This window comes from Porites lutea, chromosome 8 (assembly GCF_958299795.1).
Source record: "Porites lutea chromosome 8, jaPorLute2.1, whole genome shotgun sequence".
NCBI lineage: Eukaryota > Metazoa > Cnidaria > Anthozoa > Scleractinia > Poritidae > Porites > Porites lutea.
Window position 1 is genome coordinate 6,435,915 of NC_133208.1, and position 55,000 is coordinate 6,490,914.

Genomic DNA, 55,000 nt, shown 5'->3' on the forward strand with positions numbered 1-55,000 from the left:
TTTTCGCTTATGAATCGGTATGAAATTTCGAAATATTTTCAGACTTGTAATGACTAGGGGCGGTCTTTTTGCAAACAGAGAAACTGGTTTTTCCAGTTTAGAGATTCTTCAGCAGCCAGAAGTCCGTGGAGATCAGCTGAAATAGTGAGATTTGCAATACCATGGAACTTTTTGACGGTCAATGTTAATCTGTATTTTTGATGGCTGATGGTAAAAACTGAACCTTTTTCGACAGCTGACAGTGAATGTTAGGCCAATTGACGGCTGACGTTTAACCCCATTGAGACCCTCTTTGTAGGCTACGTATTCAAAATAGCCCAAATTTTCCTCTACGACATAATTAGTTTTCACTCAACAACAACAATTCTTCATTTGTCCTATGTCCTTAATCCTGTCGCCCTTAAAGTCTATTTCTTCGAAAATGCTATTTCGACCTATTTCTAGTGGGATCTTTTTTCGAATGGTTGTTAAATTCGGGACTCTGCCAGGCCTGACGGGAGACGGAACGAGGCATACCCTGCTAGCGTCCGGCCTGGAGAAACCACTGCTCGCAGGGTAAACGAGGCACTGTCCTGATCGCAAAAATTAGTTCCTGCAAAACACAAACAATCGTAACTCTGTAAACTGAAAAATAGTCCAGCAAAAATCGACATCTACCAGAATAGTTACTATAAATTTTTTGAGGTTAAAAATGTTTCACGTCCGTCTTTTCGTACTCTTCGTTCACGACCTTACCGTTTTTTCTTGTTGGGAATTAATTTTTGAGCATTTTTAATCCCATACTAAATACTAATTGAAACTATTTTCGTTTTTATTGAGTACGTCCAGTGGATATAGATACTTTCAAAGAAACCTAAGGTGTGCGTGCCCTTTGTAGATCTATGTAAAGCCATTCTAACAGATTCAATTTCTTTGTCATTCAATTACAATAGCATTTTCAAGAGCTCATTCTCGTACGCGCGGACCAGCTCTAGTTATGACCACTTTTTACAATTTCCGAGGTGGTCGCTTACGAGAGCTTCGACTGTTTCTAGCTTACAGCTTTTTTATATATTTAAATTCAACAGTAGGAGAAAGTATTACCTAATAACAAGAGTTCAACGATGATACACAGCGTAGCAACATTGTTGCGACATTATTTCAAATGGTTGCAACACTGTTCCAACATTGCAACGCTGTGTTACGCTAAAAATCGTCGTTGCGAATCGTCCCATGTAACATCACCTCAAGGTGATGTGCACGAGACGATTTGCAACGCAATTTTTAGCGCAACACAGCGTTGCAACATTGTTTCGAATAGATATCTAGCTGAATGTTTTAAAACATACCTCAAAACGGGCGAGAATATTCGCACAGGAACCTGGCGATAGCCAGGTTTCTGGTCACTGCGTTGAGAAAAAATATAGGGGGCTTGCTGTCCTGGTTGGTCTTATTGTCAAGCTCAGTCCCTGAGCTAACTCGCCATGGGTTGGAAAGGGGCCTCCACGTCAATCCCTAGGCGGGGAGGGTGCTGCAAAAGCGTGGTACCTTCTGTTAGTCTTGCTCTGGGAGAGTCAGTGCACTGGTCATGTCTGCCTTTAGTTTGTCATGTCAAATTCTTGTAATGTTTGAGGCCCGTTGGCCAATGAAAGCATTCCCCTCAAGCGCGTGCTAAGCTGGGGAGGTTGGAGGAAGTCAGGGGGGGTGATTTAACCTTGAATTCTCTGCTTAGAACTTGGTCAAGTCTCAAGCGTCCTCCGTCATTTAGGGCCTTTAAGCAGCTAGAGTGTATGGCCAAGTGCAGAGTGTCTTTTTGATGGACTTGAATGTTTCTTTTGCTAATCAGGAACCAAGAAGAGAGTCACCTTAAGAGAACCATGGGTAAGAGCTGAGTTTCTTGGCGATATTTGCTTTAGTTGAGTCAGTTTAGCTAGATATAGTTACAACATTTTAAGGTGATGTTACACGGGACGATTCGCAACAACGGTTTTTAGTGCAACACACGTTGCAATGTTGGAACAATGTTGTCACTATTCGAAACAATGTCGCAGCAATGTTGCGCTGCCTTGTGCTAAAAATCGTCGTCCCGGTTGCAAATCGTCGGTGTAATGTTACACTAGACGATTCGCAACGACGATTTTTAGCGCAACACAGCGTTGTATCATTGTTGCGACATTGTGTCGAATGGTTGCAACATTGTTCCGAGAATTGCAACGCTAGTGTTGCACTTAAAATCCTCGTTGCGAATAGTCCCGTGTAACATCACCTTAAAGCAACAGCGACGGCAACGAGAACAGCAATTTAGGGAGCTTAAACACAGTGAGCGTAGCAATGTTGCAAACATTCGAAACAATGTCGCAACAATGTTGCAATGCTGTGCACGCGCTCGCGTTTCGCTCGCTCTACTATCCCTGAGGAAAAATGGGTACTACTCGTAATGGGGACTACTCGTAGTCTAGGTTTGCATCAAAATTAGTAGCTGTAGCCGCGTTTGTTACACGTCACAGCTCCCGAGCGTTACACGAGCATGAACGAGCTCACGAAGATGTTTCGATGCCATGCGTAGTCCATCCCACATAGTCGCTTTAAAAACCGCAGCAAGATTTTGGATAGCTTTACGATATGAGCGTAAATCGAGGTAAGAAAACATAGGTTTTGCGATCAAGCTGTACGAGGCTCGATCAGCCCTTGTCAGCGGAAGTTCCACGGGAGAGCCTTGACAAGCTTTGACAAAAATAAATGGCATTCTCAGGTAGCGTAGTGGTAAAAAATCGCCACGGCAAACAGCATATGCTAGGCTCAAATCTTTGGAATTGAAGAGCCTAATTTCTTTTCATTGTTATTTTGTCTCAGTACTTCCTTTTTGTTTTTTGTTGTCGTAGTTTTTGTTGTTTTGTCTTTATATTGTATATTTTATATTTGTATATATTTTGTTTCCTTTTGCCGTCTAATCTTTTCCTTTCTTCTTATTTCTTCACTTTATAACGTTTGCCCTATAAAGTACTCGCGAGGTTCACGTATGTCTAGGTTTATACTGCGCACAAGTGAGAACTCATTTCTCTCTTGGCAGGGTATTCATATTGTTAAGGTTTTACTGTCGGAGTTCCAATACTCCACTATCATGCAAGAAACTTATAGTTAGCCGTGAAGACTTAGGGCGCGATAAATTCAACCAAAATTTCCGGAAATTTCGGTCCAAAACTCAATGGATCGGTTAGGTCCAACCGGAAAAGTTTCGAAAAAACAGGTCCACCTTTTGAGGTGGTCCTCTTTTCCCGGTCGGACCGGTCTGAATTTTGGTTGAATGGATCGCGCCCTTAGTCTGCTACACAGCCGTTTTTAGTGTCGTCACGCAATGCTCCTCCCCAGTGGGGAGGAGCGTTGCGTGACGAGACTAAAAACGGCTGTGTAGCAGACTGTGAAGACTGAGTGAAAAAAAAAAACGACCCGCTGTGCTTGAGAGATGTTTTAGCGGCAGAAAGTTCAGAGGAAACATTCATTATACCTCGAGATAATTTATTTAGTCATTGACATAATAAATAACTACAAAGCTCTGCGCTTTTTTCACGATAGTCAGTTTTAAATTAGTTCTAGTTGTTTTCGAGGTGTTCATCGCGCAGGGGCACCCAACGGCAATTTTCGGGAAAATATCTGTTCGGAAGACGATTTGAGCTCTAGAATTTTCGGAGCATTTGTTGTAAAATTTCTTGCTTGCCTACCTCTCCTAGGATTTTCGAACATCTACAAAATGGTATAATAACCCATTTTTAACGGATTTTGACCCTAAAAAAGGCCACCTAGAATTTTCGGGAGCCTTTCCTGGCTGAAATTTTCGAGAAGGTAAGTTTTTATCCCTATAATTCACTAGACTTTTAGCTAGGAAATCCGAACAGATGAAAAGTTTTTAGGGGATAAAAATATGCCTATATCTACCGTTTGAATACTAAAATATATTCAACAATGCTATGTTAAGTGGTTTTGAACTATATCCTCGTTAGGTGCCCCTGATCGAGGTCTTAGTTCTTTGTTTACGCCAACAGACCATACACATCTGCGCAAGACTTTCCGCCGTTATCACTTTCGGTGCCGTCCACATAATCTTCGCCATACCAAAGACGCAGCTCGCTGTTAGCAAAGAGAGCGAGAGGCTTGTTTTTGGCACAGAACGCAAGGACTGAGGAGGAAGAAGTGTATCCGGCCAGTTTGTACCATCCACCCCTGCTAACGGTTGATGCCTCTGGAGCCAGTATCTTGTTGTTCTGATCAGTCAAGAGTACAATCAGGTTTTCTTTATTTGGTGCACATCCCCAGGAGCTGTATTGACGTTTGTCACACGTCACCTTTCCCGAGCGGTGCACGAGCATGAACGAGCTCACAAAGATGTTTTGTTGGTAGGAAAAACGACCAAACTGGTTTCCCCGCGCACCGAAGCAGACCGGCGAAGTGTTCAGTTTCACCCAGCGAGGACAGGTCGTTGATGAAGCTTCGCACTGAGCCAAAAATATCGCCACCATCAAGGTAATCAAGAGGAATTTGAATTCCATAATTGTGTTCGCGCTGTAATTAAAGGGAGAGTAAAAAGAGGACTATAGTTTACATACGTTTTTCGATTGACTATTTTTACTCATCATCCGTGTGAATTGTAATACGACCATTCTACAGCTAAAACATCGTGCATGAAAATAATAACTTTCCAAATTGTATCAATTTAATCTTTTTAATTTTAAAAGAGCGAGACTGAACCAAAGAAGAAATGTCATTCTTATTTTGGAGAGTGACTCGAGCAGAGCCATCATTTTTATGAACCAAAAAAGAAACTGACGTGTTCAGTCTTCTGGAACCAACTGTGACTCAAAGGACAAAAAAATTTTCAGAATATTCTATAAACTGAATTAGAGCATAACGAAAGCTCTCGCAATAACGTACCTTTTAAGGCAATATACTTCTGTAATGCTGGGATTTCAGCGAAGGACTCAGTCCGTCAGATATTTCCAGTAGCAATCCAAATATAAATAGAGGATATTACACGGTAGCGAGAAAATATGAATTTTATTTTCGAGTAGCAAAACAATATTTTACGAACGAGCGCAGCGAGTGAGTAAAATATTGTTTTTGCCACGAGGTGGCGGATGACAATCATACGGCCGGATATCAGTATAATTCCACAGTTTATTTACATTTAAATGTATTGATTTATCCTTATATTAATCGACTACAGTACGTATTTCAAGGACGTAATCCAATACTAGGGGTTCGTTTTTAAGGGAAACATAAGACGTTAATTTCGGGACCCGGCTTAGTGTCCGCTTAAAGGGGCTGTGTCACGGCAGTCCAGTTCATTTTGTCTTATTTTGCTAATTACTCGCTCTCAATCGCTATGGAACTGAAAGTAGGCGAAGAAATCACATGTAAATGACAAAATCAGAGATTAGAGACAAACAAATATGTCCCCTGAGCATTATTTTTGAAGCTGCAAACAGCAGAGTTAAACTTTGAAAAACTGTTAAGCTGAACAGTTTTCAAAAACCCTAATTTCAATCCGCTTCAATCTTCTTCAGTTTTTCCCATCCGTGGCAGCTGTTGTATCTTTTGCATTATTTTAACCTTCCTTTAACGTTTTTATATTTCTTTTAATTTAACGAGCATTTTGCAATAACCTAAATTGGCTGAATTTCGTGACACAGCTCCTTTAATTAGGGGTCCGCTTATAATCAATAGAGGTTCCACTGTATTTTAGTCTAAGCAAATCACTAAGTAAACACGGTAGAAGTAAAAGTGATTGAAATTTTTTCTTCGCTTTGTAGTCTGGTCACGAAAAATATAAACGCCGATAAAAGTGCCACCAGTTAAATAATTATTAGAAACTGAAAAAGTTTTACAAGGAAATGAAAGGATGTTTTTAAAAACCACCTTGATAAGCTTCTCTTAATTGACTGACTATAAATCAAATACTTGATAGCTCTTCAGTGCGGATGTCTTGACTTACTTTTTTACTGCTTTTTCGTCTCCGCCCAAATCTCAGAAGAAACTACAAAAGCTTGTAGCAAGCAGTCTCTTATTTTTATTTTGAGTCACGTTAGATCGTATAAGCAAGAGCAAAGAACGAGGGCGAGAGCAAGCTCCTTTTTACCATCAATTTGCATATTTTTACTTTTCCGCCGCAGAGGAAAGAAGAACAATCGCTCGCAGTCTACATCTCTTGAAAATAAAAGAGCACAACAAACAGAAGTATCATACCTTTTCAAGACAACTTGACGGTGATCAGCACGATGGAGGCCCCAACTGAAAGCAGGCACACATAATTGACTTTATTTATACCCAACGCTGCAGATTCAACGGAAGAATATTCCTTTACAATTTTAGTTGACGTTAACGTTAAGGATTGCCTAGTGCTGAAAGGCTTCAGCTCACGGAGAACTCTTACTCCACATTCTCAAAGCAGGAACTGCTTAGAGCAACAAGGAAGTGAATATCCAATGGTAAAAATTGTCATGCAGTTCTTGTTATACGCCCGGGGGGGGGAGGGGGGGGGGAAGGGTTCTCAAAAAAGTTTACGATGAGGCACCGCTCCAAGGTCCAACCCCTTATCCTTTTATATACCTATACCATTTTTGACACAGAAAAGGTACCCCTTTTGTACACCTTATTTTGACAAATGGTATTTCTTTTCACATACCTACTCTTAGAACTTTGCATCCCTTTCAACTGCTATAAACGCACTGTTTTTACAATATGAATAAATCACAAAACCAGAACGCTTTCTTGACTTTTTCACAGCCATTAAACGCATTTGAGCCTTTTTACCGAGACCCAAATGAGAGATTTCCTGCCCTTTCATCTACTTCAACAAGTGAAATCCCTACGCTTTCATATACCTGAAGCCTGCCTGTTCCTCTTTCGGGCGAAGCCTCCCCTATAGGCCATTATAGAGATACCCCCTCCCCGGGGTTATACGTGACAAGAGAGGATGAATTATATGGATGTTATACGTGATCTCTTGAGCTATCGAATGGAGGCTTGGAGATTCAACATTCTTAATGCTATACGGTCTTTAAAGCTGAGTTTAGTGTGGATTAGAGTGTATACTGAAAGTCAGAGTGTTTTGTTGTAGAATACGGTGTCATTGATGGGAAATATATACTGTCTGTGATATTAAGAATTACAGTTTTGAATTAAAGGGAATAACATTTTCGGTATAAAGTACATGTCAGACTTAGGGATCGGGAAGGAATGTGGGGGCGGGCGGTTAGGGGGTGGAAAAGTTCAAGTAGAGCCGTCACTCAAGATTTTATGTCCTTTTTGATGGCACGAAAACGATAATGAAATGGCAGTCTTGTAAGTTAAAGTTTGGAACTGCTACTCAATCTAAACACTTGACATGTTATGCGCAGGTAGTTACGCGAGAACGTTTTTAGTCGAGCTTGCTTTAGCAGAGCGAGACTCTCCTAGCGGAAACCGTGGAAACTGAGGATAAGAATCGAATGAAAATGAGTCTCGTGATGAGCATGCGGTCTATTTTCGGCGATGACTGGAATGACGCGGAATGTTTATCACGTCTTAGTGCTATGGCAAAAGTTTTTCTTCCATGCAAGAAATGACACTTTACCTCTTTCCAGAAAACAGTTTTACGTTTCATGCTTATTATAGCAAGCCGATAAAATGGCAAGTGTAAAACAGACATAACAAAAAGTAAAAACTGTAAACACGTGCTCTCTCTATAGAGCTGTTTTTAAATTTGATCTTATGGGAATTTGGCTCTGAGCTTCACGTGCTAAAAATTAAAAACAGCTGAACGTGACAGAAAGAATAGTTTTGTAAACACGTGTTGCAGGTCATGGTAGCGCAGAATCTGGGGATAAAAAAAACGGCACGATGCTCTCATCTGCACGCTTCGAAAAACAACGCACAATTGTCAGAATGTAATGTTTTGAGAAGAAAAATTTGCAAAGATTAATGGATTATACGGTGATGTCGATTACAAATCCCCACACCATTCGTGGTAGATGACAGGCTTAGGCCGGTTCAGGAATTTGGGTCCCCGCTGCCTAGGTAAAATTTCTTTTCTACCAAAATCACAGTAGGAGTTGAAAGAGGAACGTGACTAAAAAAAAGACAAGCCTTGCGAAGGTGTTATTAGCCGAATTAATCCTGACACGTTTTGGCGGCACAAGGAACAGTATCCCGTTACTGCGCATGAACCAAGGATGTCGCGAAATCAAAAGATGCGAGAAGAGTAAGAGAACCTTGCTAAATCCGTTTGTATCGCGCTTGACCGAGTTCAATGTTACACTAAAACTTCTCAGCATTACAGATCAAGATATATTGTTTCCGTTAAGTTTCGCTTTTGGCGAAATCGGGACTTTTGGTATTAATTTTATTGCCGTTGGCCGGAGGACCAAAAGATGGGAAGCGCTTTGATGCCGATTGAAGGCTTATTTTCTCTGCCAGCTTCCATGCAAGCTCGGGTAATTGTGAAAGGAATACGCAGAAATGAAACAGCAACAATAAAGACTGTAAGAAAGAAACCATTGAGACCCTGATGTGACTGAGGAGATCTTGTGGGGCAGAATGTTTTGCAACGACGCGTCACTAAACTTTTAAAATGAACCTCCCTCGAACAAACAGGCGTACGTGTTTTGAAAAACTAGTGCAATGAAATCATAATACAATTTTTTGACTAACCTTTGCGATGATTCATAGCGTTGAGATTGCATTTTTATTTCTATCTTTCAAACGTTTGAGGCTAGAACGCGAGCAAATCAGGCAAATATTACTAGACTTGGATCAATTCACCTCTGACACGAGTTTCACATTAGAAAAGCTGTTTTTAAAGCGAGCGGAAAGAGATTTTCGGGTCGCGAGGCGGCCCTGCTAGCGATAAAATCGCGATGAGTCTTCGCGCCGCGAGCCAAATTTTAAATAAGACGAAAAACTTCTTTGAAATCAAAAATATTACTTGAGAATGTAAACAACAAATCTCCCTCGGCGGAGCGGTTCGGAAAGAAATCTTGTCGAGTCAATATGACAGTTCTATTGTCTTTTGAAGAAAAAAAACAATCTCGTTCCCAGAGGCCGCAATCTTTTTGGTCAGCGACAGGGATCGTCCCCGTTGCCCGTTCCGCTGGACAAAGCAACGCGGACTCTGGGAGCGCGATTGAAGAAAAAAACAGATGACGCTCGCGCGTGCGCATAATCGGGACGCTGTCCCTTTAAGGTATACGAGTTTTCTTGAACTCCTGATATGTAATACAATAAAACGATGGGACAGGGCTACTCCTTCGTTGCTGTTATATTTTTCGTGGCTAGCGGTTTCGTGCCTGCTTGGTTAAAAAATATACATCACCGGGATTTTCAGTTTTAAAACGCCTTTATCTTGGTTGCCATTGTATTGGTAAAGGATTCCATAAATATATTTGTTAGAGAGAAGTAAATACTTCAAACGTTTATTCGTTAGACACAGGAAAATAAATTGCGCCAGTGTTGTTGTTAGACACAGAGGCAAATTAATGCCCCAGTGTATTTATAGGACACAGGCAAATTAATGCCTCACAGTATTTGTAAGATACAGGCAAATTAATGCCCCAGTGTATTTGTTAAACACAGGCAAATTACGGTATTTGTTAGATACAGGCAAATTAACACCCCAGCGTATTTGCTGTATTTGTTAAACACAGGTTAATTAATGCCCCAGTGTCTTTGTTAGACCCAGGCAAATAAGGATCGATTCTTCGCTTGAAATATCGCTCAGCATGCCTATACATTTAATGCTCAAGTTTATAGATCTGAGGAAAGATCCAGACTTTTTGTAGGCCGGCTTATATTTACATGTATAGGGTTTATAACACTCAAAGCTTAACATTTTTACGAGTAAAATGATTGTCCTGTTCAAGGCCCCTCGGCTTTATTGATAGTAACGCCAGAATGTTTAATATTTTCATTAGCCACTGAGCTGGTCCTCATAACCACTTCTGAGCTTCAGCGAACATTAAGATCAAGCTCGATTAGCATCTTAATAGCGCCACGTCTTCGACATAACAGTCCGCTCGCATTTATAGCTAAAACGTTTTCTTTATGAAAAGATTTGTAATTACTCACCTTGCCGCCGTGATAGTAATTATTTACCTGTTTCAGTGAAGATCACAAGATAGCCAGCATGTGCACAAGCGAAAATTAAACGAGAAAAAATTCGTCTTGAGCGCCATTGCATTTGAGCGCGCAGTAGAGCGAGATTACTTCATTTTTCCCGCTAATATTTCCGAATATTATGGTATTGCTGTAATAAATTAACCCCAATAAGTAACGCAGCATCTTGCTTATGTTCTTTGTTCTTTTGCTTTTTATAAAGTCACCGTCAACAGATCCAAATGTTCTCTGATTCTGTTTTAACTGTAAGTTCCAAACGGAGAAATACTTCTAAAGAGAATTTTTTTTTACAATTGGAAATAGCAGACGCAACATCAAATTGCTTGTGACCGGATGTGTGATCAACTATCTTACCGCAGATTGCCATATGTCTAACCGCAAGGAAGGCAAATGGCCGCGGGATTTTAACGCCTTGGGCAAATGCTTGCTGTAAATTCCTGAACCGGCCTAAGCCTTAGTCTCCCTCACAGCCGATTTTTGGATGTCATGCATATTTTTTGGGGGGAGCGTTGCGTGACATCCAAAAAACGGCTGCGAGGGAGACTACCTAAGCCCCCCCGGGGGGGGAGGGTCCTGCCATATCTGGGCTATATAGGTATGTGCCGCTGTGAAGGGTATGGTTTTCAAGCAGTTTACTCTAGGATAGGGTATATAAATCAGAGCGTTTGGGTCTAGAATAGGGTATCATTCTTTAGGAAACTGATCAGTTGGTTGAAGATTTTATCTAGACTAGCGAAACAGCTACTCTGGGATTTGGGGAGTTTACTCTAGTATAGGGTAGCAAAATTCAGCTGAAGTAGCTCTGGTATAGGTTAAGGGTTCCAGGGTCCCAGCGGCACATCCCCGCCCAGAAATTCCTAAAGTAACCCCCCCCCCCCCCCCCCCCGGGCCTAAGACTGGGCGCACACTAAAAGATGTCGAGCGTTTTCGGAATGGGTCAATCCACGAGTTCTGTCGTTTGAAAGCGTTGATAACTTTGAAAGAAGTGAATACATCACATGTTGAAAAAAGGAAGAATCTTCATGAGCAGTACTTCGATGATGGGATAAAAAAGAACAAGCAAATCGTCGTAAATTCATGCAACTCTCCTGTTCAACAGCCTGATTCGTTTCCTTTTTTTATGATTCTGGATCATGACTCGTAACGAACAATTTGATATTTCAAACATTATTATTCTCTCTTTCGTAAGCAGCGAGACTCATAATCTGCAACGCGTTTTTCGCCCCCGGGGGGGGGGGCACTCCCTTATATAGGCTATATAGGTATGTGCAGCGCCATAGGGTATGGTTTTTTAGCCGTTTTGGTCTGAAATAGGGTATCAATTTCGAAATTTTTTTGCACTCTAGTCTTGAATTGGGTATGTTTTTTAGAAGAAGCTACTCCTTCATCATTTGGCGATAAGCCCATTTCTCTTTTAATGTTTACGCCAACCGTGTACGTGCCGTAACAGCTTGTCACGCGCTCCGGTCACGCGCCTGGCTCCAGGGCTTCAGGTCTGAAATACGGTAGGGTATCAAATTTTTGATCAGGTCTGAAATAGGGCAGGGAAAATCACAGATTTGGGTCTGAAATAGGGTAAGGGTTTCAGGAAGCGTGCCGCACACCCCCACCCAATTTTTCTGGAATTATCCCCCGGGGGCTTGTTTTGCTAAGAAAGCTTTGGAAAGATTAAATTTAAAGCTTTTCCGAAACGTGTCGGTCAACGAATTCTATCGCTTGAAATCGTCGATTTCTTTGGAATAAGTGAACACTACTGAGTGGTCAAAAAAAAAATCTTCATTAGCAAAACTGCGATGGTCGGGTTTTGTAAACTTTCAGTTTAATGACGTGTCATGAAAATCACTTTTTTGATCTCTGGCAATTATGTAATTTCTCTGGAATCGAGGCCCTTGTTTTTCGTGTATTTGTACACGCGTATAGGCTGCGACAGCAGACGTATTTCCGGTCGTCGCTAACAAGCGTACTAAATCAATTCAGAAACAAGTAAAAAGTATCGACGTCGATAAAAGTAGGAACTAAAAAACCTTTAGCGAGTAAATCCTTTTTCGTGTAGAATTAATCGCCTCCTCATTTCTCGATCTAATCTCCAAGCAAGCGAGACTGGAGGGCGCTGTACGCACCTGCTTGTTTTAGTTTTATGCACACACTCCATCGTTTAGGGACGAATCAGCACTTATTAAATGAAAAGAGAAAAAGTTTCTGAAACTCAAATATTTGGTCCAAAAGGACAACGTTTATCTAGCCTGCAGAACTGGCGGTTTTTTTTCGGGTTTTTCGGGCAAACGAACTGCAAGCGCGAAGCGCGACTTGACTTTCCCCGTTGCTCGTGTTTGGCCACAGGCGGCCCAAGCTCGGTGCATAAATTACCGCTAGTTTCGATACTGTTTTGCATATTACGAACGATTTAAAGCCTTTGTATGAGAAATTCAATATAGTTGTTAAAACGTAGAAATACAGGCATGAATATAGAAATAAATTGTACTAACATAAACTTGGGCCTATTATTTCTTTTTCTGTTTAACCTGGACTTAATTCATGGCTATTTTAATACGGTTTTGCGGCTCGTTGTTTGTTCGGTGTAGTTTTCCTACATAAAGCAAAGCAAGGCAGGTGACTGTGTGCAGTCTCAACTCACAAATCTCTCCCGCACTAAAGAACCGCGCGCTGATTTACTATGAAAACACCAAATCCTTAAGGCATGGTCAGTCTCTTATCTCCTCCCCTCGTCATGGGTATTGCAATGTGTTTTTTGTGGGAAATTTTTTTTAAAAGCTTTTTATTCTGGGAATCTGACGTGCGCTCAGGAAACTCGATGACTACGTTTTGCGTGGTGAAGACGAATATGGACTCAGGGAAACCGGGTCGTCAAAATTGCATGACAAAATTGGATCTTCCTACCCTCAGATAGTCTACTGATTGCGCGTGAGTGGTGTTTAGAATTATCCAATTGGATGAGCGTATTTAAAATGTTCACGTTCACCACGCAACACTTAGTCATCGAGTTTCCTGAGCGCACGTCAGATTGCGAAGACGGAATCTAAATTCCTGTATCCCACTACTTTCCGCTTACGATTCCCACATCCCAAGCCAATAAAAATAGGAAATCCCGCCCCCGTTCGTTATCAAAATTCCCGCTTCCTGCTCCCTTTTGTAGCTCGCGTCTCGAGTATGACCACCAAAAAATAGCTAAATCCAGCATCCCACCAAACCTATTTTGGACCCCTTAAAAAGCAATACCCTGGACGATACTCGACCGTCGATAAAGTAGGACGTGAAAATATTATAACGAAGAAAATACGGTTTCGTGGTGTATTGAGGCATTACGTTTCTCGGAATACTGACCCAACTACTGGAACTATACGGTTAAATAGATTCGATATTGCAGATTCACTTTATCGTATTATTTAATTGATAGATTTTTGCATTTGTTAAGATATCAAGCCGTGTTACACTATATAAATAGTGGAGATATCAATGATTTAACCTTCAACTACTCGTCTGACGTTACGTTTATGTCATGGATGTGTGTATGAGGGTAGCTTTGTACTTGACTGTCACAAACTCTACTTGCATCACTTCATCGGTCAATGAAAACTACTAGTCTACTAGTTGAGCTAGTCTGTTTATTTTCGAAGTTCTCTAGTTAGTGCTCGAAACTTCGGCTTCTTAATCTCTCTATGGTGTCCAACTTACTTTATCACTTCAAATGTTAAAACAATTTTTTTCTATTTCAGTTCAGATGGGCGACCAGAATTTCTTTAGTATTATACGTGCAAGAATGGCGCAGAGGTGAGAGCACTCACCTCCCACCAACGTGGCCCGGATTCAGATCCTGGCTACGACGCCATAATTATGTGGGTTGCTTTTGTTGTTGGTTCTATCCTTTGTTCCGAGAGGTTTTTCTCCAGCAGGTACTCCGGTTTTCCCCTCTCCTCGAAAACCCACGTTTCTAAATTCCATTTCGACCAGGAATCAGGTAGACGAAGAACCACTATGTGGATTTGCTGCCTCTAAATCGTTATTTGTTTATTTATTTATTTATTTACTTACACCAAGATATGATAATTGCTGACAGAAACACTCTAATTGCATAAGCCTTTATTATTTTGTAGATCATGTGCACAATGTATCAAAAATACAAAGTAATCCACGCGGATCTGAGCGAGTGCCGACAAAACCTGTTACATTTCGCACAAAAAAAAGTTCTTACAGCTTCAAACATTTTGGTCATAAATTGTTACATTTCGGGTTATTGCTACATTTTACGTCAAAAGTTGTTACATCATTTGCTTGCGACTTGAGGGCAGCCCTGAGAGTGTTCAGTTTATTACCGAATATCTCGACACTGTTTTACTGATGAAATAGTATGATTTTCCAGTCCAGGCGTATAAAAATAAAAGTAAATGCATTCTAGCAGTGACTCCAGTCATAATCAGGGTTAGAGGTGAGATCTCCTTGGCAGTTGTTTTGCCATGCAACCCTGTGTGAAAAGGAGAAAGAAAACATATTTTGAAGATGTTAAATTCATACAGTTTTGGTGGTTGTTAAGCTGAAAGGACATTTTTTCCTTTTATTTTGTTTTCTTTGCGGGAAGCCTAGAAAGCTAAACAGGCGAGCCAGCCAAAAGGCTGGGTAAGACAATCTGGTGGAAATATAATTCATGTCAATTGAAACGGGCGCCATTTTTATTGTTTATTATTATTATTATTATTATAATTATTATTATTATTATTATTATTATTATTATTATTATTTATTATTGGGATGTACATAGAAATTTTCATTGTTTTAGTTTATAGACAGTTGTTTACGTTTGCTCTGTTGAAAAGCTCCAGACCACCAAGAAGTCTTTTTTAACAATAGTTATACTAAATTTGTATTTAATTTTCAATTTGAGAAGAGTTTAATAAAGTATTATTATTATCATTATTATTATTATTATTATTAATTTTTAAGTTCTGAGGCGATAGAAAGGGCTAGTTTTGTAACGAGTACCCATTTGGTTGACCCACAACAATATATGAAATCATAGAAACTGAAATATCATGAAATATAGCCTTGATCGACGTGCGTCATTGCCAATGTCAAGAAGGTAGAAGCCGTTGCATTTCGAACAGTACATGAGCAAGTTTTGCTCGACAAAGGAAAAATTTTTGCGTGCCAACTGCGTCTCAATAGGGGTCAACCCAATTGTCGAACGTCTGTCTGTCGCAGATTCGAGTGGGCCCACGAGACACGCGTTTAATTTATTTATGCTGATTCAACAGTGATTCAACTATATCTGTCAGGATATCTGTTGAATTCAGCTGATTGACGTCGATCTTTGCCTGCTTTTGATTTCTGAGAAAGATTTCTCACGTGAAAAATGTGAAGTTTTTCTAAATCGCTAGAATCAGCCACTATTAACCTACCACATTGAGAAGCCGTTTCCCCCGGGCACGTAAGGGGGGTCATTGCACTTCTTGATTTTGACAGCACATTCTGCATCGTTGGCGATATTGGAGTCGGTGAAGACTGCAAGTTTAGGACAGAAAATGATTAGAGAAGTTTTAAATGCGCTCTCCGATTGATCAAGGAGTACGTCATTCCCCCCCCCCCCCCCAACCCCCAAATAATCATTTTGATTTTTAGAAGAATGAACTGATGTAGAGCAAAGGTTTTCACGCCTTTCAATAAACACTCAACCAAATTGAAAGTCGAAGCAAGGATCTGAGGTCACACATGACAATCAAACTCGGAACCAGTCGCACAGACGCTGATCACTGAAGCGACTGCTAATTCTTAGCCCTCCAAAGACAATGGCTATTGGACAAATATTGATTCAGGGGTGTCTTGATGAACTAAATTAACACCAAATTTTGTATTATAGAATATTATAGGATCGACGATCTTAACCCTTACCTATGGGGCAGTCGGCGGCAGTCACACCGCAGCCGTAAGTATTTATCTGCCAGCATGCTGAATATTTCGGACCCCCCTTACACCAAAACCCTTTGTTTATCTGAAATATCCCATAATCCTTTGTGTCGGTGTTGACCGCGTCATACTCGAACTCACTCTCATGTTCCACCAAACATAGCCCTAGAGGTAAAAAAAAAGTACCATGTCACAGCTCATTGGCTTACAAGGACAACTAACTAAGATCCCACATTGGGCAACTTTAACTGGAGTAATTTACATTTACATTTACATTATCATCTTGCAATATCTATAACCACAGACATATTGGCAAGCTCCTAATTAATAACTAAAGTGCTACGACTAGGAAATATAAAAAATAACAATACAATAAATCGAAAAGGATAAACATCACACTAAAAAAATGTAGTGTCAGAGATGGTAGCTTTAAATTTTGCAGTTGAATCCATAAATAATCAGATGTCAGGCTATTCCTGTCAATGATAGTAATTGCTGCGATATGAGAACACATCGCCCCTTGTAAGGAAAACCAAGACAGTCTTGGATTTTGAATCCTTTTACGCTGTGTATTCCTCGATTCCAGCAACTGGATTCCGGATCCCGGATTCCAACCGTTGGTTATTGGGATTCCTGATTCCTAATTCCTAATACCTAACCCAGGATTCCAGATTTCTCAAGCACTGAAAATTTTTTGCATTCGCTAATTTGAATTACCTTACTGGTGTCGAAAACAATCGCCGGAATTTTGGATGACCAGACTGATAGCCAGAATTCTGGCTAAAAACGTAGCGAGAACAGTAAAAATGCACTTCAGCTTACGGACGACAACTGGTACTTGAAGAGTATCTGCTAGACTGAACATCCGTTTTGTATACTACGAGGTCATTATTTTTTTTAAGTATCAATTATTTTCAATGAATAGTATAACAATTATTGGATTCAGCTTTTCTAGCTGAGGAATTATGCAGATCTCAGAATATTATAAAACCGTAACATTATAATTTTATGCTTCTTGTCGATTTTAGTTCCACTTACAATCTCTCATGTCCGATTCACGAGCACCCGCGTTTTTTAGTGCATTGACTACTTCGCATTTGGTCTTCGTATTTGATGCATAAGCCATTCCCCAAAAGGCCAAAAGCACAACAGTAAAAACTTGCAGCCCTGCCATCTCGATTTGATACGCACGTCGTCAGAGAAGACAAGGTCTAGAAGGCAAGAAATCAATGACATGATAAGACATTTTTAATAAGACCAGTTAAGGGGGCATTTTGGTTGTTTTTTGGGGGAAATGATATTGATTTGGGAAGAAAATAAATTGGGGTAGAAAAGGTACACATAAACCATAATTAGTCCGCTAATGGAATCAGAGGCCCTTTGTTGCACTGGTGGACTATCTGGTATTCCTGTACTTATTATTCACTTCTTAGTTTAATTTTTAACAACCCCCAAATCCAATATTTTCCAAATTTTCCAAAATTTTTAAACACCCCCTCCCCATTTTTTTTTTTTTTACATTACAATTCATTGGAAAAATCATCCAAAAATTCTCAAAACAATTATTCAATTATCAACTCCAACTTAGTTGAGTCGTTCTTTGTATGGTTGAATGAAATCCTTGCGGCAAATGATGTCCTTACTAGTAAGTCCATCATCAAGATTCTTGAATTAAGTCGTTTTTGATTGAGTATAGGTGGTTTTGAACAAGAACAACGAAGAAGGCAACATAAGCCGCCGTCTGAAAAGTAGTATGTTTGATGAGAAAAACAATAACACTGCACATGCGTCACGCCTTTTTGGTACATTTCGTTGCCCTCACTTCACTCCTAGGTGAAATTTCCCTTTTCACGTTTCATGAACAGGACGTAAATACACAATTTTCATCCTGTTAGTTCATTGTCAACTTGGATGTGGGCCCTAAAACTTCTGTTGAAGAAAAATCTAGAGCGACATCGATTTGACAACTTGAGGAACGATCAGACGTCGATGATAACAAGAATAGGAGCAACAGCAATATTTTTATTTGTACATGTAGAAAAACAAGGCAATGATCTTTTTTACAGATTAGTAGAATGGAAAAAGGTCTGTAATACGCGTCCGCTCCGCGTTAAGCAATCACGTTTCGCGTGTCGATGAAGACGTGAAGAGCCCGAATTCTCCTCGTAATGATCGTAATGATCGCTCAGGCAAGGTAGTTATAGCTCCTTATTAGAAAATTAAACTCACAACTCTGACTCTTTGATATACTAAACAAAATAATATTATGCCTTTTTGGAGCCGTTTTAGCTTCTTTCTGTTAGAGTTAAAATGACTAAAATTTAACTGCTTCATGTTACAGAGCCAAAAGTGTTATCGAGGTACCCCAATTCAGACCCTCCTGTCAACAGTCTTGGGCAGTAGTATAACGCAGCCCTCTAGAACCTCTAATTTCATTGGAGCTGGCGGAGGCCATTGTTACTGTTGTTTGTTTTCTCAGCCAATCCTGTGAGGCCTTGTAAGAGCTGCGCATCGCTGCAGTCTCAGTACATGGAAGTAATTGGAAGCGTTTACCACCTGCACGGAAAGGTTTACGTCATTTGTGGAAAAATTTCCACATGCAGAAATCAAAAATCGCTCAAATGGTTCGTGGTCAGGTCTTTAAGCGCGGGAAAAGGCAGTCCAGTGATAGATTTGGTGAGAAGGTGGCGCGAGATTTTCAACCCAATCAAAAATCACAGCAACCCAAGCGCTAAACTTCCAGTCCCATACACGAAAATTTGTCTTTCAAACAGTTTTCAAGAAGAGAAAGAAAACACAAATTTTACCGTGGAACACAGGTCTGATTTATGGCATAAAGTAATTTTCAGCTTATGTTACTAATTAGCCGATTTTAAGTACGATAGCTGGCGATCATTAACGCTCAGCAGCAAGGTTGTCATTATTAGATTAAATGGAAATGCTCTACTCATAGTAAAGAACTTGTTTTAGTGACTTTAAGGCGGGGCCCGAACCTATTTATATGCGCCTTGGTTATGTTTTTGAATTTCGTTTTTCGGCAGGAATGATTTAATCGATTTCCATGATTGTTGGTATCCTTAGTAAAGAACAGTCGAACTTTGAGGAAATGTTTTTTATTCTCTTGTAGGTATAAAAATGTTGAGATATCGGCATATGTTTAACACCGCATTTTTACAAAAAAATGTCAATTATTTCGAAACCGTAAGACAAAATTTTCTCTTCAGCAAATAAGCCTCAGAGCTCTCTAGTCTTATATCTACATGTTTGAAATCAATCGTGACCGTAGAAGTCGCTGCACAAATAGCTGGTCAAATTTAACCTTAAAATGCAACATTAACACATTTGTGAAAGCTGACGTACAAATAGAAGAAAACTGCCGCAGGACTATGCATGTCTTATCTGCAAGGGTATAATTCTTCCCCAAAGCTTCAGCTGCAAGAAACTGAGTAATCAGAAACCTACGGCTAATACAGTTTCGCAATACAAGAGGAACAACTTTATGCTGAATGCGGGGCAAGGTTAAAGAACGTCCATTCATCAAACTCACTTTGATTTGTCCCTCTCTTTTCGAAACCTATCTTAACAAGGCCAAATATAGCATCTACGAAAAACTCTCAGGAGTTTTTAGCGTCGAAGGTTTAGCGTCGAAGGTTTTTGAGGAGAAATAAAGCCAATAACTCCAGTACTTCTAACCGTCCATTTTTCAGCTGCACTGAAAGCCCTTGTACTTGTTGGTAACTTAGGGCCTGTTTGTATGGAGTGGGGGACCCCGGTCTAGTGGGGTTCGTTTCTTTTGTTTTCACGCTCTGGAGGACACAAAACAAAAGAAACCTACCCTACTAGACCGGGATCCCCCACTCCATGTAAACAGGGTCTTATTCAAGGTTCTTGACATCACATTCGCACGAAAAGTTTGCCACTTGGGGATAAATACTATGAAGAAAATTTGGCAATTGTCTCATTCTTGTCATTCTCTCCAATGGCAAACTGCCCGTGCGAATGTGATGGCAAATCAAACATGCTTGAATAGATTACCTAATACAAGAGTTTTCGTTGCAGCTGAAAATGGATCGGTTGATGTACTGGAGTTGGTGACTTTATTTCTCCTCAAGACGGGAACCTTCGGTGCTAAAAACTGGTAGGAGATTTCCGTAGATGTTATATCTTGCTTTGTTGAGAGTTTTGCGAAAAGAAAAGGGCAGACGTTGACAAATACTTGCACCGCATTCAGCATAAAGTTGTTCTTCTTGTATTGCAAATTGTATTAATTTGCCGTAGGTTTCTGATTCCTCAGTTTCTCGCAACCGAAACTTTGGGCAAGAATACCCGATTTCAGATAGGAATAAGATATTTCTTCGGCAGTTTTCCTCTATTTGTGCGTCAACTTTCACAAATGTGTCAGCGTACGCGTACGTTTGCATTTTAAGGTTACGTTTGACCAGCTATTTGACTGTGCAGCGAGTTCTACGGTCAAGACTGACTTCAAACTTGCAAAAATAAAACTAAAGGCTCTGAGGCTTATTTGCTGAAGCTAGAGAAAAATCCATCTTAGGGTTTCGAAGCTATTGACGTTTTTTTGTAAAAATGCATTTTGAAACATATGCCGATATCTCAAACAAGAAGATAAATAACATGTTCTTAAAGTTCGACCAGTTTATTAAGGATGCCAAAAATCATAGGAATCGGTTAAATCTTACCTGCCGAAAGAAGCGATTCAAAAACATAACCAACGCGCATATAAATAGGTTCAGGCCACCTTAAACCAGAACGAACACATCTCCTCCATAAAGAAATGCCTTTTTGTGCCTACAAACCCGTAGTCCGTGAGCAAATACGGGAATGGAGAGAACTGTTGCCTAAGAAATCAGGATCAACTGCTTCAATTGATTTCAAGTATAGAAAGAAACTAAAAAAAAGTTACGTTTTTCAAAGATTATCTTACCTCTTCGAAGATGTTCAGTTAGTGCTCAGCAAACTAACAAGTTAAATTGGGCAGTTTTTTTTAGCTTCATTTATACCCATGAACATGCATGCGTATAAATATCAATATAGTTCTGGATGTTTCAGTATAGATATTCCTATAACTACACACGGGTTTACGATACGGGTTAATTACCTTTTATTTTTAGCTATAGTAAAAGAGATTTAAATTGCCCTTCTTCAATATTTCTTCTGGAAAGCTAAATCTGCAAAGTATGTATAAAAGCTATATACATTACAAATAAAGTCTTCGAGAAGAACATTAAACGACCGGGCAAACATGTACAAATATCTTTAACTTAAGCTCAACATAAACGGTATCTAACCCATATCGTATACCGCTCAAAAAAAGAAAGAAAAAAAGTGTTTAGCTTTCATGGTTTTTCTTGAAAATGGCTACGTATTACTGCATGCATACAGTATAGCTTCTCGACACTGAGGCGATAGAAGACAGGGAATATTGGATGACAGTATTAACAAACATCAAACAAGGACCTTAAGTGACAAATGCATGGTTAAATTTCTGAGAAAGTTGTTCCAGTTTCTTGGTTTGACTCAAGATTAGGACAGCCATCTTTGTTGTAAATATATATAATCAGGGGCACTGAACAACGAAAACATGCAGCTTTATTTGCACTATGATAAATTTCTACAGTATTGCAAAAGTATAAAATTAACAAAGGAAAAAATAAAGAAAAAGAAAAACATATGCAGTATTGGTTTTCAGGTGTATACCAATGCTGCTGATCATGAGACGGATTTTGTGGTTTGACGCCCGAGGCAGGTTTAATTGCGAACTGTACTTTACCGGTCACCATTGAAAAAATTCTGATTTTAAAACATGACCTCGGGATGAAGAGGTCTGTGGGGTCTTTCGAGAAAACGGGTCTTTGACCTGCTGGAGTTAGATATGGTCAAAAAAGGCGTTTCAAGGTGGATGTTTACAGGGGTTTCAAGTGGTGTAATAATGAGACTCGCGAGCTGAAAGGTAATATATCATTAATATCAGGAGATAAAGTTAAACCGCAAGATTTAAAGTGATATGTGCCTATATTGCTTTTCAGATATGCTATGGAAAAAGGCGCAAATCTGCTGTAGCTATAAATAATAATTAAGAAGTCTAATCTAACAACCTAATACGTCAAGGGCACAGCTTAGAATAGGTCCATCACAGTGACTGAGTTGAGGCCTATATTTGGCCATAGAATAGCTAGCCTTTAATGGGGTAAGGGTTCTGAAAGGTCAGCTGCCAAACTCATTAAAAATTAACGCAAGTAACCCCCCCACCGGGTACAACAGGTCCAATTTCCAAGTGTGACAGAGCAATAATGATAGTACAGGTACCCATGAGCAACATGAGCGTAGAAATGCACAGATCAGTGACTGATTGCCTTTGGCACCAAAGAGCCGGTCGTTCTGTGTGCGAAAGGAACATAGTAAAAAAAGGTCGACGGGTCATTCGTCATTTTCTGGTTAATAACCATAATCAGTCTGTTTGGTGAAAACTACTTGAGTGTAATCTGTTCTGCATTTTCCTTTGTACTTGAAAATGTTTGCGTTTTGGTCTTCGAGAATCAATTAGAGTGGAAAAGGGGAAGAAGGCAACTTTTTTGAACCTGGGTAATACCCAGCACTTACAGTTACCTTTAAGAATTTATTAACAGTCTTCTAGAGTCATTTCACCTCCATGTAGGATAACGTTTGTGGCTTTATTTCATCCAGATACAATATTTTGGCGTTTGTATGGCAAATTAACTATTAAGCCCTTAAAATTAAAGTTAGAATGAAATAGCCCGCATGCATACATCATCGGGTTCATCCTTCATGGCTATCAATTGCCACGTCATTGTTTAAAAGCGTCATCTTGTGGGTGAGGAGAGGGGAGGGGTCCAGATTTTGAGTGACGGGAATGATCGAGGGGGTTTTGGGGGTATGAAATTTTAGTACCTTCCTTTAATCCCGGCCGCATAGTTCAACTAACAAAATACAACCTTGTGCTTGTTTAAATAATCAACACACTACATTGTATCTCGCAATTGAATGAATATTCCATAAAATAGGTCATGCATCATTTTCTTTTGCAGTGTTCCGGGGGGGTGTATCCATCCATCAACAGGGCTTCATTACATTTGGCCGTTGACTTCTCATCCATCGTCGTGATCACTGTACAACAGCTTTCACCGTCACAAGAATTCCCTTTTGCTATTATAGTGAATTCTCAGGCTCGAAAATTTCGGAATAGATTGTTTGGTTATTTTTTTGTCCAGGGTTTTTTTTTTTTTTAGTTTTGTTGGAAGCTCTGGGAATTTTTTTTCCGATCTTTGCTTTGATCATTCCCTTCACTTGGAATCCGGAGTATCCCTTCCCCGGGACGCTTAATACATGAACTGAGAGCCTTGAGTAAGAAATGCTCTGATTTCCTGTCAATTTCCTGGAATCAAACAGTGTCGAAAGTTATATTCAGAATAAGCGTTTAGGTTTCGACCTTTGCAGTGCTTAATCCAGCCATACCTATGAAGGTAAAAAAAAAAAAAAAAAAAGAAAACACGAAAATTACAGTTAACACGTTTGTCAAGCTCTACAACAGTTCGGCTGTTTAGTGTGGGTCAGTGTGGAATTTCCAGCCCCAGCTTCTCCTTCTCAAGTACGCCGCAGATTACAAACCGGGGAGTGGGGGTACTTCGTGGGAATTCTTGATGGGGGTGTGCCGCCCGGTTCTCCAAATCCCCTATTTCCGACCAAAAAATGTCATTTTTCACACTCGTTTTCAGACTAGATGGAGAAATGCAGAAATTATGTCACCATTGCTTAGATTAGAGAGCAAAAGAAAAAAAAAATTCTTCAAAGATTTTGAATTAGCGTATTTTTCTTTCTTACTTTCTATTTGGAATTGAAACGATAAATACGTTCATACACTCCCATAGTTCCTTCCAAAACAATACCTGATTCCAGACAAAACTGGGCGAAGTTTCAGTACTCGTTTTCAGGCCAAAAAGGCCTCAAAACAATACCCTTTGGGACGGCATAGACCTATATAGATTATATAAGGGAGTACTCCCCAGGATTTCAAAATCCTGTCATAAACAAGCCTTTCATTTCAAGAAATCTTAAATGAAATCTAGCACAGTTTGATAGCGTTAACTGAGGCTCTGAAAAAGGGTTCATCCTCTCTTGGTTTAAGAATAGTTGAGAATTAATCTTCAGATGCGAAATTGAGTTTTTTTTTCTAGCCCAAGCAGAATTGCTGCCTTTCTATAAAGGCTTGAAAAACTAAAGCTCTTAGGCAAATGTCGCACTGATGTTGCAAAGTCCTAACTGCTGCTAGTCCTGAGTGTGTAACATCGTTATCAGGTTTACTATCAAATTTGCCAACTTTACTCATATTAGGCGCTCTTTTTACAGGGCCTGGCCGGGAATGTTTCTAGCGCCGGTGATAGATTATCAGGCTAACTGGTCGTTTTCAAAAGTTGAAAAAACACTATAGATTTGGAAGGGTCTGTTGAGTGTCGACCAATTATACAACCTACCACTTGTTGAAGCTGTTGCATCTCTTAATTTTGACAGCACAGTCTGTATCCCACGTGATTCCTGAGTTGATAAAGTCTGCAAGTAACATTTCTTCATATCACGACTAGCCTGAGAAAACATCCGACAGTGGTGGCGCGAAGTGTCGGCTGTTTTCTTAGGCTTTCATCACGACTGAAGTGTTGACAGATATGAGAATAGAGAGAAGTGTGACGTCACATTGACATGGCAACCAAATTTCTGGAACTCAACAATTTTTCTTGACAGTGACGTACATTTGCATTGTCGAATATAGGAAGAAACGTATGCGCTACCGTTTTGTACCTGCATGAATTCAACCATGCACAGGAAACTCATTCATGTCAATTTTGTCGTTTTTTTTCTTCCATACTTGCAGGACCACGGTTTGTTGAGATCCAGAAATCGTGCTACCACAGCAACGTGACTTAACGACTTTTCCTCTCTACAAGCAAACAAAACAAGGAAACGTCATATTTATAGACTGACGCATTATGTGAGTGTCTAAACAGATAATGGTCTTCTACACGGGTCGTAGCCTCCTCAGCCTATATCCCATGCCATACAACTAATAAATGAATACAGCCAATCAGAAAACCAGTATATTCTCCGGTATGCAAAGGTCAAATTCTTGGCACTAAGGCCGGTTTGCAGTGCTGGTAGCACAATTAATTGTAATGATTCGGAGGCCTATTCCTGTAAACGGGAGGGGGGGGGGGGGGGGGTGGGGGTCCGTGGGTAACCTTTCCCACATAATTAAGTCTTCTTAGGTCAGCGGTCAGCAAAGATGGCAGACGGGTTTTGCTTACTGCGTGTGATATGAGTTCCGTTCACTTGTCTTACATGCAGCTTTTTTCTTTATTTTTTGGTGTCCCCGTGTGTCCTTTTATGTCTCTACTAATCTTACTGATATTTTGATGCTTAATATTTATTTATTTATTTTGTTTTGTATACTTTTGTACCAAGTTAATTTATGCTATTTATGTGTACTAATGTATTTGTTGTGCCTCTTTCCTGACTTTCACATTTTCAATTACTATAATTACGGTCACCCAACTAGTTTAGCTTTTTAGTTATTTTGGGTGCCTCTCTACTGTTCGACTGTATTGTTTATTGCCATAATCCCGCACAATGTAAGCAAAAACTCTCAAATTCTGCGTAGCCCTCTAAAATTTGCATTTTTGACCATATTTGGGTGTACGTAAGACCCCATATTTGGGCAGTGACGTCACGACCTTGTATTTACAATAACTCGCGGTTCGAAATTGGGTGATCCCTGTGTAGCTGTTCGTTTTCTGTTCAAGAGGCCTTAACAGGTGAGCAAGCTTTAATACGATTTCTTGTTTGAAAGGGCTATTAGTAGTGCTCTGGTTTGCTTTATATATTGACTTTAAAGTAGCAGCAGGAATAGGGTTTTACGCTACAATTTTTGTCAGCACCAGCTTGTTCTTCGCAGCTCGATTTACATTGAGGTAGTGTGTTCGCTTTTCGACTCAGAACCAAGGTTTTCAACGTTATTTTACTTTTTCTTTGTAAATTAATGAATTTTATGCAGTAGCTAATCAAGGAATTGCTTGTATTCTCAAAACGTTTATCAGAACCAGCGTGATCTTCGCAGTTCGATTTACAGCCGGTCCCCACCTCCCGTAAGGAATGCGAATGGAATGCTTTAAGGACCTTTTGTTTTTTAGAAGTTATTTTTAGCCGCTTGGAGAGATTTTTGTCAACCAGCGTGTCCTTTTGCAGCTGGATTTACATTGAAGACAGCCCTAGACTCCCTTGGGGAATACAACGAATTTGCGGACCATCACCATGAATCATTTTGTCTTTCGATAGACTCCTTGTCCTGTGCCAAGCGCTCATTAGATCTTTGTACTTTATTCAAGGTTATATTTTTATACCTCCGATACATTCCGCCCATTATTGTGCTTTTCACACATTTTACTTACACCAATTTTTTCATATGTATATTATAATTACCATGAGAATATTTTTTTTCTCATGGCGTTGATCAGCTCAAAGCTCGGAATTTAATTTCAATTTTTAATTTTAGCAGTCAAAGGCCTCACTTGAACTATATTTTACTTTCTAAAGTTTTATAGTTTTGAATTTCCATAACATGTAAGTGCTAACTTGCTCCAATTTACCAACAAAGCTTCTCACGACTCATAATAATTATTCATAAAGAAAATACAAGGGAAATTAATGGATAATTGATGGATATCAGCTGAAAAACTGCTAATTTTTTATTTCTCCTTCTAAAATCATGTTTTTTTGAGAAGTACTATCAAGCATTTGACACAGTGTTTCATCACCAGATAAAACACCTAGAAGTTGGTAAAAATACTCCGCTGGGCGTCGTATTTTCAATCTTCTCGGTGTTTCATGTAATATATCAAACATGAGATGCAGTGTTTCATCACCAGATGAAACATCGAGAAGAGAGTTGAAAATACGACGCGCAGCGGAGTATTTTTGACGAACTTCGAGGTGTTTCATCTGGTGATGAAACACTGTGTCGAATGTTTGATATTTCTTCTCAAACAAAATCATTTTTGAAGGAGAAATTAAGGATGCAAATACTAAGCAGTGTTTCATCCGATTTCCAAACACTCATTAAACATTAATTTCCTTTGTATTTTCTTAATGAATTATTAATGAGTTTGAGAACTGGTGATGAAACACCGCGTCTCATTCTTGATATATTACTTCAAGACATGCTGTTATTTTTTTGTAGAAGTGAAACGCAACTGGCCTAGAATGTACAGAAGTTTTTTTTTCTAAAGTTGAGCGCCATCCTTTTGTATAGCGGAATCCTTTGTAAACCTCTAAAATTATTTAACAAATCGCGAAGATCTGGATAGGCACATTCCAGAATTCACCTCGTTGGCACTTGCCGGAAGGTACCCCTAGTTTATAATTATTTTTTTGCAAATTATTTTAGTTGTCTGTCTACCGTGTAGAAATAAACTGTGGTTGTTAAATTAAATTTGTCCTCAAAAAGTAGGGGGCGGGGTAGGGGCTACCTGGTGGCACCATAGAGTAAAGGCCTTATTATTATGTCTTCACTGATTAAAAACTGAAACAAAAGTCGCATTAATTAGTGAAGTCAGGATGATCTAATAAGCTATATTGACTTTTACCACGGCATCTGTAACCGCAACCAAAGGAATTTATCTGCCAACATCTACTGTATCGGGTGTTTCCCCGATCACACCAGTATCTGTTGTTCAGTTGATATATCCCATAATCCTTTGATCCGTCGCTGTTGCTATTGACAGCATCATATCGGAAGTTACTCTCGTGTTTTACCAAACAAAGCCCTAAGGACGAAAAAAGTACGAGGCTAATAAGTAGCGGAACTTATAATTATGAAATAGTTGTGGCCTGAACTAAAGAAGCGCACACGGAAACGCACGGTTCAACATCGCGCATGCTAACCAAAGCAAAAAATATTAATTTTTTAAATGACATTTATATTAGTAGAAACATTCTTTTCATATTGCTGCAGCAAGATAAGATATTATATTTATAACGGCTTTCCCTTAAAAATTAGTCCCAGATGAGGCCCCTTTTTATTTGAGATGTTTTTTGAAGCAGAGATTTTTTCAAAAAACTCTACTTACAATCTCTGATTTCCGAGTCACCTACATTCGCAGCTTTCAGCGACCTGACCACATCACATTTCGTCTTCGTTCCTGCATGCGCCATTCCACCCAAAGCCAACGTTCCCAGCACAAAAATATAGATCCTCAGAGTCTTCATCTAGCTATAGTTTGATATGGTATTCGAGAAAATTAATACTCTAAACGGAAAAAGATGAAATTAAGAAAGATCCGGCTGAAAGGCGCTGATTTTCCACCAGGCAGCTAGCAATGACAAATTACTGCCAATTTAATACTACTTAACGAAAAACCGAAATTGTCCAAACAAATATAATGCAGGCTCTGACCTCTCAAAAGATGTTCTCAATTTTCCGCAACTTAAATGTTTTGTTTTGTTTTGTTTTGTTATTGGTGGTTTTTTTCAAAAATTTAAATTTACTTTGAGTTATCAGGACCCAGACTGAACTAGACTGAAACATTTCTTACTCTTATAAAATTTGCTTCCTGGGAGTTGAAAGTTTTCAAGTGATGGGTTGATAGTTTGTATGATGGAAACGGCTATTTGGAAGCGAGAACAAATTGAAATACTTTACCTTACAAATCGGAGGAACTCGAAACTAACTTAAGTCTTTGTCAGATGTGTTGCTGTAGAATCCTTAGTCGAGTGAAATGTCTTTGCTTACGAACGTGCCTATCATTTGAGAATAGTGGGCGTGGCTAAAGAAATACTGTACACATTTCAAACGGGCCTGGAAGCACGTTTTTGTTGTCAATTTCAAAGGCCTCAACCTCGGCAATATCAAAAAAATATTGATTACGGCCATAATAAAATCTTAAAGAAACAAAAAGCACGAATTATTTGGCCATATATTTTGTTGGCCTCCCAAAACCAAACAACCTTTTAAAACTATTAATATAGTATCCGAACCAAACTCTTTTGTGCGACTTTTATCCAATCTATTATTTGAGGCTGGTCTCACTAAGTTACTCCTGACTCCCTGCTTGCAAACCGCCTTTTGTATTAAGTGGTCATTAACCACTGACGATGAAGTTGTGGGTTTGACGAGGGTTTCATTAACGCTTTAGAGTTCGAAGCGCAAGTTAATAAGCATTTAAAGTACTCATGATATTAGATCATGATATTAACTCACAAGTCTCTACTCTGTTGAGTTTCTTTAAAATAGACATCAGCTCCTCCTTAAACCATAGTATAATGCCTAATTTCAAATTCTTCAACTAATAATGTATTGGTACATAATCAACAGTTTGGACTCAAATTTTTTTTAAGAGATACAAATCTTTGATTCATAACTCCTCAGCGGTCCTTGAAGTACTATTTAGAGGTGCTTAATTTGCGTACTTTTAGATTGAAATTGCGCTGATCAGCACGCAAACCGCCCCTAGCTTTATGCCTTTCTCGGACAAAAAATAATGAAAATAAAAAATCCTCTTTCATGTGATACAAGCTTGCCCCTTTCATGGTGTTTATTAGGGAGTATATGAACAATATTTGCATTTCATCAATTCAATTATCTGCATAAAAATATATTTAGACATACTTGTTCTAATTTAAAACGTGATCTTTTTTATAGCGGAGCTCTCGCGCGCGAAGCGCGCAGCGGAGCACCATGGGTAACAAAATGTGGTAAACTACCCATCCGAGAAAATTTGGTAATCACGTGACCGTACACCGACCGCCCGCCCGACCGTCCGTCCGCACCACAGGCATACCAATGTTTACTCTCACACTTTCTAGCTACTTTGGGAGCCCAGGAGAAAGCTGATTGCACATCAATGGGCATCAACGTCGTCATCAATTGACAGCTGTCAAAACAGGGTATCCGCTGACCAGCATCACCTGACCGTATCGCGGGCTCAGGTGTCGACCCATCAAGGTCGAGTATTTTTTTGAAGTTATCCGCTGAAAATTTACTCGTTTTGAAATGATCGCAGGCTCACGCTTACTTTTTTTAATTTTTAATTCACATCAAATATGTTGTGTTTATGTCAGTATCGCCCAGCACTATAACGATTTTGATTTCAAACTGACCGCAGACGCAAAAATTCAGCCAGTTTTTTTAAAATACAGGCGGGGAAGACCTTTTCTAACCATGGTCATGTGTTGGTCACGCTCCACGTCCAATTTTTATGCTCTGATTGGTTAAAATTTGACAGGTGAGTTCATGCGTAAAATTTATGCAGCATCTTGAAAGTTGTTTACTTTGACAGCTGAAGCTGACAGAGTTTTGAGTCAACTTGTGATGTTTTTAACTGTCTTTTTCCACTGGATGTAAAAAATGAAATACAGCTGCTATCAAGAGTGTTCTCTTATTCATGGCTGGTTTGCTTATTGAGTTTTTGGTTGAGAATGCGTCGCTTGTCAAAGTCGATAATCCGATTTCGGTTGGCATCGTTTTTGTTTTTCACCTTGCTGGATGCGTACGAGAATTATAAAGGCTCAAGCGATCCTTGCCTTTCTTGCTAGCTTTCAGGAGCTGCATCTCAAAATATGGTAAGCCTGAGTAATTATTGTATTTATATCTAATTTCATGAAGTCCAGTGGCACAGTTTATGAAGCTAGTTTATGCACGTTTGTATTAAGATTTGACTGAGACACTGATCTGACCTAGTATGAGGTTTGATATAAGCTTAAGCTTACAGAACTTTAAAAAGCCTTTAGTCGATATTAATTCACCGTAAATAGAACGAAAAAATTTCCGAAGAATATTTAGTTATAATTTTGGCTGTACTTGGCTGTAGAAAGAAAGCTTTGAGCGATTTTCTTGTCGTGAGTTCATCTTTGAAAAAAGGAAACACCGGGAAACCGGCGGCTTAAAACATAACCTTAATCTTTAAGCTTACTAGTGAAGACTTGAGGATTCTTAGAGACACCTAAATACTCATTTGTTTTCGTGAATGAAAATTGTTGTCTCTGTAAATGTTCTACCGAATTATATTTCTTTATTGATTGTCGGTAGTCTCAAAAGTGTAATTTTCATCGCTTTGCCGTTTGTTTTCAGGTGTTCATAAACATCGCTTGTAGGATTACTCAAAATGCCAAGCGTATCAAACGCTTTTTAAGATTACACATGGTTATAAAACCGTTAATAAAAAATAGACTCAATAAATTCTTTATCACGTTGAAGCGTGACTCTTTTAAAATTTCTTGGCAAATTTGGCGCTTGTCAAAAGTTAGAACCGGCTGGCCGTATAGGTGATTTTGGACATTTTTTGAACGTTTTCGCTAATTAAAAGTCCACGCGTGCTTCGATGGTCCTGAGCATTGAATGAATGCAATTTTTCTTGAAAAATTGTGAAATACTGCATTTTGTACGAGGTCTGCATGATAAAAACAGCGCCTCATAGTACTCTTTCTCCTCAGATGTGGTGTTTAAAAAAAAATAAAAGAATGGTTTGCACGCACCCAGATTTATTGGCAAGAATTTGTACGCTTGTCGAACGCAAACAATTCGGCCTGATTTGTTTTCCAAGAATTTGTTTTCCACGCCTTATCTACTGTGATCAAGAGCCATTATTGCTCTTAAATGTGACCGAAGACTATTTTTTTGGTGTACAAATAAGGCTATATTAACTCGATACAAGATTTTTTTCACTCCAAAATAACTTGGCTTTTCCCTCAAAGGTCACATGTATGTCTTTCAAACGTTTGAGGCTAGAACGCGAGCAAATCAGGCAGATATTACTGGACTTGGAGCGATTGACCTCTGACACGAGTTTCAAATTAGAAAATATGTTTTTAAAGCGAGCGGAACGAGATTTTCGGGTCGCGAGGCGGCCCAGCTAGCGATAAAATCGCGATAAGTCTTCGAACCGCGAGCCAAATTTTTATATAAGACGAAAGACTTCTTCGAAAGTGTAAAATATTACTTGAGAATATAAACAACAAATCTCTGTCGGCGGTGCGGTCCGGTAGGAAATCTTGTCGAGTCAATTTGACAGTTCTATTGTACTTTGAAGAAAAAACAGATGACGCTCGCGCGTGCGCATAACCGGGACACTGTCCCTTTAAGTTAACTGATTTGAGGAATACAAAATTATTGTTTGATTTAAGTTATAAATTTATTAATGGGAGCTTTGCTTTTAGCTGTGGCTAAATCTATATATTATATTACAGCTACAAGATTTTAAGAATGCGCTTAGGGTATTCCTATAAAGCTGACTGATTTGTTAGCAAAATTTTTTGCCTGTTCGTTGATGAAAACTAAATTAAAATGCAATAAAACAACAACGTAAATGCTATTTGAGTTTTATTAGGGGCACAGTCCCCCCCACCCCCCTCCCCCCCCCATCTTCCGACCCTAACAAGGCCCAGAAACAAAACTAAAGCTCAAGCAAAAAGCAAAAAAATTTTCTTAAGCGCTAAACAAACTTAAGCTTCGGTAATACGGGCAGCAAAACCGTGCAAATTGTATTTAATTACAACAGTGCTGCAAAACGAGTTGACGAACGATGTTGCGCGTTTTACCACACACGTTCAAACCTTTAAACAAACTGGTTTTAAGTGGGTGGTAAAACGGCAACATCGCTCTTCGACTCGTTTTGCAGCAATGTTGCAAGATAAATTGCATGTACGTTTTGTGTTGCCTTAGAGATAGTTGAGCGAGCGAGACGCGAACGCTCATGAAAATCGCCCCTCGCGAGAAAGGCGAGACTCGATGCATTTTAATTCTAAAAGTCGCAAAAAGCTTTCGAAAAACTTTTTTTCGAGGCGTTGAATTAATTAGGGTTGAAGTGATGTAGTCACGTGAAACGTGACGTCATAATGATATTTAAAAAGAAATTCAAAATAAAGTAAGGTATATGTTGTAGTTAATTTTTTGTCTCAGGTAATTTTTATTTTTCTTTTGTTTCAACTTCATTAGCATACATTAGCATACCCAAAAACAAAAGAGAAACAAAAATTACCTGGGATAAAAAATTAACTACAACATATATTTTTACCCTCTACCAGAAACGCCAATTTATTTCTCTAAACAAAGGAAATTCGCCACCAATTCGCTAATTTCCTTCATTTTCAATTTTTGGTCATGTGACCATGATTAACATACATAGCAAAAAGACCTCAGGAAGTATTTTTGGGGAAGAATTAATTTTGTTCTTGGAATCCTGGTGAGAGATACTAAGTTCATTTCTTTATTTAACTTTTAAACACTACAATAATTGTGCAAGCAAAACTACCCTTTTTCAACAGACTGGCTTTTTAAAAATCTTGTTATATAGTACATGAAAATTGACACCTATCATAAACTTCATAAACTATCTCTACCTTATATTATTTTATATCAGTCTGAGGGTAACGCACTCGAAAGCCCACGTACTACTGCACTGTCTTACTGGTAGGAATATAATATGATCTTCCTGTCCAGTGTTATTAAAATTGTATGGCCTTAAATGTATTTTAGCAGTGACTGAAGTCATAGTCAGGGTTAGTGGTAAGGTCGCCTTGGCAGTGTACTTGCCATGCACGCCTGTGTAAAAAGAAAATTAAGAAAAACACGTATTAAGGACGTTGATAAGTACTAAATGTTTCAGCGTTATACTTTCTGTTTTGTTAAAGCTTCAAGAACAAAAAGAACGGTAAACGCGCAGCGTGTAAATATCGAGTTATGGATGCATGTGGAAGATTGCTAAGCATCAGACATGCGCAACAGTTGCCCGAAGCGTTGCCGAAAACACCTCTAGCTTCGTGAGTGCTAATAGTAAATCTCCCAAAGTGGGAAAAAATAGTTTTCTTTAAAGCTAGGGGTCTAAGATCAAAGTGGTGATAGATTTTTGCTGACTCTTTTGTCCACTTAAATTGGATCTGAAAAGCAAGGTCCCGATCCCGAGTGCATTCCCGCTCCTTTTTCACGAGAATCCCGAACTTCTGTCACCGCTATCCCGAATGTTATTTTCCCGATCGCTCATCCCTTGCTCAAATTGGGGCGAAACCCTCTTCTCTCGCGCTGCACGAAAAATTGGATTTACACAAATTCGCTCAGTGCAAATATGGTGCAAAAAAGTGCAAACGTGGAGGAAATCGGAGGCAAAGATGGCAAATCAGGCATTGGCATACCAGTTTACATGGTGTTGTAAATTCGTTGGCAAATGCGGTATTTACCATCTCTGGCCTTGATTTAACCTTAGTGTGCACTTTTCTGCACCATATTTGCACTGAATAAATTTGGTGAAAATCAAATTTTTCGTGCAGTGGTGAGGGTCGCAGTCTAATCCCGTATCCCGTTAATATTTCTCGAATCCCACACTGTATTTTGGTCAAATCCCGGATCGCGGAAATACGCTTCCAGACCAAGAGGGGATCCTCTCTTGCACAAACACTGCACTACCTACCACTTGGAGAAGCTGTTACAGTTCTTGATTTTCACAGCGCAGTCTGTGTCCCAAGCAATAGCTGAATTGGTAAAATCTGCAACAAAAAAAATGTTTTAACTGAATAACAAAACTGAGACACGGACAAGTAGACGAAAACGAGATTTTCTTAATACTAAGAAGTGCGCGCGCGTGATCATGATCTAGCTGAATTGGTAAAGACTGCAGGTAAAAAAAAATTTTAACTGAATAAAAAATCTGAGAAAAGGACAACTAGACGAAGAGGAGATTTTCTCAGCGCGCGTGATCATGATCCAGCGTCATTTTGGCGGGAAGCGTTGATAGGTCATTGTTTACATTTTTGCTCATTAGCGTACGAGGTAACTCATAGATGACGTCGTCGTATATACGAATTAGATTCAAAAGTTGAAAGAGCTGGTCAACTTGAGCAGTTTGTGCAAGGCCTGCATGAACGGTTTTGAACTTATTGAACATTTTAGACATCTTTTTAGCTAGGTGGGAAGGGGAATCTGTGAAAAATCCCTCCGGTCTGAATAGGGTTAATGAGTTAACTCTCACCGCTGCATTGGTAACCACAACCAAAGGTATTAATCTGCCAGCAACTACTGTATTTCGTATCTCCCTGGTCGCACCAGTAATTGTCATTCAGCTGATATATCCCATAATCTTTTGATCCGTCAGTGTTCTCGTGGACAATATCATATTGGTACCCACTTTCGTGGTTTACCAAACAAAGCCCTAGGAACGAGAAAAAGTGCAATGCTATTAACTAACATAACTAATAAGTTAAATTTGCAATAGTTTTGTGTTAAGTGTTGTTCTATGAAAAATTTTCTCATCCGTGGGAACAATTTTCTATAAGAAATATTGGTTCTTGCATCGCTTCAGAAGGAGCAATTCTTTGGATACTGTTGCAAACAGATAGCAAAGCACTTAGGCAATATATTTAAAAGTCGTTTGCTTAAAATTAGCCCTGGCTACCGCCTCTTTTTATAAACATTCTAAGCATTCTACATTAGGAGCTCAACCGGCGAGAAGCCTGGGTGCAAGCTTTTTAAGCAGCGCGAGCGAGACTTGGTAAAGTCCCGAAATGGACATACAAGTTTAGGAATTCCCCTCTGCGAACTGCAGATTGGAAAGCAACTGTGGGAAATCTAAAATAAGGTTCGTTAATATACATGTTGTGCTAAAAAGAAAATTTCATTTCACAGCAAGGATTACCCGAAGATCTATCAAAATGTGAAATGGAAAAATGTTTTGTTGTGTTCAGTTTGCCTTTGTTAGGGGAACGTATTTTACTCGGGTTATATTGATTAAAATAGCTACAAAATTTATTCAAAAACATTCAAGATACTACATTGATACTTTGGTCTTGAAATAGAAAAAGAAAGAAAGAAAGAGCCTTTTTCAAACCCATCTTCCTGATTAAACCCTTCGCCAATTCTCGAATCCACTTTTTGTGAAAAAACTGCAATTTTTGGCGAAGGTAAACATTCGATCGTGCTCACTAATCCCCGATTACTGCTAGTTTTATAGATTGAATTCACTTACAATCTCTCATATCCGAGTTGGGTACATTCTCAATTCTCAACGCCCTGACCACTTCACATTTCGTCTTCGTTCCTGCGTTTGCCATTTCACCCAATGCCAACGTTCCCAGTAGAAAAACATAGATCCTCAGAGTCGTCATCTTGTTAAACAGTTTTATATGGTTAACGTTGTACCAGAAAACATGGATAAATAATAATTATAATACTTTAGTTATCCTCCCAATAGTGGGCTTTTCAGGGACAATTAAATAAATAATTTAAATTGAACATCAGAAAAATATACTAAAAAGACAAACTAGATTTCATAATAAAATTAATTGGCTAGAAAAAAAATACGGTTCAGTAAACTTTCTTTTCCAACTTATGGTTAAAAAAATTTCCATTTTTTAATAGGTTTTTTACTTGGAAAAAATTAAGGTAATTGTCAAAACTAGAATTTAGGTGATCGATCACGCATGAAGCTAATCGAGTGTATTCTTATCCGTAGAAGTACTCGTTATATAAACGGAAAAATTTAACTTTTTCAAATGTGAGGTTTCATCAGCCGCAGCTATATAGCATTTTCAATAACACCATATTTTCAAGACTGCAGTATCACGGTGACTACAGTAATAATCGTTTTTTGGTCAAAAAAATTCTAAATTAGACTATTAACCGTTGTTATATTAAATCCTCCCTTAAAGAAGCTAAGAAGCAAGTCAAATACGGAGAACTGAAGTCATTCTTATTCAAAGTGCAAAGTTGGATACAATGACTCTGATGACTGACTGCTTCGGCTTACAGTTAGATAAGAGCAAGGTTAACCAAATTAAATATTAATATCTTTTATTAGTTCTTACTTACTTTTCAACTCGCGCTATGGTGGAATGAGTGCCTCTTACTTTAAACCTACTTCTTAGGCAATGTGACTTGTTGTAAATAATCAGTTGATGCCAATATACACGTAGGCGTATTATTTGCAGAACCTGAATAAACAGTTGATTTGTTGGTTAAACATTAAGACGTGATATGTAGCATTCACGCTGTAGAGTACGTACTAGTTTGAATACAAAAAGGTTTTAGACTTAAAGTTCATAATTACCTGCGTAGAATACAGTCAGCTGAAAAGTCTTTTTCATTAGTCATATTGCATGCTATAGAGGAAATAAAAGGAGATGTAAAGAATCAACCATAAGAGGACACAGAAAAAATGTGAGCCCGAGATGGGATTTCCGTGTTCTAAATCGGATCGGATCTAACCTCTGAGCTACTGAGGACTCGTTGGCCAGCAAGGGTCATTTTTGTGGGTTGGACTTGCAAACCGCATCTCGCAGTCACACAGTCCATCACAAGCATGCATTTTTGAATTTCTTTTTAAAAAAAGTGCATGTTACATGTTCATTCTACATCCAGTGCATGATGCCATGCATTTTCCGGTAGATCACTAACATCAATGGCATATAACATAGTAATGATATACTTTGGGTAAATCGGGAAAATATTACTCGTTTAAACGTGTATGTCACAGTGAGTTTAGTAACAAACCATTGTAATTGTAAATAATATATTAGCTGTACTATTAACCCAACTAATAAAACTGCGAGGAAAGAGAACTGATTAATCACAACAACCAAAAAGTAAAAAACGACAACAAAAGTGGAGAATTCCATGTTTTTTCCAGGCGGTGAAAATGAGTTGTATTAGTTTCCCCCTAAACGTAAGTAAACTTAAAACGACGGCTAAGTGACTATTTCCTTAAAAATTCTATACCAAAACGCAGGTGAAAAAAAACGAAAACGTCTTTTCCTTTACTATAGAAGACACTTCCGTCAGAAAGCATATTCAAGGACGCAGGAACTGAAAGATCATATCAGGAGAAAAGACAAAGCAGATTTCACGATCTGCTTTTCAGATATGGTATGAAAAAAGGCGCAAATTGAAGATGACCCGACATTTCAAAAAGCCCTCTTGCGCACTCAAATGAGACTAAAGGAACCATTCTGTAATGAAAAATGTTTAAAGAGTAATATAGTCGCTTCTCAATAATGAGTCAAAGTGTTTAAGAGGGCTTTTTTAGTTCACTGGAACAGATTTTTAATCGTAGACTCAGTGATTATACCTGTAGACTTTACGGGAGATTAGTAACCCGCTCCTGAATCATTCAGGATAGATTAGTCTTTCTAAAATGAGACTCTGTCATTAAGACCAGTGTTCCGTAGCATACTTTTGGTCTTACATTATCTTCCCTCATCCAGTTTGTTCTGTTCTGATCTGTTCATTCGCCACACTGAAATAGAAAAGGTAAAGTTTGCAAGAAACAAGCTCCGAACTCGTGGCGCCTTAGCCTGCGTGGCAGGCGTTTGAAAGGGAAGGGAAAGGGAGTTTTAGGCGCGAGAGAAAGGCGAGGGGCGCGCCCTCCTCCCTCGCGCGTGGTCTCGCGCCCTAATTCCCTTCCCCTTCCCTTTCGAACGCCTGCCACGCAGGCTAGTGCCGCCTCAAAGGTTACGCCTTTTCGGTAGCGCAAGACAGCAATAGACGAAGGAGATAGACTGAAAATTTAAAAACTTACAAATATTTACTGTAAAATCTAGTGGTATACGGCAGTTATCTTTTAAGAGACTGCCAGGAATTACACAGTTACTACTACTTGAGAAATTTCTGCAATTTGATTGGCTTGGAGCAACGGTATTTCAGCTTAATTTGAAATACCTACATGTGAAAATTACAAAACCTTTGTGGGTAGTAGTATAAACAAATAATAGCATGATTTGTACGTGATATTTGGCATAAATACCACTCGTGATATTTCAAAATTGTCTCAAATTTCACTCACCTAACGGCTCGTGAAATTACGTATACTCAATTTCGAAATATCGCTCGTGGTATTTATGCCAAATATTACTACAAATCATGCTATTACCTATACAAATAACTACAAATTTCAGTTAATCCAGATCTTTATAACCCATACAGTGGCTGGAGCAAGGAAGTTTCATCACATTCAGCCCCGGGTTTAAAAGAGAATGGTTGCGGGTTCCGTACAAAAAAGTCCTTTTTGAAAGATGTGTCGGCGATTCACAAAAGTTTGCATGATTATTGACGCCCACAAGCCAGTCGGCCAACTGACGGGAAAATGTTTTTTGGAATGTCCAAAAAGTCATAGAGCAAGACGTTATGCGAACTTAAAACCACCCTTAGTTTACATGTTTGCAGACCAAGTATAGATCTATTGACTTAAATAATTATGTTGCTACTGAGTCTTCGTTTTGGAAGTTGAGATGTGGAAATCGCTTTTTAAATCTCCGGGACAACCAGCTGCAAAAATACTTGAGACACTGTTACAATATTTTGGCTTAACTGACCTGCTTACTGATGATCTTCATGAGTTCAGTGTGATCCCCTCACCACCCCTTATCAAATTTGCTAGCAATACATAAAGATCATGCTCACAAACTTGGAGGAACAACTTTGAATCGAGGTGTGGGAGGGGGTGAGTATTATATTCCACAGACGTGTGACTAGCAGCTATTTGAAGTAAGAAAGCTGCCGGTATTTCGTCGGAGTGTCTTAACCTTTTTTTTTTTTTAATTATGAGCTCCTCCTTAATCACAGTATAAAAAAATGATGGCTATCATATTCTTTAATTGAAAAGGATATATTTGCACTTAAACTTTCAAAGAGATACAAATCTCTGATTCGTCTCCTCAGAGGCCCCTAAAGTACAGTTAAAAGACATTCAGTCTGTGTATTGTAAGTTCCGCCTACAAGGACCCAAAACCATCCCTATGCTAAAATTGTACTCCTTCAGTCGGGAAAAAAAAAATGGTGAAAACCTGCCTTTGTTGGTATTAATTAGGGAGTACATGAACAATACTAGTGTATGCCGTATCGACACAAAAAATATAATCACATATTAATTAAACTCTTTCTTATGTGAAGCTTACAAGAGTTTAGAGTGCATTGCGGATATACCTAAGGTTGAGTTAAGAGCATTTTTGCCTGTCGACGGTAAATAAAATACATTAAAACAACGATGCTTTTCATGAAACTTTAATTTGACAACGTAAAGTACGTTTAACATTATCCTTTACATAACAAAACTATAGCACGTTACAAAAAAAAAAAACAACAACAAAAGTTGCAATAAAGGGAAACCAAAAGTCTAATACAGTCAAATCTCGCCTAGCGGATAATGCCGCGCTATAACGGACACCCGCCAAAAACGGACAGTAGTTAAATCCCCGGCAACAGACGTTTGACTGAAATAAACTCCCGCTATTAAGGACTCTCGCTAATGAGGACACTAACTCGAGGTCCCCACAGTGTCCACTATAAAGGGAGTTGACTGTACTTAAAGGTCGTCCATATCCAAGGACTAAACCTACCCGACAAACTTAATGTCGGGGAACAAACATCATGTCTCTCGTTTATGGTGGAAAGAATCAGTAATGTTGGGACGAAACGAAACCAGGGTGAATTTAAATGTTGATTTCATATCTATCCAAGTTCGCTCCTCGGAAAAATAAAACCGTTGCAGTGATAAATAATGTTGTACTTTTGAAACATTGGCAAATTAGCAGGCGCAACATTAGTAATGGCGTCTTAGAAGCGAAACGTCTGCGCTGAATTGAAGAAAAATTGCAACTCCCAATCAGTAAAACAGGTTTTATTCCAGACAAATCATCTTAGGATCCATTTGGTTTCAAGACCTTTCAATATTTTCGAAAATACTAGCGGTACTAGCGCAGCATGTGGTGAAGATAAACACAGGCGGGTGTTCGATGACTTTTTTTTCCGTTTTGCGGTTTCCTGTGATTTCCGGAATGTAATTACCGCTTCCGTATTCTGGTTGTGGTAATCAAAACCCTATAAATGGGTCAAAAAAAAAAAAGCGCATGTCATAATTTTGAGCCTCGGCGTGTGCACTTCCGGTCGCGTTCACAATGGCATCAATGTCGTCTGTATTGACTGAAAGAGCTTTAAATGCGTCTTTAGCCAGTTTAACGAACCGATCAAACGTTTTCTTATCCATCTTTGTTCTGGTAGAATGAGAACACCAGTTTTGCAGAAGTCTTAGTTGATCAATAGCGAGGGCATAGGTTTCATCAACGTTACCGCTCGCGCTAATTACAGAGAAGTGAAACAGTCCAGAAGGATTCGGTCCACGGGTTTTTATGTACAGTTCATCAAGTGTTTTAAGGTCGCCTTTGGTGTCTCGTGTAGCCAAAGATTTTGCGTAGAGGGTGAATTTACACAGCGCTGTAGTATCCCACTCCTCGTATGACTTGTTTGTGAGAAGTTTGATGCTTTGTTTGCCACCTTCTTTGTTACAAAGTAATTTTCGCTTTGCATTAGAGTCGTCCCACTGATGCAATAGCCCGTATTTCTTGTTCCACATGTGTTTGAACGTTTGACGCAAGGCTTTGGGAATTTCCTCGACCACAATTTTATTAAACTTGCAATAGTTCAACCACTCATCATCAAGTAGAACCATGCTTCTTTAACGTCCAGAGATCAAAATAGCTTTCCTCGCTGAAACTAGATTCAAAACTCCGAGTTACTAATTACAATGTACAGGGGCACCCAACGGGAAATGTTGAGAAAAAGACCTAAAAACAACAACAAAGCGTGAATAAAGTTTTCTGAGACTATTTTAAGCATTTTGGGAGATTGCTGGAAAAAAATTATCTGTTCCTCACTCCCAGCAAGACTGATGGAAGAGTTCCCAGCCAGCAACCTTACAACCTGCAACCTGACTTACTGGGAAGTTTCATAGGGCACAATTCAGATCTTGAGTGGTAAGTAACCCATACATGTAACCCGTAGCAGCTATTCTAGACTTCAAATCCCCTTTGACACCCTGAATTATCTTTTTCCCAGCAACTCTTTCCTTCCAAGGACTATTATTTCTTCCACATCTCCCAGCCAGCAAAAATGTGCCTGAAGAACAGATATTTTGAGGAACAGATCCATTGGGTGCCCCCAGAAACTCATAAGGGGTTGAAACGTGTAACTCGCGTTCAATGCTTGTGAATATTCATTTTGACCATATTTGGAAATCTTAGTGACGGATATCCATTTTCAACAAAATGGCTGCTGCGCGATCACCATGCAGATGTTTTAATACAAGAGTTCTATATTTCAAGGTTAAAAATACACCGTTAAAAGACAAAAAATGGAAAGAGAAAGTTCAAAAGAATGTTCAGCTTTCTTTTTGTGGAGAAAGGGAAGCTTTTCATCAAGAAATCGTCCTTCGAGGAATTCAACCTTGTTTTCTTCACGGCGGAGCCCATGGTCTGTTTTGAAATGCAACCAAGTCAGCGAAGGTTTTTGCTGAATTTTCAGGTACATTTTGCACTCTATGGCCAAGACAATTACGTTTTTGAAAGGGAATTTATGTATTTTTAAATGTGTCATAGACGTTTTAAAAATTTTTTTCTTCGGCGCTAAAGAAAAATTACAAATGTGCCCTGATTTGAGATGGATTTTGTGTTGAATTTTGCCATGTGTTTAGCCGATGTCACTTGCGTGAACGGATCCACGATCCAGATAGTGTTTTCCGAATTGCTTTAAAGGACTGACGTTTTGGACTTTGAATAAAAATTTTCAAGAAACGGCTTCTCTGTCTATTGTTTTAAGTTTGTTCGTTCATAAAATTAGCTCAAAACACGATCGTGACTACAACATCTAAGATTAATTTAAGCTCTTTTAAAATGCTTCTCACATTCATTACAAGCATCACTTTTTGCGAAGACGTCAGGTTCAGGTTTTGGACACTTTCGATACGCAGCTAATGAATTTTATTCGAAAATATTTTTCACTGTTTATTCTAGACTTTTAACATAAGAATTTTAAAAGCCTATTTGCAGTATAAGTTTACTGTGCAGAGGGTCAACGAGGCATCGTTTTTTGAAGTGACAACTTCAAGAAGTTGCGAGGCCATCAATGGGTTTCATTATGTTATGTTTGGCCCGAGTGGTAAGGCAATAATATCCTGCTCAGTGTTTCGCTAATATTCCTGGTTTCAACCTTTGAAAGCTTTCTCGGCTTTCGGGAATTTTTCCCCCCGTTTGTCGGCCATTTTTTTAAGCGGGCGCGGGAACCTGAAGGAAAATGACGTCACGTTGTTTACGAAGTTTGATTGGTGAGTTATCTCTTCTTCTCGTTCCAAATATGGTACTTTTGAAAATGAATAATCACGAGCATAGGACAAAGCAAACATATGAGAGTTACACGTTTCAACCCCTTATGGGTTTCTGGTGCCCCTGAATGTAAAACACGGCTGCTTACTCGGTAACTTTGTTAAACCAGCGTACAGCTCCAAAAAACTTGCGAAAACTCTTGCGTGCTAAGACCAGTATGATTTACAATGGCAGCGAGGCGCTGGTTACTGAATAAGCTCTTTATACCTTAGATTGTTCTTGAATCATGTAAGACTGATGTATACATACCTTATTGTCTAAAAGCGACCTATAGTGGACAAATTCAAATTTGATTCCCTTTAAAACTGATCGCTGGGCTGAAAGTGATGAGGGAACCAACAAAGTCGCGGTTCTTCCTCGTGCTGAACACCTCGAGTAATCTCTCGAAACTGAAAGCAGTTGCGGGAAAAACCCCACATTCCTCTCAGCAAAGATCACATCCGGTTCGAAAGTGATGAGCAAGCACAAAGATGATTTTTAAACATACGACGACAGTTCTTAACGACGCTTTCCAGTAGGAGAGCCGTTGTATTTCCCTATTTGTAACACGTCGAGTTAGACAAAAACCAGCAGTCCACCTTCGTTCTGGTCTTCGCGGTCTCGCCTCCAATAACTTTTTGTTTAGCGGAAATAACCGAATTCGAATTCAATATAACAGAAAGTAAACTAGGGGAAAACCCCGTTTGTGCCCCTGACTCGTTGCCAAACGCAGACACACTATTCATCGTATTCGATGTGTTAGTTTCCTACATCTGTAGACCGCTGACAACTTTCGAGCCAGAAAGTTCAAAAAGGGACTAATGTTCTAAATAAAATCCACGAAATGCGAACGTTCATTGGTTTAGTGCGATATGATTCATTTGTTTTTATTGTTCCACCAAGGTGGGCCAAACGATTTTAACACTGAATTGCACCATTCAACTAAAAGAAAAGTTTGGAAATGCCCCACCGGAAGGGGCAAGGGAAAGTCAGTGGCACTAAGTTGTAAAAGAAATTCAAAACTAAATAACAAAGAAATGGAAAATACGTTGTGATTAATTCGATTGTTGAATAGGTAACGCATTCACATTAAAAGGAAGTAATAGTTTTTAGAGGTTTGGTCCAGGTTCCCTTCTATTTTTGCGAAAATAAATACCGCCCGAAGGGTCGAAAATTTGTTCGGATACCGAGCAGAATTCCAGCACAATAAGGGTGTCAGAGCAGAATTTTGACCAGAATAAGCGATTTTTACGAGCACTGCCGGCATGAGAATAAGCCAATTTACGAGCAGAATTTATCCAAGCCTAACTAGCCTGCGTAGGCATGGCGGTTTTGGTTGGGCGCGCTAAATAATAAAGGAGGGCGCGGGCCAGGAGGCTGGGACGGGAGCTGCTTTCACCGCTCAGTCTCGACAAAACCACGCAAAATCGCCGTGCTACGCGGGCTAAGCACACACGAATACTAGTACATTCTATATTCCTACATGCACAACGAGAAGGACTAGCAGTAATTTTTAGACCACACCATCTTCATAGATTATCTTTCGACACTACGCAGTTTAAAACGACCTCACTCTTTGCTGGAATATCTGACTGATCACTTAGTTGACCCTCAGGATCGCTCGCTACTGGCACGAAAGTAACGGAGGTTAACCAAGCCGACTATTTCCACAAGGTCCATGAGGTCATAAATAATGCGACATGTTTACGTATCATTGGATAAAAAAGTTAATGTCGTTAATCATATCAAGTATAAAGTGAAATTACGAGCCAAACGATTTGTCTGGACTGTTTTCGAAATACGATCCCCGACTGTGCAACTTGGAAGACACGCAGGTCACGCACGCTAGCTGGGAGTAGCCTGCATGGCAAGCGTTTTCGCGCGAGTTCGTCGAGAAAGTTGGGACGAGAGCAAAAAAAAAAAAAAAAAACACGCTTGCTACGCAGGCTAGCTAGGGAGACTTTTTGGGATTTGCATCCTCTTGTCATGAAAAGGAAGCAGATCACCGCGACACAACGATTTTTTTTACCGACTACTGCGACATGAAGTTTAAACTTACCGCACACCGCTTGGACTCTGAAAACCGCAATACCCTACTTTGAAATAAAAATTACCGCAACACCGCACCAAAAATAACCCAATACCGCAAACCCTTAGGCCCCCCTCCTTTAAAACAAAGGTTAAAGGCAACTCAGAAATGGCCTGATATGGTGTTGAAGGTACTGAAAATCAACAAGGACTGCACTATTGTTTACACTGGGAGGATGCGGCGCCTATTCGAGTGAAAGTGAAATCTTTTGTAGGGTGAGTGAAGCGAGCCACGCGAACAAGCGGCAAAGCCGCGAGGGGCCCCGCCCCCCGCTGTCGCGTCTCCCCTCGCGTGCCACTCGCGCTTGTACTTTTCATGATATTCCCCAAATGGAGAGCTTGCTCGCAGGCTTGTAGTGTTTGACAGAAGTACTCTTCGTTAATTTTTCTGTTAACTATGTACAACACAATCTAACAGGACTCACACCACCACCCCAGATTAGTGTTTTTTTTAAAATTTAAAATAGGCAACTACAAAGTCTTTTTAGCTGTAGCAAAATCAATCTTAAAGTTATTGCTGTTGTGTGGCGAGCCTCACTGAAAGATTGCTTAAAAAGAGACGAGCTTTGATGGTTCTTCTTGCACTTTAGCTTTGCCAGCTACAACGCCTGATTCAATGCCGCACTCATCTTGCCCTCGGAGAATCTTGAAGTAACCTTACAATGAAAAAAAAAGAGAGAGGTTAAGCTTGCATTTTCGCGTTTTTTTTTCCGGAGAGTTAAGGCAAGCGTGCAGCGAGCAAGGAGCGCCAGACACGCGCGACGAGAAAGAAGCATAAAAATTCGCGCGTGTCTTGCGCTCCTCGCTCGCTTTGCTCTTGCCTTCTTGCCTTCCAGAAAAAGACAACGCTTGTTATGCAGGATAAGAAAAGTTTGGGTAAATTAAAAGCTACTTTGTTAAAAAAAAAAAACAAATCTTAAGAAAAAGTTGCTTGCTATTGAGGTAAAAAGTTCATGTCATTTTATCACAAAAATTACTTATTTTTTCATATATAATTGAAATGTTGTCCTCTGACTGCTAGTCCTAAGTGACACTCTCAGTCAAAGCGGGCCACTTCTGTAGATGTGCCATTTTTTAGACGCTTATTGTTGCGGCTGGGTTCCCTGCTTCTTCTTCCTGCCTTTAGGTTGTCATGTGATAAGCCGTTTTTGTACAAAGTTACTTGACGTAGTGTGGAGCGATTTCACCCGAAGTAACGACGTTTTTGAAGCCTTTCGTTGCCTTTGGTTTGGATTTGGACAACGTGTAACATCCTTGTTTTGTACAGATTGAATGGTTTCTTTGAATAAAAGTGTTAAACGTCCGTTTTCAGCGGATTTGTACCTACAGCAATTGATTGCATATACACGTACGTCCTAGTTCAAAATCCATAGGCGATACACATCAAAATGCCCTGGTTGCACTACAATAATAATTATTAGCGGCGCGCCAGCGAAGCACCATGTGCAAGGAAATCTACCCATCCCAGAAAATTTGGTAATCACGTGACCTTACACCGAGCGAGCGAGCGACCGTCCGTCCGCACCACAGGCATACCAGTGCAAAATAACTCAATCAACAGGTATGGCAACCCAAATGCAACTCGAGGTTATTTTGGCGGGAAATCGCATAGCCACACGTGTCACATCTTAAGAGTTAATGAAGACGAAAACGGAAAGTGGAAACTGTTTCAGTATCCGTGTTGTCTAAAGTATTAAGCTTAGATTTAATTGTCATGTCCACAAATTTGGAATATAGAGCAAGAAAAAGACAGAGAAAAAGAGAAAGTAGACGGAGGGCCAGCAAAGCTAAACGAGAAAAAGGGCGACAGAGATCTAGAGCGAGAGATAAAAAACAAAGGAGACATTTTTTTTTGGAACTTCCAACAAAAAATGTCTCCTTTGTTCTTGAAGAACAACATGAAAATTTTGTAGCGGCGGTAACAAAATAGGAAATGCTAGCGGCCACCAAGGCAAGGTGAAAATAAGCGGCAGTGAAAAACGTGTAACTAAAAAGTTTCTGGAAGTTTCACGTTGTAGTCGTGCAAAACAACGGCAAAGAAATGTACAAAAAAAGTGTGCAGCACGTGCATAGCTGCTTTTTTGGCTAATTGGACCGGCCTATTGTTGTATTTTCACCATTCTCGTTGCCTTCGCCGCTTTCAATATAGTATTACACGATTTCATATTTTGTTTGAACAAACTTTAATTACTATCGAGAGCTTCGCTTCTAGCCCTGGCCGCCTGATTAGCTCAGTTGGGAGAGCGCCAGTCTGCTGAGCGGGAGGTCACGGGTTCGTTCCCCGGCCGGATCAACATTCAGGGTCTTTAAATAACTGAGAGGACTTCGTAATGACATCTGCGAACGGTTAGACTTTCTAGTATTCTCGGATAACGAAGAAAAACTGTAGGTCCCGTCTCACAGCTCTTACACTTATCTGGTTCTTGTGGGACGTAAAAGAACCCACACCACTGTTCGAAAAGAGTAGGGGACGTAGACCCCGGTGTTGTGGTCAACCTTCACTCATCACATCATTCACATCATGGGTTGGGTGGGTACAGTAAGCTCATAAATGGGCTGAGAGCGGCTGCCAGTGGCGCCTTTGTATCTGACGTCCGAGCTTACTGTTCACATGTTAAATGTATTGTAAGAGGGCACGTCTGTTGTCCTCTCATCCACGACTCTTCATTTCATTTCATTAAATCTATATAATTACCATGACTTGACAAATCGATTCAAATAGATATAGTGAATTAACTCGACTATTACCTTTATCTCCCCAGTCTGTGTTCCAGGAATTTGCGACCAGCCTACAAGAAACAGGTAAGTTTACCTAACCAAGCTTAAACAAATACCAAAAATATCATGTCAAAAGTTTCTCACAGATACTCTGTTCATGTTGTTCTTCAGCAACACAATTAAAAATAAAAAACTGTTCTAGTGAGGCCTTAAACTGCTGTTTAAAAGTAAAATCTAAAATCAAACTTTTCGCCGATCAACGGCACATCATCCCGAAATTTAAAAATTCTGCGATGGCGACCGCCCTTTTTATCTAATCTATTGTTGCCCCACTTCCTGTTGTTGTCCTCCTTCTACCTACCCTCTCTCCCCTCCTCCCTGCCCTTTTATGGCCCTGGGCTCTGTTTCCCAAAACGGTACGGAAACTTTACGGGCCCAAAGGCATTTTAAAATCAAAACTTTGACCTTGAATGTAAAACCACACACAAAACAGCTTTGGGGACCCAAAACGTTACCGGGACTTTTGAGAAACAGGCCCCTGGGCAGAAGTTAAGTTTGTGCACTTGCCACACTGCAAAACAGCCCGTATTTTAGCCTAAGTTAAGAACGCCCGCGCGTGTGGTCAAAGAAAATGCCTGGAGTGAGGGCGAAAACAGAGAGTGAGACTGTGCCCCACTTTGACACTCAACTGAGGCTCATGCGCTTTCTGCCCGCAAACAAAAACAAACAAACAAACAACAACACCAACAGAGACAGCAACTGTTTTGTAGTACAGACCCTCCTCCCCTCCCTTCTCTGATTTTTCCTGAGGGGAGGGGAGGAAGTTCTGTACACAGGCTACTGTATTGCAGTCTATGCACTTACCAATATGGATCGCCACCCTCTACTCCCCAGCCAAGGATCTTAATAGCATGTCCTCCAAGAGCACCTCCACTAGTGTGACGATACACACCTACAATGACAAGAAAAGAAAATCAAAGAAAATGACAAGAAATCAACATCTATAACAAGCAATATTATAATTATTACTTAAAATTGAAGGCAAGCCTTGCCTTCAATTGGACTGCTAAGGGTTGGTAATTTACAAATTTATTTGCCCAATATTACGACTAGACAAAACTAGTCTTCATCAGGGCCTAGAAAAGCTAAGTGAGAACAGAATAAACGGTTGCAGTATATAAAATAATATAAATAATTATTATAGAGTGTTTTCACTCATGTGCCCAGCATCTGTGCAAATTGATTGGAGCAAAAGAAAGCATTTGTATTAGAAAAGAGTTCAACTACCACAGGACTGATTTGGGACACCAACATGGCCGCCGTTTCATTGTTTTGGGACACCAATATGGTCGCTGTGACGTCATGTCAAAACACTCTTTATACGGTAGTATTTGCTGTTTGCTTTGGATTCAAGGAGAAACCCTTTTTGAGAGTGATCTGGGTTAACCTCTTCAAGACCCAATATCCAGTTATAAATTCTCTAAACTGGCCTATAGGCATTCCCATAGACACTAAGTTGAGAGAATTTGATAAAAGATCAAGGTTGTGCTATAAGGAAAATTGAAGGGAGCCCAATGCTCTGAACTTAGCATATGATTTGTATGAAAAATCTGAGATTTTCTACCTGCCCAAGAGCAAAAGTTTATGAATACTCTTGACTGTATGATTCACTTTTGTTTGCCCTTTCTTCTCTAGCCTGCATTGCAAATGTAGTCTAATCCTGGGTAGTCCCTGTTCTGGGCTCGCTACAGACTCAACAATTACTGGAAGTGCATTTCGAAATTTTAACCCGATTGTAAAATCAACCATGGCTTTTTCAACAGGCCAACTATAGTGCATACTCAAATCCTGGCGCACAGGTGGCAGCCCAGTTAAGGCTTTGGCACTTTTTTGCAGGGGTCTTAACCAGAGTTTAGTTTCGTCTGTGGCACAGGCTATCCTTTTCCTACCAGCTAATGGGTGGCTTGTCATTTACTAATAGGAGCTTAAGCAAAGACGTTTTAAGCGACGCACGTCAATCGGACGTGAGGCCTTCTCCCTTTTATATGTCATGACGATAACAAATTTGTATTGCTAATAGTTTCTTTTCTCTTAAAAAGACGATTTACCCAAGAGTTTCAACCAAACCCAGGGTGCAAAGAAAATTATTTTAACAGCTTGCCATTCAGGCAAGCTGAAGCTACCATTTACTAGCCCAGACGTCATTTCAACTAGCCCCAAAAACTTTTTGACTAGCAGAATTGATGTCACAGTTCTTCTATTATTCGAATTCCTCAAAAAACATAATTTACTTGCCCGTCGGGCAAGTTAAAAACAGAATTCACTAGCTAGCCCAATAGCAAAATCGACTAGCCCCAGGCTATTAGACACTCCTTTCTTTGCACGCTGCAAACCACTACCAAATGATGCCAAAAGTCCACTTCCGGTTGACGTCTGTCAGCTCAAAAACGCTGATGCTCAAGCTCCCTAATATAAACACAGAAGAGGGGCCAACAAGAATGCATCATTTACCACTCTTGTAGCTTGGGAAGTCAGCGTACACAGTGAAGGCACCTTCCACTGGTCCATAGGTCATGATCTCTGTTTGAATCTTTTCAACCTCAGAGCTAACAGCATAACCACTTTGCCCATATCTCTTGTCATTTGAGTAGGTAACGTTGTATCCTAAAAGGCGATTGAGTGATTAACATGTTTTGAATGATTTATATGACAATTAGAGCAAGTTCAAAACATAGAAAGTTCATGACTATAGTCAGTGCAAAAACTAACAATACGGCAGTGAGTCAAAGAATTTGCCACTACAAGGCCTGTGTAGTGGTTTGCACAGGCAAGCAAAGAATCAGTGGTGGATGGGGGGATGGGGGAGGGTATGGGGGTACTCCCTATGATGGCCTATAGGAGGAGGATCAGGCACATTTTATAATTGTGAAAAAAGACAAGAAAACTTCAGGTTAACCCTTTAAGCCTTAAGAGTGATCAGCATTAAATTTCTCCTTGTAATATCAATGCTTTGTAAAACAGAGTGGTCATGAGAATTATGGACATGGTCACACAAGATGAATTTGCTTGATATTTTATCACCTTCTCCCCACTACTTCTGTAGGAAATGAATAGGGGCAATAATGATAATTCAAATTTTCATCTTAGGGAGTTAAGGGTTAAGTGATGTATTTGTATATTTTAAAAAAATTGTGCATTTACAGCTGTTAAAAGGGATGCAGTGTTCTGAACTAGTATGTGAAAGGGGTACCATTATTATCAATGGAAGGTATATCATGATAGGGGTACCAATGGTACATAAAAAGGTAAGGGATAGGAACTCAGGGAGGGGCCTCCCAGCATATAATTAGTTGAGTTTGACTTTCTAGTCTTCTCGGATGAGGACGATAAACTGTAGGCCCCGTCTCACAAGCCCTTGCACATGTAATAAATCTGTGGGACGTTAAAGAACCCACACACTCTTTGTAAAGAATAGGGCAGTGCCCGGTGTAGTGGTCTATCTCACTTTCACACTCATGTATGGGGGCATTATTACTAATTCCTTCGTTACTAATTTTGTAAACTGCACCTTAAGCAGTCTGGAAAAGTCCCCCAACCAGTGTTGTAAATTAGCCCTGAAAAGCCCTGAGGGGAGTGGATAATAAGATATTTACATTTACATTTATATATACCTGCTTCACATTTTTTTGTGCATGGAGGGGTAGGAACGATGCCACCACATGGTTTAAGATGGCCTTTCACATGGTGGTCACAAGCTTTGACCTCATATGGTTCACAACCTTTGTGTGAATCATATTGGCCTCCTGTAACAATACCACTTTTTACCCAATAATTCCTGAGGAAAAAGAAAAGAAGCTTAAAACAAAAGCATAAGGAACCCAAGGGTTGTCCAACACATTTTATGACCTGAGTCAGGTATTCTAATAATTATTATTTCAACCTCCAGATCAACTCAACAAACAGAAATCAAGTTGTCATCATTTTTTTTACTGTTCCTTTCAGTCACATGGAAACTCTTCTCCATCAACAGTTCTGTGCTTTGCTACCATTTATCACCTTCGCAGACCCAATGTCTCTAAAAACTAAGCACTATCTGTGGCTTGAAATTGGTGCATTCAGATCCACTTTTTTCATTTTTGTGTTTAAAGCTTCATTGGCTGTCCAAAAATGCAATATTCCGTAGGGCTTTGAGCTATTTGAGTTTGTGCATTACTGAAACGTGCGGCACAGGGAAAGTGCTCTTCATGTGAAGTCAAACTGACGATTACTTATTATAATTACTTGATCATCATAACAGTAGTCAACCTGACTTCCCGTTAGTAAGTTTACAGTAGATTGGTAGATCAGACTAGTGAACTTGGATAATGACTGATCAAAATCATGAAACAGCCCGACTTGGTAGTATTTATGCATAAAAGGGAAAACATCTTGAGTGTATTTTCAGTTTGTATTTTAGAGACATCAATAAAGGCATCAAAGGAAAAGAGCCTAATTTACAAGCTGTTTTGAACATCCGCATTTTTTATACAAGGAAAAATAAGATGCATCTTATTCATATGGCATTAACTTCATTAATATATATATATGAGGCTTCCTAATCTTGGGTACATACATCTGTAATTAAAAACTGGTGTTATAAGCTGATCTAAGGGTTTTGTCTTAGCTAAATTGATGTGTGTTTTAAGGGAAAGTTTGCATCAAAATGTAATAAACCTCTTGTGTGAGAGGCAATGATCGTTAAATTTTCCACTATGGCCTGATTATGACTCACCAAGCAGCCTCTGGAAATCCACCATCACATCTGTTAAATAAGAAAGGATACTAATTAATGACTTCAGTAAAATATTGCCACTTACACTGAAAACAACGTTATTTTTTTGTAATCTCCCTTCAACTGATTTTTTGCAAATTATGAAGTCCTTTCTATGATAATATCCTTATTTTAATATTACTTAATGTTCCAAATCTTTGTGTATATGTCTTGGCCAGCACCAACAAACCCCCTACCTGTAAGCTCTAAAAAAATAATTGTCATTTCCTGACTAGCCTGTCCTGGGCGCCACGCATTCAGAATAAGAGGATGAGCAAGGAGATGTGAGCAGCGGAAAAACTGCAAGGGGTTTTTTTTTCTTACCCATAGTCTGACTTCATGTCACACTCCACTATCTGAATGCCAATAGAAGAGGATATTGCATGACTTGATTCGATCCGGGTTTTTGCCCACTGTGGGGAGCTAATTCAAGGTATTAAAATACACATGTGGAAGAGGACAGTGAATTAATATTTCTAAAACATTTTTCGCTGGGACCGGCGATACAGAGCCAGCTTATAGAGCCATGTTGGAGGAGTAAAACAATTAAATGATTTTCCTTTGGGAAAAAAATTTCATTTTCAGGCAAATATTTTTTTATTGTTTATTCCTCTAACATCGCCGCTGCACACAGGCTCTACAGTAGCCTGCTCTGCAATTGACAATTGATGATGATTAAGATGTACAATGTCCCGGCAAGGTCTCTTGTTTAAAAAGGGCTTAATTAAGGAGATTCTAGCTTGAGGGACTGGTGTACATAAGTGGAGGTATGTATTATTAACCATTAACTGACCCCATTCCACATGAAGAGCAGCATGAAAGCAAATCCTCAGCAGAAATATGGGGTGTCAGTTTGCCACCAGATGCGATGCAGATCCTGTCTGTCATTGCTTCTACAGCTCCAAATGCCTGGTAAAATGTAATGCATAATGTGTAATATTGATATAAGCTAGTACTAGGACCTGTGTGTTTACCTTTTTAGACTGACAAATAAGACAAGTAACCTAACTTGCTTACATTTTGAGTAAAAATCAAATGTCATGCATGCGCATACGAGACATTCACAGTCTACAGAGTGCCTGTTTCATTAACTAACATTCTTTCAGCTGGAAATTCTCTTTAGCTAAGCTGGCAAATTTCTGCAACATTCCTTTGCCCATTATTGCAATTTTGGTTCCAAAAACTAAATCCAGACAAGTGTCCTCATGGCTGTGCTCTAGCGGCACTCCTGGACCCTAGCAACTGGTGGACTTCCTGGCTCCTACCGGCGACTAGAAAAGCTTAGTTTTTTTTCAAGAAATCAACTGCTGGGCACCCTGGATTTCACAAATTCAGAGCACTGGGCTCCCCTCAATTTCTCTTACTGCACGGCATTAGTCCACCAACTTGTTGGAGTCTTCTTCCATGGTTTGCAGTCTCCCTTGATGTTTCATTGGTAAAAAAATAGTAAGGCTTTCTTAACCCCTTAAATAAGTCTCTAGTGTGACCAACAACAATAATCTCCTCACAATATCGGTAAATAAACAACAGAAAAGGTAATAAGAATCAATAAAACAATCATCAAAGGGAAATGCTTTGATCTTTTGTCAAATTCTCTCAACAAATTTTGTAAGGAAATTCAAGGAGATCGGTATGGAGAATTTGTACGTGGATAATGGGGCTTTTTTAAAAATGCAGTTGCTAACTACAGCAAACATAATAACTTACCCAGCAGCTTCCACAGGAACCCTGATCACGAATTTCATTAAGGGATTTGCACTCTGACCACTGCTGTCTTGAATCAAATTCAGTTGGGATCTTGACGGATTCATACTCTGTCTTTTCTGAATAAAATCAAGCAAAAAGTGTTCAGTATATTCGATAATTCACACTTAATCAAACCAAAAAGTGCAACTGAGTCTGGCATTTCCTAAGCCACTACAGGTAATTCCCTTGAAAATGATGTACTATCCAGATTTTTCAAACCTGGCACAAATGCCAGCCATATGATAGTGCATTTAAAAACTGCAAAAAAAAGATGGGGTCATTTATTCACTTATTTTTGCTGTGTGCCTGTAATTCTGAGTGTTTTTTCCTAGTTGCGTGCAAAATGTTCAAAACAATCATCAAAAATGTTTTATTTTATAGCAAAAACTCTGTCTGGGCTTTATTCTTTCA

General features: G+C 39.4%; 5 protein-coding genes across 12 annotated transcripts in view; all 5 read right to left on the reverse strand.

Moving 5' to 3' along the window:
• Window positions 1-3,536: 3,536 nt before the first annotated feature.
• LOC140946771 (uncharacterized) lies at window positions 3,537-6,444 on the reverse strand. Of its 2 annotated transcripts, none has more exons than XM_073395881.1 (2): window positions 6,217-6,444; window positions 3,537-4,536 (listed from the first exon to the last, which is right to left on the reverse strand). In XM_073395881.1, the coding sequence occupies exon 2, from the start codon at window positions 4,521-4,523 to the stop codon at window positions 4,008-4,010; it is 516 nt and encodes a 171-aa protein (XP_073251982.1). In that variant the 5' UTR covers window positions 4,524-4,536; window positions 6,217-6,444; the 3' UTR covers window positions 3,537-4,007. The 2 variants fall into 2 exon arrangements, with proteins under 2 accessions (XP_073251982.1, XP_073251983.1); XM_073395882.1 differs by lacking the exon at window positions 6,217-6,444 and adding an exon at window positions 4,906-5,017.
• Window positions 6,445-14,241: 7,797 nt separating this feature from the next.
• Window positions 14,242-17,245, reverse strand: LOC140946873 (lysozyme c-1-like). The gene is made up of 4 exons (XM_073395976.1): window positions 17,077-17,245; window positions 16,024-16,203; window positions 15,534-15,636; window positions 14,242-14,602 (listed from the first exon to the last, which is right to left on the reverse strand). Exons 1-4 carry the CDS (start codon window positions 17,210-17,212, stop codon window positions 14,533-14,535), a joined length of 489 nt encoding a protein of 162 aa, XP_073252077.1. The 5' UTR covers window positions 17,213-17,245; the 3' UTR covers window positions 14,242-14,532.
• Window positions 17,246-23,320: 6,075 nt separating this feature from the next.
• Window positions 23,321-28,853, reverse strand: LOC140946990 (lysozyme c-1-like). 2 transcript variants are annotated; one of them, XM_073396074.1, is made up of 5 exons: window positions 28,760-28,853; window positions 28,188-28,330; window positions 27,705-27,884; window positions 24,546-24,621; window positions 23,321-23,529 (listed from the first exon to the last, which is right to left on the reverse strand). In XM_073396074.1, exons 2-5 carry the CDS (start codon window positions 28,324-28,326, stop codon window positions 23,442-23,444), a joined length of 483 nt encoding a protein of 160 aa, XP_073252175.1. In that variant the 5' UTR covers window positions 28,327-28,330; window positions 28,760-28,853; the 3' UTR covers window positions 23,321-23,441. The 2 variants fall into 2 exon arrangements, with proteins under 2 accessions (XP_073252175.1, XP_073252176.1); XM_073396075.1 differs by having other exon boundaries at window positions 28,188-28,366; window positions 28,760-28,831.
• A 4,453-nt stretch (window positions 28,854-33,306) lies between these two features.
• Window positions 33,307-39,324, reverse strand: LOC140946220 (lysozyme-like). 5 transcript variants are annotated; one of them, XM_073395304.1, is made up of 6 exons: window positions 38,283-39,324; window positions 36,911-37,032; window positions 36,069-36,207; window positions 35,076-35,255; window positions 34,518-34,593; window positions 33,307-33,655 (listed from the first exon to the last, which is right to left on the reverse strand). In XM_073395304.1, exons 3-6 carry the CDS (start codon window positions 36,205-36,207, stop codon window positions 33,586-33,588), a joined length of 465 nt encoding a protein of 154 aa, XP_073251405.1. In that variant the 5' UTR covers window positions 36,911-37,032; window positions 38,283-39,324; the 3' UTR covers window positions 33,307-33,585. The 5 variants fall into 5 exon arrangements, with proteins under 5 accessions (XP_073251405.1, XP_073251406.1, XP_073251408.1 ...); XM_073395305.1 differs by having other exon boundaries at window positions 38,166-39,324; XM_073395307.1 differs by lacking the exon at window positions 36,911-37,032 and adding an exon at window positions 37,149-37,200 and having other exon boundaries at window positions 38,166-39,324.
• A 6,425-nt stretch (window positions 39,325-45,749) lies between these two features.
• The window catches only part of LOC140945939 (cathepsin B-like), an 11,348-nt gene continuing 2,097 nt past the window's right edge, over window positions 45,750-55,000 (reverse strand). The window contains exons 2-9 of one of the 2 annotated variants that reach the window (XM_073394999.1): window positions 54,551-54,666; window positions 53,637-53,752; window positions 52,805-52,834; window positions 51,705-51,868; window positions 50,545-50,697; window positions 48,898-48,985; window positions 48,064-48,104; window positions 45,750-45,971 (exon numbers count right to left, since the gene is read on the reverse strand). In XM_073394999.1, the coding sequence (XP_073251100.1) occupies window positions 45,865-45,971; window positions 48,064-48,104; window positions 48,898-48,985; window positions 50,545-50,697; window positions 51,705-51,868; window positions 52,805-52,834; window positions 53,637-53,752; window positions 54,551-54,666 (815 nt within the window). In that variant the 3' untranslated portion in view covers window positions 45,750-45,864. The remainder of the gene's footprint in view (window positions 45,972-48,063; window positions 48,105-48,897; window positions 48,986-50,544; window positions 50,698-51,704; window positions 51,869-52,804; window positions 52,835-53,636; window positions 53,753-54,550; window positions 54,667-55,000) is intronic. The other variant, XM_073395000.1, reaches the window with a different exon arrangement.

Bases quoted from the DNA above. Each gene is read 5' to 3' on its own strand.
- LOC140946990 (XM_073396074.1), bottom strand. From the start codon at position 28,326: ATGAAGACTCTGAGGATCTATATTTTTGTGCTGGGAACGTTGGCTTTG. The intron at 27,885-28,187 runs GTAAGTAGAGTT...TTTCGTCCTTAG, and splicing joins TGACTCGGAAATCAGAGATT to GGCTTTGTTTGGTAAAACAC. The intron at 24,622-27,704 runs GTAAAAGTCAAT...TGTTACTTGCAG, and splicing joins TTGCGGTTACAGATGCCGTG to ACTTTATCAACTCAGGAATC.
- LOC140946220 (XM_073395304.1), bottom strand. From the start codon at position 36,207: ATGACGACTCTGAGGATCTATGTTTTTCTACTGGGAACGTTGGCATTG. The intron at 34,594-35,075 runs GTGAGAGTTAAC...TTTTTGTTGCAG, and splicing joins TTGTGGTTACCAATGCAGCG to ATTTTACCAATTCAGCTATT. The intron at 33,656-34,517 runs GTAGGTAGTGCA...CTTTTTACACAG, and splicing joins TGTAACAGCTTCTCCAAGTG to GCGTGCATGGCAAGTACACT.
- LOC140946873 (XM_073395976.1), bottom strand. From the start codon at position 17,212: ATGGCAGGGCTGCAAGTTTTTACTGTTGTGCTTTTGGCCTTTTGGGGA. The intron at 16,204-17,076 runs GTAAGTGGAACT...TTTTACCTCTAG, and splicing joins TGAATCGGACATGAGAGATT to GGCTATGTTTGGTGGAACAT. The intron at 15,637-16,023 runs GTAAGGGTTAAG...CTAAACTTGCAG, and splicing joins TGCCGCCGACTGCCCCATAG to TCTTCACCGACTCCAATATC.
- LOC140946771 (XM_073395881.1), bottom strand. From the start codon at position 4,523: ATGGAATTCAAATTCCTCTTGATTACCTTGATGGTGGCGATATTTTTG.